The 59,112-nt window shown below is 50.2% G+C and overlaps 1 protein-coding gene across 2 annotated transcripts; it reads left to right on the forward strand.

The window, feature by feature from the left end:
* The first annotated feature begins 5,120 nt into the window (after positions 1-5,120).
* TRAM2 (translocation associated membrane protein 2) lies at positions 5,121-58,627 on the forward strand. Of its 2 annotated transcripts, XM_037893873.1 has the most exons (12): positions 5,238-5,372; positions 8,066-8,620; positions 30,274-30,337; positions 41,362-41,471; positions 41,751-41,867; positions 46,940-46,998; positions 48,553-48,637; positions 49,075-49,145; positions 49,957-50,061; positions 51,306-51,449; positions 52,256-52,419; positions 54,198-58,627. In XM_037893873.1, the coding sequence occupies exons 2-12, from the start codon at positions 8,492-8,494 to the stop codon at positions 54,269-54,271; spliced, it is 1,122 nt and encodes a 373-aa protein (XP_037749801.1). In that variant the 5' UTR covers positions 5,238-5,372; positions 8,066-8,491; the 3' UTR covers positions 54,272-58,627. The 2 variants fall into 2 exon arrangements, with proteins under 2 accessions (XP_037749802.1, XP_037749801.1); XM_037893874.2 differs by lacking the exon at positions 8,066-8,620 and having other exon boundaries at positions 5,121-5,372.
* The last annotated feature ends 485 nt before the right edge of the window (positions 58,628-59,112 follow it).

The raw sequence follows: 59,112 nt of genomic DNA on the forward strand, positions 1-59,112 counted from the left end.
AACAGAGTTAGATATTCTCCTAAATTCCTTTTTTGTGATTGCTGCTACTGGCTTTTATTATTCATAATAATGGCACCTGCCACCTTTGCATCCAATCACTTCTGTAAGGGAAGGGCAGGGAGTTCATAGCCAAGGCCTATAGCTCTTACCCTGGTTCTGATCCACACAAAAACACCTGCGCCCCTGAGTGGTGGTAGGGCTGAGAGTTTTCCTGCTGATTTCTCTTTGGCCATGAGAGGGAGCTGCCATTCAAAGTCACAAAGCAGATCTGTTACAAATGCAGCTCTCTAGAGAATAGCTTGGGATACAGGAGGACAAGAGCTCACAACATTGCTTGCACTGGTATATGATACCACCCCACTCCTGTGAACAGATGGGAGCCGAGGAAGACAGGCGGTAGCCAACACGTAACATGTATGCAGGATGATATGCCTATCTACATCTGTAGCCAGTGTGTGTTGTAACTTCACCTTTGGAATCCAGCACTGGTGTCATGGTTGTGATGAAGTTCTAGGTACGAATTGGGTTCTAGTGCTAGGATCCAACTCCTCCACGTGTGAATGTCCCCAGGTGCCCTTAAGGAAGTGGATGTCTCCCACCTTACTGCCGTTTATTATGGATTTTTTACCATTTTAAAAATCCTGGTGCTCCTACTGTTCGTAAATCCAAGTACTAGACTCTTGCCTAGGGATTTCGCCGTTGATGCGCATCTGTTTAGACTTATCCAATCATTGAGTGCTCTGCTGGGGCTTCCAACAAGGAGACAATACAGACCCAAAACTTACACACTGGCAAACAGTGCTATATAAATGACAAATCCTCAGCTGGTGCCAACCAGCATAACCCCAGCTGGCCTGTCGTTTTTTAAGAAAACAACTTCACTATAAGCAGCGGATTCCTAGAAACAGGATTTGCATTCCAGTTCAGTTAAACAATGCAGCACTTTCATTCTACACCAGTCTAACCAGTAAAGCAGGGGTGGATGGGGCCCCTCACCCCAAAAAGGAAGGGGAGGGAGTGAGGAGCTAGTTGATGTTTTTCTGTAGCCATGTAGCTTTGATGAAAAATGAATTTTTTTGCAGAATTTTTTCCCCCAGTTTGCCAGTGAATGCTTTTACAGGTTTTGAAAAGCAGGTTTCAAAAATTAGCATTTATTACGGGTTTGACTTTTATCAACCAAAAATTGTTCTATGTGAAAACAAAAAAGCTGCAATTTTTTTCAGTATTTCCCAGGAAAAAATAATTGGTGTTTTTCAGCTAGCTCTGTCGTTCCTGGGTTTCTGAACGCTCCCAAAGTCTGGGCAAGTTCAAAGCTGGGGTTTTGACCTGGGCCCACCTCTAGTTAGAATGGAGTGTCCCCATGTCCGAGTTCACTCTAAGCAGCTTCCACTCCACCTCCAGGAGGTTACGTATCCAAAGGACAGGCCTGGATTGTCTTGCATTTCTGAATATCTCTGAGTCTATGATTCGTGCTCATTTGCCCCCTGCTCTCCCTTCCCTGGCCCTGTAACAGAGAGCATAACTGAGCCCCCTGGTCTATCGGCGGCAGTTTCATTCCACTTTTTTTAAAAAAAATTTAGAATTTTTTTTAACGTTTTTGGCCGTTGGAAAGAAAACCAATTGAAACGGCTTTTCTTTTAAAAAGCAAACTCTGCCCAGTTCCATATAGGGTCTGGCTGACACGCCATAGCCCAGGAATGCTGACTCGAACACAGTGCAGCTGATTCGCCAGCTGACTCCCCTGTGAGCTCTTTCCGCCCACTCCAGTTCCCAGCTGGAGACTGAAAGCAAAACACCCCCAGCCACGGCCCCTGAACATAGACCTGATCCTGTGAAACAAGCCCAAGTGGAGGCATCTCCACTCCAGTGAGGATCATGATCCTGGGTGTTGATCCTTCTCTCCCTTATTCATGGATTTAGATGGAGTCAATCTTGTTCTGAACTGGTGTCAGTGATTAGAAAATCAGTTCCTCCATCTAGGTGCCTCTGGCTTCCCTGTGGATCCTCTTCCACCTAACAATTAGGTGATCTGGTGGGTCTGACTGGCTGTTCTCAGATGGATGAGAGAAGAACATAAGAGCTGCATTACTGGGTCAGACTAATGGTCTGTCTAGCCCAGTAGCCTGTCGCTGCCAGTGCCAGATGCTTCAGGGGGAGTGTACTAAACAGAGCAATATTGGAAAGATCCACCCCGTCTTCCCCTCCTATCTTCTGGTAGTCAGAGGTTGAGGTTCAGCCCAAGCATGGGGTTACATCCCTGATTATCTTGGCTCATAGCCATTGATGGACTTGTCTTCCATGAACTTATCTAGTTCTTCTTTGAACCCATTTATACTTTTGGCTAGCACAACATCCCATAGCTATGAGTTCCACAGGTTAATTGTGTGTTGCGTGAAAAAGTATTCCCTCTTGTTTCCCCAGCTCCAGGTTTTGTACATGTTTTCCTGATACTCAGTCTAAACGCCCCACTTTGTTAGTTTCACCCCCATTACAACCCCTAGGTACTGACCCAGCAGTTCCTCCCCACCCTTGGTGGTGGCAGCCTTCAGATTAGACTGTTCTCAAGCCCCTCCTTTAGCAGTCACTTAGACAAGCTATTTTATCTTTTAATCTTTCCTCCTACATTGGTCCCTCCAGCCCCCTGCTCATCTTTCTCGCTCTTTTCCAAGCAATGTCCAATTTCTCAGTATCTTTGGCAAGGGAACGGCATCTCCTTAGGTGTTTGGACAGCACCTAACACAGTGGGGACTGCAGTCCTGAGTAGGGCTCCTGGGCACTAACACAGCACAGGCAATCCATAGTGACATGGAATAAAACAGGGGCTCAGGTGTGGCCATGTCAGAGCTGATCAGGGAGGGACCATCGTCTGCCTGCTCCAGGATGTGATGCTTGTGAGCACATAACCGCAAATCCAGGGATCTTTTACCGTATGGCACGTCTAGTTCACTGCTATCCAACTACGGTACCTATGTGGGCCTCACTACAATAGTATCTGAGCACCTCACAGTCTCTAATGTAGAACACCTCTGAGAAATAGGGAACTGCTATTTTCCCCATTTAACAGATGTGGAACTGAGGCTCACGGAGGCTAAGTGACTTGCCCAGGATCACACAGGAAGTCTGTGGCAGAGAAGAGACTTGAATACAGGTCACCCAAATCCTAGGCTAGTTCCCAGGACCACACCTCCTCACAATCTCCCTGAGTCTGGTCTCCCTCAACATCTGTGCTTCCCTAGTTTCTCCTTCCCACTGAGTCAAGGCTTATCACCCTTTTTTCTCCATCTGACCAGTGTTCCCGGAGCTCAATCCTTTGTTACTAAGTTATATATCAGGGGTTAGCCCTTGATCCATTGACTTCAGTGGGCTTTGGAGCCGACTCTTAGGATCAGGCTCTGAGCATTGTTTTAGCTATACTGCTGTGATGTAGACATGCACAGGGACAGAAGGGGTGTTTTCATCACAATCCACCCTCTCGAGAGGCACTAGCTAGGCTGACAGAAGGATTCTTCCATCGACCTAGCTGAGTCTACAGTAGGGGCTAGGTCCACCTAACAACGTTGTGTAGGACGCGAAATTTACACTGAGCAATGTAGCTACATTGACCTAAATTTTAGGTGTAGACCCGGCCTTAGTGAAAGAAGCCTTGAGTTTCTCAGTTGCTTATTCTAAACAACATTGTGTGGGTTTTATGGAGAGAAAAGCACAGTCATTTGCACCAGTTAATCAGGACCTACCTAATAGGGATCTCTTCTTCCGTAGAGCATGTAAGGCCAGGAATCTATTCCCTATGCTGTATTTGGCCGGAGGGGACACTCGGTGCTCTAAGTGTCTGGTTTGAAACAGCGCAGCTCCTTCAAACCAGCTGGAGCAGTCAGTCCTTCATCCTTCTTCTAACTCTCCCAGGACAGAATGGGCCAGATCCTTAGCTGGTGTCAATCAGCATTATTCCACTGAAGCCAAGGGAGGTATGCTGGCTTACACCAGCTGAGGAGCTGACCCAGTGTGTTTACTGTGTAAGTCTTTGAGATGACATCTTAAAAACAAAGTGTCTGTTTCCAGTTTTTCTAAGCTACTTGCCGTCACCTCTGTCTTCTGTGGCCCTCTCCCATGCATGGCATGACCCCAAGCTCATCTGCAAAACCCTACCTGGTCCACACTTCAGTCCCTCTTAACGACCCACTTTTGCCTTGCCAGGCTATAGTGAACTGAGTTGACTTGAATGTAAATTGGCTATTGTTGATCCCTCTCCCCTTACCTTTGCTTGTCAGTCTGTCCTTAGGCTGTCAGCCCTTTAGACAGAGCCCACCCCTACTCCAGTGTTTGGAAAGTGCCTTGGAATTTGGGGTGCGGCCATCAATAAATAAGAATGGATATTAATGAGTCCAGGGTACTCTGCGAAGAGTTCTGCCCTGGAGACCTTGGCCAACTTCTTCTTGTCCTCCAAATTATCCTCTTTCGGCCTGGCTACTGCTCTCTACCCCAGAAGCAGCTGCATTCCAGTGCTGCTCTGTGCGTGTAACTTGTGAAGCACCTTGAATCCTGGAGTCTGAAAGGTGTTCAAAATGTGCTGCATTATTGTTCAGTAGGTGTTCGTGTGGATGTTAAAAGGGGAGAAGCCTGGGGTCAGATGAGCGGGATGTGAACAGGAAGTCGGAGGCACCTGTGTGGGTTTAATGCCTCTGAAAATAAAGTCAGAGGGGCCCAGTCCTCACTCAGAGGCTTTAGGCAGGCTGCTCCCATGAATAATGCTCAGCGGGGAAAGGCTGTATGTTTCCAAGACCTCTGGAGTCCGAATAAAGTGGGTTTAGGAGGCAGCATCGCCTAGGGGCTAGCGCGCTGGGCGGCAACTGTGGCGACCTTGCGTCTGTTCTCAGCGCTGCCCCTGGCCTGCTGGGGCGAGCTTGGGGAAGTCACCGTCCCGCTCCGTGCCTCAGTTTCCCTCTCTGACAATCGTGACAGTGACCTACTAGGTCTGTGACGGGTGGGGGGTTGGGCAGGGTGGAGGAAGGGGTGGGTTGAATGCCGGAGGGCAGGGAGCCGGGGGAGGAGCTGGGGGGGGCGGTGAGGAGCCGAGCCCGGCCGGCCGAGAGCCAGCCCCCCGGGCAGGGACGGGTTAAGCGGGCGGGGGCGGTCGGCGCAGGCGCGGGCCCGGCGCTGCCGAAGTTGTCCGGGCTCCGGGCCGGGCGAAGTTTGCGGCGCTGGGCGGAGGCAGCGGCGGGCGGCCGGGCTGCTCGCTCCGCTCCGCTCCGGCCATGGCCTTCCGCCGGCGGGCCAAGAGCTACCCGCTCTTCAGCCAGGAGTTCCTGATCCACAACCACGCGGACATCGGCTTCTGCCTGGTGCTCTGCGTGCTCATCGCGCTCATGTTCGAGGTGAGAGCGGGGGGCCCCCTGCACCCCCCCGCGGGACCCCCCCTGCACCCCCGATCGCTGACCCCGGGGGCCCCCCCTGCACCCCGATCGCTGACCCCGGGGGCCCCCCCTGCACCCCTGATCGCTGACCCCGGGGCCCCCCCCTGCACCCCTGATCGCTGACCCCGGGGGCCCCCCTGCACCTCCCCCGGGGGCCCCCCCTGCACCCCGATCGCTGACCCCGGGGGCCCCCCCTGCACCCCGATCGCTGACCCCGGGGGCCCCCCCTGCACCCCGATCGCTGACCCCGGGGGCCCCCCCTGCACCCCTGATCGCTGACCCCGGGGACCCCCCTGCACCTCCCCCGGGGACCCCCCCTGCACCCCTGATCGCTGACCCCGGGGACCCCCCCCTGCACCCCTGATCGCTGACCCCGGGGGCCCCCCCTACACCCCTGATCGGGGACCCCCCCTGCACCGACTCCTGGGACCCCCCCTGCACCCCTGATCGCTGACCCTGGGGGCACCCCTGCACCCCTCCCGCGGGACCCCCCTGCACCCCCGATCGCTGACCCCGGGGACCCCCCTGCACCCCTCCCGCGGGACCCCCCCTGCACCCCTGATCGCTGACCCCGGGGACCCCCCTGATCGCTGGCCCCGGGGACCCCCCCTGCACCCCTGATTGCTGACCCTGGGGACCCCCCTGCACCCCCCCAGGACCCCCCCTGCACCTCCCTCGCGGGACCCCCCTGCCCGCTGACCCCGGGGACCCCCCCTGCACCTCCCTCGCGGGACCCCCCCCGCCCGCTGACCCCGGGGACCCCCCCTGCACCTCCCTCGCGGGACCCCCCCGCCCGCTGACCCCGGGGACCCCCCCTGCACCTCCCTCGCGGGACCCCCCCGCCCGCTGACCCCGGGGACCCCCCCTGCACCACTGACCCCGGGCACTCCCCTGCGCCTCGGCCGGGGGCCCCCCCCGCACCCCTTTCCACTGACCCTGGGGACCCCCCTGCACCCACCTTAATAGACTCCTTGTGACCCTTTCCCAGGACTTTGCCCTGTGCACCCTGGGGGTGCTGCCCACTCAACTCTGGGACCCTGCTGTGCCCCTTCCTGCAGATCTGCCCCTTGCCCTCTCAGATTACTGCCTGCTGCACCCCCAAGGAACCCTACTGCACTCCTTCCTTGGGGGACCCCTCTGCAGCCCCCTACCATGGGACACTGCAGCCCTTCCTGGGGGTATTCTCTGTGCCTCTCCAAGGGACCCTGATGCAGTCCCTCCACCCAGGGCATCCTTCCTTGGGACCCCAATGCAGTGCACACCCTGGGGGTGGATCCGAATGTAACTCCTTCCCAGGGGATCCTACTCCAGCAGATCCTCTCCTTGTCAGTAGAAGCAAATTCCAACCTCCCCTGGTGCACCCCTGGAGAGTGCACCTTTGCAATGCACCCCTTTGACGTGTGGGGGAGAAGACCCCCCTGCACCCTGCCTGGGGAGGGAGCCCCAGTGAATCTGCCTTTCGGCACTACCCACATTGCGCCCATCAGGAGGAGCGCAGTGCACTAAGCCCCCCAGGCCCACCAACCTCCTTTTCCCAGCCCCTTTGTGGGTTAGTTTCTCTCCCCTACACTGCACTTCCTTCCCCCTTTCGTTTGCCAGGGATCCTTTCCACTCTTCCTGTCCTTTCTCATCCCCATACGCCACCATCCACCCCCAGGTAACTTCATTTCCCCTCTTCCATACCCCCAGCTGCTTCTCCACTCTGTCCACACCCACAACTTCGACCTCCCCAACTTCCAGTCCCCCCAGTACATCCTTCCCCCTCCCCAGTGCCTCCTTCTCCTGCTCCAGGTTGCAGTCTCCCCTTCCCTCCCAGCCCCTCTTAGACCTGGACCAGTGCCCACCAGGAACAAGATTTCCCCCTGGCCTCTACCTGTTGCCCTCCTTGAGTCTGGTTGAGTGTAGGCGGGGGTACTGGGGACACTGACTAGCTACTGCCAGGGGATGGCCGTGCTTGTGGGACCCCTGTCCATGGGGTCCATGAGATAGGCAGGGTAGCATCCTTCAGTCTCTGTGTTTGGGCATGGTGCAGGCGGCGTGTTGACCGTCTTGGGCTCCAACATTATGGGGTGGAGGAAAAGGCTTTTGGGGTGAGGCTCTCCCTGTGCTAGAGCTCCGGGGATGGGGGACAGGTGGCTCTGGCCGGTGCTTTCCCCAGGGTTTGGGGATGAGCTGCCAGATGGCGTTGGTTTGTGCCCCAGAAGTTGGGGGAGTTGATGAGTGAGGGGAAGATGGGTGTGGCCTGAGTTGAAGTGGAGCAGCTTTAAGGCAGGGGATGTGTTGTGATGGGGTCACAACCTTTTGAGGTTTGGCGGGAACCCCTGCAGTGTGCTGTCATGGTGTGGTTAGCAGGAGAGGTGGCAGTGCCCACAGCTGGGCCACCGAATGCTGCCATCCTGACAGCTCTTTCGCTAAGCAGGGCAGGTTAGGTGAGGTCATTCCTTGGCTGGGAGACCTCTGAGCAGCCCGGAGGTGCTGCTGGGAGTGGGGATGGCAATTCAGTGGAAGGCTAATGCTCAGCCTGATGCAATGCCCCTGTGCTGCTGGATATCCCCATCTTTCAGGTGCACTGTGGCCGTGGGTTTGGATTGTTGGGCTTTGTCAAAGGGGCGCTATCAGATTTTAAATCTTTTTTTTTTTAATCCCTTGTCTAGGTTACTTACCGCTGATACCTTTGATTACCAAAATCAAAAGAACTTTAAAAATCCAGCCCACTTTTCACCATTTGTGTAGCTTGCTCTGAGTTTCCCACAGCTGTCATTACTTTTGTGTTTGTTTATAACCCCTTTCTCGCGCTGGATTCTTGTGAGCCAGCACCTGGCTGCAATGGTTGGGGTGCAAACTCTGCAGGGGAATATGTAAACCCAGATCAAATGGAAGATATTTTTTTTAAAGAAATGAAAACATTTCTATAAATAGGGTTCATTTAAAGAAGAAAAATAGCTTTGCCTGCGGAGGGGGAGAGGCAGTGTTGGTGGAGGACGTCTGCCCCTTCCCTTTCCCCGGGAGCAGCTGCCCCTTTCCTTTGCCCATAAGCTAGGGTTGCCATCTCTGAGCTACAAAAAACTGGGACATTCGGGATGATCCTGAGCGCGTTACACACGACCAGCTGGCCAGTTTTTGGAGCACACCGACCGACACCCAGGACAGCGATCTCAAACAGGGACAATCCTGGGAGAATCTGGCCAGGTGGCAACCCTACTATTGAGGTACTGGGGGTTAGGTGTCGGTGGGGGCAACTGGCCTACCATTTTCCACCACCTCCTTTTGTTCCCGCCTTCCCCAGCGTTGCCCCTTCCCTGGAGGGAGTCGTGATCCTGACCTTAGAGAAATGTCCTTCTGGAGGAGTGCAGTGCCCCCTCCCAGGCCACACTGTCCCCAGTGCCCCTTTCCCCATGCTTGGGGCATCTTCCCCTCCACCAACCCCTGAGGTCGCCAGGAGCCTTGTTCTCCCTCTTTCCAGAGACATCCCACAAACCAGAGGTGCTCTCCTGCCTCCCTTCAGCCAGCCCCCACCAGAGAGAACCCAACGAAACCTTTCCCCCTCCCTAGACAGGAGTGTCCGCTCCTCCTGTGGGAGGGGGAGTTATTTATCGGCCCCTCCCCAGTACATTTGATAGAAATGGAGCCCCTGGTAGGGGGAGAGGAGCAGTGCTTGGCCTCTCCCAAGCCTGGCATCAGGGCTCTTCCTCCCTGTCAGTCGGGAGAGCAGGCTCCTTGCAGCCCCAGTGCTTTGCACAGAAATGTCAGGAATGTGGAGCTTCCCCCCCCCACCCCACCCCACCCCTTCCCAGCTTTCTCCTCTCTTTCCTCTCCTCTTTCAGGGGAGGAGACGGGATAGGGAGGGGGCTGAGGATTCCTGCTGAACAACTCAGCCCTTCAGGCTTGCTCCATACGTGGAGTCTGGCCAGCCTGGCACCTCAGGGGCGTGCGTGCTTCTGCGGTCAGCATCTGAACCATGTATGTCTGCTAGGACCGCGTCTCTCCCAGCCCCCCAGCCGAGTGCCACGTTTCAGGGCAAATGGAGACGAGATGGAAGGAGGGGTGGGGGAGAACGCATTGGAGAAGGGGGAAACCCATTTCCTTAATTAAAAAAACAAAACAAAAAAAAAGACAGTTTCTCCCTCCCTTTCATTGCAATGCACTGAATGAACAAGTAGTTTTCAGTACCTAGAAATCTTAATGTCTTTAAAGGAAACATCTAAATTAGAGCCAGAAAGGCCAGCTGGCTGGGGTATAAATTCCAAAACCGCATGCAAATGCTGCAGAGTTGGACACACCGGCTGCAAGTTTCATAGTTGTACTTTGAAAAGAAAACAAAACAAGCAGTGACTTTGAGCTGGAGGGGGTTTTGTCTCCCACTAACATAGCAGGCCGAGGGTTTCCCCTCGGTTGTTGCTGGTGGTCACTTTACCAAACTTTCCTTCTCTAAGGCTATGTCTACGCTGGCACTTTTGTCAGTATAACTTCGCCAGTGCGGACAGTGCTATGTCTGCGGGAGACCGTCTCCTGATGACATGGCTACTGCTACTCGTTGGGGGTGGTTTAATTATGTCCACAGGGGAACTCTCCCCCGTCAGCATAGAGAGGCTACACAGGAGATCTTACAGTGGCACAGCTGCATCGGTACATCTGTGCCACTGTAAGCTCTCTAGTGTAGACGTGGCCTTAGCCTCAGGGCTGCGTGCGGAATAAGCTCGTCTGGGCTCTCTTTAGAAAAAGCTGATTGTGTTTTTGCACAGTTGGAAGATGTCGGCTTGACAGTCCTAGTGACAGGACTTGTCTGCATTGGTATTTTCATTAATCTCCCACGATTGTAGCTGCACTAGTCAGAATCCTGGTGTAAACAGGGCATTGTTACCATCCAGACTTCAGAGGAAAATTGTTAGAAGAACCTAAATGATGCTTTTGAGAGAGAAGGTGGGTGAGGTAATATCTGTTGTTGGACCAACTTCTGTTGGTGAGAGAGACAAGCTTTTGCACTACACACAGCTCTTCTTCAGGTCTGGGAAAGGTTCTCTGAGCATCGCAGCTAAATACAAGACGGAGCAGATTGTTTAGCATCCGTGGTTAGTGCACGTTCTGAGGAATCGTTGACGGTGAAGTAGCCCATTAATACATCTTCAGTCATAGGACAAAAAGCGGGGCTAGTGGGCTACAGAGTGTTATAATAAGCCCTAAATCCAGTGTCTCTGTCCGATCCATGATTTTCAGTGGCAAGCAGCCTGATGAATTTAAGCTCCCAGGCTTGTCTTTGGAAAGCGTTGTGCAGGTTTTGTTCAAGGATGCGGCCTGATAGGGCAGCTGTAGAGTGATCGCGCTCTGAAAAGTGTTCACACACAGCTGCTGACGTGTTTGTCTCTTCTCGTTTTCCTGTATGAGTTCGTTCAACGTAGGTGCCTTTCGTAATTTTACTCCCTCATCTGGACCTGCACTGAGACAACACAGTAATAAAAACACCCGTGTCCTCTCTACGGTGGAACTTCAACAACGGAGGAGAATGGAAGAAGAATGTTAGTGCAGGGACAGCCAAGGCAGAGTCAGTGTTAGCCTAAATACTGTCCCTGCGAAGGGACAAAAATGTTTTTTGCTTTATTTTTTTTCTTTTTGATGTACAGAGAGAATTTGAAGTGTGCTTTGTGCTGGAAATGCTGGTCTTGTGTCCCCTGCTTTCTCCCCCACCCCCTAGAAGGCTCTGTGGATGGTCTGGCAAACTCGTAAGATTAGGACGTGTGCCGTACCGTGCAAATGAAACCTGCTGAAGTGGGAAGGGAAGAGAGGGTCACAACGCACCTACTCTCCACCTTCGCCTGTCCCAGTGACCACACATCCTCCTGATCTCCTTTCACTTCTTCTCTTCAACTTCTCCCCTCTTACTGCTGCCTTTCATAGTACAAATATACTGTGGTCCCCACGCCCTTGGGCTCTGTCTACACATGGCAGTGTGTAGTATACAGGCACTACTTGCGTATCTACGTGTCACAATGAAAGGCTCCAGCAACAGGGAGCTGCTGGGGCCTTTTCCCACAGCGGGAAAAGGCTCTGGCAGTGGGGCACGATCCTGAAAAGTAGCCGTGTAGACATGGGAGGCACTGCTTGGGCGTGTAGGTAGATACGCTGGAAGTTCAAACGTGTAGGGCATGCTGCTTGCGTAATCCGTGTCTCGCCCTCTATGCTGCTATTTATAGCCCTTCTAGCTGGGGGTGCAGCATCTGTACTCCACACGCCCCCGGAAGTGTAGACGTACTTTTAGAAAGTCATTTCTTGGCCCCAGCTGCCTCTTACTCTCACGTCCTCACCTTTGTAGCCTTCGCGCCTGAACCCACTGAATGCGCCATGTACGGGCAGCACCTCGAGTTCCTGTCTTTCATCCTGGATCCCCAGCTCGCCATGTCCCCCTGCAGCTGCTGACACAGAGGTTTCTAACAGCCTCTTCCTGGCCAGGGGGTCCTCAGACTTGGTCCATCCTCCTAAACTGCTGCTTTTGGCTGCGTCAGTCATACTCCCCCCTCTTGATGTCTTGTCCTCCCTTGGCTTTCGTTGTGGCTCTGTCCTCTCTTGGTTCTCCTCCGACCGCTCTGATCGGAGTCTCTTTTCATGGGTGCTTCTCCCCCCTTCCCACTCTGGTGAGGTGCCTCAGGGCTCTGCCCTGGCCTCCCGCTCACTTTACGGCCTCTCCTTGTGAGATCTGATCCATGATCTTTGCTGGAATGACCTCTCTCTCCACTCCTGCCCTGCCTCCCTCGATCCTGCCCTGTGTCTCTGCCTATCTCTGACAATTCCAGCATGTCTTACCATCACTGTGCATTTAGCATGGCTAAAGCTGAGCTGCTGATCTCTTTCCAAAACCTTCTTTATGCCTCCTCTCCTCCCCCTAGTCTTGATCATCATTGCTTGGACTCACATCCCGGGTATCCCCTTTGACTCCTTGTTTCCTTCCTCACCCCGCGCAGGCATGCTGTTTCCATGTCCTGCCACTTGCTGCTCCATGACATTTCTAAGATCCGCCCTGCGTCTGCTAGAGTTGGAGACTTTGCATGGTGGAGTCTCTTCACCAGGGATGGGTGAATGCAGGTCCACAGGGGCTTTGAGCAGCCCGTTAGGCCTTCCTCAGGCTGGTGTGGCCTGTGGTGGAGATCAGAGAGCATCATCTGCAGAGCCCTTCTAGAGCAGTGGCCAGAGCTCAGATCAAAGCGGAGAGTCTCAAGCTCTCTCCTAGGCTGCAGCTCCCTCCTAACGTGGATAGACCGAGATGCTGCCCTCAGCTGGTGAAAGGTTTGGCACTCCCGCTGTCTGGCCATACAGACGTGGAGAGACTGAAGGAAATGGCAGAACCTGTCTCACAATAGACCATTTCCTGTAGGGAAGGATTTCTCTGGGCTCCCAGGCACTCTCCCGCAGGCTGTGAATGTGTGACTGTGACTTAACCATTTCCTTCCAAATCTGCAGCTGGCACACTTCTGACCTAGACACTCGCCGTCGTGTGTTTGCGAGGGCCTGTGGCGTTGTCTGCTCACAGGTGGTGAGCTACTATCCAGCCACAGTCCTTGCTGCCCTAAAGCTTGCTGTGTAGCTCTGTGCTGCTTAGGCCTTAGCTGGAGTATTGTGTCCAGTCGTGGGCACCACATTCCAGGAAAGATGTGGACAAATTGGAGAAATGCCAGAGAACAGCAGCAAAAATGATTAAAGGTCTAGAAACTATGACCTGTGATGGAAGATTGAAAACATTTAGTATGTTTAGCATGGAGAAGAGAAGACTGGGGGGGGGTACATAACAGGTTTCAAGTATGTAAAATGTGGTTACAAGGAGGAGGGAGAAAAATTGTTCTTCTTAACCTCTGAGGATAGGACAAGAAGCAATGGACTTAAATTGAAGCAAGGGAGGTTTAGGTTGGACATTAGGGAAAAACTGCCTAACCGTCCGGGTGACTAAGCACTGGAACAAATTGCCAACGGAGGTTGTGGAATCTCCATCATTGGCAGTTTTTAAGAGCAAGTTAGAGCAGTGGTTCTCAACCCATTTACCATTGTGGGCCTCATATGCAGCTCTCTGTGTTACGTGGGCCACATCCACACAATATATATATACTACCTGTGTGGCCCTGAGGATATCACATGGGCCACTGCTGCGTACTGATTGGGCCACAAGTGGCCCACGGGCCTCAGATTGAGAACCACTGGGTTAGCAAACATCTGTCAGGAATGGCCGAGTTAAAACGTTGTCCTGCCTTGAGTGCAGGGGACTGGACTAGATGGCCTCTAGTCTAGCCTTCCAGTCCTACACTACTATGATTCTGTGAACATGGTGGCTAGTACAAGTCTGAACAGCTGTACAGCATTTCACACACAAAGTACTGTGAGTATCAACTTCTTAGGGCCTGACCCTGCAACCCCTCTTCATACACACAGCTTCTATTGACTTCAGTGGGAAATCCCTGTGCAGAGAGCGCTTTGTAACCAAGGCCCTGCCTTGGCAAGTCAGACTTGTGCCCTTTGTAGCCTGGTATCCTGTCACGGGCAGTGGGCAGTTGCGAAATGGCGAAGAAGGACATTGCAGCAGTTAGAGCACTAGCCCTAGGAGTCGGGAGACCTGAGTTCAAGTCTCTGCTCCACAACGAGGTTTGTGTAACTCACTTAGCCTCTCTGTGCCTCTTATCCCCATTTTAGATGGGAAACATAGCACTTTCCCACCTCAAAGCGGTGTCGTGAGGATAAATACATTAAAGATTGAGGCACTCTGTGACAGGAGCCTTGTAAGTCCATGACTAGGTAGATGCCTTTGAAAGTGGCCTGGACACAGTGCTATACAATGTACTATGGGTAGAACCTTCCCAAATTCGCAGTCCATTTTGGTAAATTTCATGTCATAGCATTTTAAAAATCTTGAATTTCATGGTTTCAGACATTTAAATCTTAAATTTCAGTGTTGTCACAAAGCATGAATATGTATTTAAAAATATAACCATGTAAAGCCCTTAAGTCAGCATTTCTAAAACTGGGGGTCCCGACCCAAAAGGGGGCTCCGAGGCCATTGTGGCAGGGCTGCGGTATGGCCACCTTTACTTCTGCGGTACCTTCCGAGCTGGGCAGGCAGAGAGCAGCGGCTGCTGGCCGGGTGCCCAGCTCGGAAGGCAGAGCTGACCCAGCAGCGGCACAGAAGTAAGAGTGCCATGGTGTGGTATTGTCACCCTTACTTCTGCGCTGCAGCCGTGCGGCCTTCTGAGCTGGGCGCCCGGCCAGCAGCTGCCACTTTCTGGCTGCCCAGTTGTGAAGGCTGCGCAGATGTATGGGTTGCCATACTGTGACCCTGCCCCCCCCCCCCCCCAATCCAGATTACATGGGAGAGACCAGTTTCATGGTCTGTGTCATGTTTTTCATGGCTGTGAATTCAGTAGGACCCTAACTATAGGGAACAGTCTTGTGTTGGCAGTGAGATGGCGCATGTGATCTACTATAGGCTTCTCCATCTGTAGCTTCTAGGATGAAGGCTGATGTGATGAAAGTATTTTTTTGGATTGAACCCAGTTTCAGTCCCCTCTTAATTCAAGTTGGATCTGGCTCCCCTCCAGATCGATTGTGTAAAAGGTGTAGTTGGTGTGAGAGTGAGAAAGCAGTGCTGGATTTTCTACAGCTCCTGGCCTCTTTGGCAAGCAGTCTAAATAAGTTTCTACTCCTGACCTGTCCAGGGTCAGTGCAGGAAGCTACAGGATGGACCACGCTTTGAAAAGACATGCTTGCTCATTCTAAAAGTAAATCTAAGTGATGGCAAAGAATCACTTCCACTATTTTACTAATTAAAACTACCCCATATTTAAATTAAAATAAGTTCTTTTCACCCAAGCCCCAAATTGCTTTTACTTCACTGGCATATTTTAAACCATGTTCTAGCAACAAATAAAACTTGAAAAGGATTTGTAATGCCAGTGCTATGACATGGATGATGGCACCACCAGTTGCCCTTACCTAGTTGGTCAAGCTTTGACTAGGTTAACCTTAATACAAAATGCTTACGCAGTGTTGTTCATCCTTCAATCAACAAAGCACTTTACTAAGGAGGTCAGTATCATTATCCACATTTTACAGATGGGGAAACTGAGGCACCGGAGATGATGTGACTTGCCCAAGGTCACCCAGCAGGCCAGTGGCAGAGCTGGGAGTCGAACTCCAATCTCCCAAGTCCCAGTCCAGGGCCCTCTCTTCTGGCTTGCGGAGCTGTAGACATTTATGGTAATAAAATCTTGCTGACTTGTGTTAAATTCCTATTTGTCTCAAACAGTTCAGATAAGCTTGTTGCTAAAGCACACTTGTGACGTGCAGCAATGCTACTTTGTATAACGTGTACTCGCTAAACTTGGAAGCTTCCCCCCCTCCCCGTGCCTTGAAAGTAGGTGGTTTTAGTTAGTCAAAACCAAAAGCACATCTGGATTCTAGAGTCAGCACACAGCTTGGTGGGAGGAGAAATTAATCTATTTTAGCCAGAGCCGATGAAGCTCAAGTTGCGATGCTTTCTCCTGTATTCTTGTTCCAAACAAGGATGGGAACATTCACTGCCATCAGAGTCCTGAATCATGGTCTTCCAAATATGACCCTGCCAAAGGGAGGAGGCTCACAAATGAGCTCCTGTTTCCAGACTAATACTAAATATATTCTGTCCTATTATAGCACCCTTCACGAAAAGCTCTTAAAACACAGTACAAACAGTGACGAAGGAAGCCTCACAATAGCCCTTTGTGATAGGGTAGTGTCATCTGTGTCTGATGGACAGGGAAACCGGAGAACCCAGAGGTGAAGTGACCTGGCCAAGATTGCAGAGTTTGTGACGGAGCTGGGATTAGAACCTAGATCTCCTAGTGTGGTGGGAATAAATAAAAGGGAAATGCATGGTAGACGAACTGTTGTATGTTAAAATAGACAGGTATATTTGGACAATGTGTTGTGAATCAGAAGCTAAAAAAAAACCCCTCCTTTTTATCCTTGAGCCTCAGAGTTCAAATTTGGGAGTCCAATTTACGTGCAGGTCCTATTCTGACGCATCTGGAATGTACTTCGGATTAACAGGTTTTTATTTGTGTTTCAATGGGCACTCGAGCCCTCAGAGCACAACATTAGGAAGCAACGTATATTTTTTTTAATTGTTTGACAAACCTGTAATATGAACAGAAATATTTTAATGCTTTAAGGAGGCTGTGGAATCTCTGTCACTGGAGGTTTTTAAGAACAGGTTAGACAAACACCGGTCACAGACGGTCTAGACCAGTGGTCTCCAAAGTGGCGTGCACGCACTGCAGGGGGTGCGCCAGAGGATCCCGGGGGGTGCGCTGCAGGAGGAGCGCCGCCGGACGGCACTCCGCCGGTTTTTTTTTCTTCGGCGGCAGCTCGGCACGCCTGCGGCAGGTCTTCCCGTCTTCTTTCTTCCACGGCACCGTGCGGGTGCGCGATCCAAAAACTTTGGAGACCACTGGTCTAGACAATACTTAGTCCTGTTTCAGTGCAAGGGACTGGACTAGATGACATATGAAGGTTCCCTTACAGTCTTACATTTCTATGATTTATTTCTAATGACACTTCCCGGGCAGGGCGGGGCCAGGTTTATGCATTTAAAGGTGCTGTAAACCAAACCCAATAGCCTCCTGTTAGCTGCGGACAAGCCCTGGGCACACCTGAAAGTGAAACTAACCAGGATCTGACTAGAAACGTTTGTCAGTTTCACTTTTGATTTTGCTGCATGACCTGCAAAATGCCAACAGCTTGAACAATGAAGTAAATGGGGTCAGGATGTTAAGATGTCCATTTAAGACCTATTAGAGGGACCTGGTTTTCTGAGGGGGAGGGGATGCCCTTTAATAGGTCTGTTTGGGATGCCCAGAATCTCTAGTCACATCTAAAAATCTTGACATTTTAAAATTCCAGCTTTAATAATCCAAGGTACGTCAGTAACGGGGCCATGAATTATTGGTACATGGTGATGCATGTGCTCTAGGTTCCCTTCTAAAGGGGGGAAAGGGCACCCCAGCATTTATATGGGATAAGCAGCTCCCACACTAAGAATTATTTTGACTTCATTCGCTCTTCAGTTATAAGTAAACAGGTGGGCTGTGCAGTGTGAATATGCGTCTTCAAATACTTCTCATAATAATTGAGTTGTGTTCCTTTAATTTTTGGTCCCCGCTATCCCATTCACTTCCCTATGGCATGCTGAGTGGCTCCCAATGTCACGCTACAGGGCTAAAAGTAGCAGTGTAGATGTTCCCGCTCAGGCTTAGATCCACCCCCTCGCCAGGTTTCCATGCCTCAGCTCCAGTCCGAGCAGGAACATTATACTCCTATTTTTAGCCCCGTAGCACAAGCACCATGAGTCTGAGTGTGTAGACCTAGGTTCTGAGGCTTACTGCTGCAGGCCTTTTTTGCAGTGTAGACATACTGAGTGGCTGTTGGATGTCAGCCTAGTGCCAGGATTGGGGTTTTAATGTCACCAGTTTAGGCTCTTATTGGATCAGGTGTCAGTATCGTATTCACTGGAGCAGATTCCCGTCTGAGTGATGGGGAGATTAAAACCCATCTGGCTGGTAGCTGGAGTAGGGCAGGAGGGCTGTAATTTGCACAGCATTCGGGAAGCTTAGTTTTGGCTAATGCCGTCCCTGACCCTTGCAAACAGTTCTGTGCAAACAGTAGCTCCTCTCCCACCCGCTTGCTCATTACTCATTCCCCTAATCTGACCGTTCTCCACGTCACCAGCTGGCATTGCACTCGATGGATTCCAAACTCCAGCTGGTGCCAGCGTGTTTACTTACGCAGGCAGCAGGAGAGCCTGGCAGACGGCCCGTGGCCAAGTTGCTGCACAGCTTTGCAAAGAGAGCGCAAGGTAAAGGCATCTTGAAGATGAGACACCGGTTTATGTTCTTGCCCATAGTGCCTGTGAGAGAGGTGGGGCTGAGCTGCTGTTCCTGTACTAAAGGGAAGGTGGCTTGGCGTCTCTTTCTCAAGAAGAACAGGAGTACTTGTGGCATCTCTAAGATGCCCCAAGTACTCCTGTTCTTTTTGCAGATACAGACTAACACGGCTGCTACTCTGAAACCTATTTCTCAAGATGGTCCCAGGCTGAGGGTGGTGGTAATGGTTTAAGATCTGTATGGTGGTAGCACCTGGAGGCCAACCAGCTATGGTGGTCGGTGCTGCACGGACATACAGCACATGACAGACGCTGTCCTAAAGAGCTGACCACCAACGGGGGAGGTTTCCAAAGGAGTGTAAGCGACCTGGGGTACGTCCACGCCAGGGGTGTCCTTCCCAGCTCAGGTAGATATACTTGTGCTAGCTTTCGTCAGGCTAGTGCACTCAGAATAGTAGTGTGGCCAATGGCTACATGGGCAGTGACACGGGGTAGCTGCCTGAGTACATACCCTGTCGGGGAGGCGGGGGGCAGCTCGCTTGTCCCGTCACCCATGTAGCTGCAGCACCACTGCTGCTTTTGGCTCATTTTATCTGGGTCAAAGCTAGCGTGTGTACGTCTACCCAGGCCAGAAGCGACACCCCCCCCCGACTGCAGTGTCAGTGTACCCTTAGGAGCACAAGTTCCTGGGAGGGCTGTAACTTCCCCAAGTCCCTGGGGCTGAGGCTCCTAAACGACTTAGGGTGGTTCGATGAGCCCATTCCAAACCCCATTGATATTCAGTGAGATGTATGTGTCTCACTCCCTTAATCTCTGAAAGTCTCAGTCTACAAGATGAGACGTAACCGGTAAATGAGACAAGCAGGCTGAGGTGAGGGACTCTGGGTATAACACAAATCTTGGGATGTGCCTAGTTCTTGGCCAGCTGTGAGCTGTGGTTGCAACTTGCCACCTGCAGTCTGAACTTTCCCGCTCTGGTGCAGTCTTCCTCTTTGGATCCGTTGGTACCTCCCAAGTGACTTACAAAGGGTTCTGGTTCTTTCTTTAATACTTCAAGAACTTAGAAAAAGTTGTCACCAGGCTCTCCAGGTTCTGCATGCCCATCTTTGGACCAACTAGTGTTACAGTTGCTGTTTTTATTATAAATTTCTCTTATAGATAGATCTTTTATTGGACACGAAATGCAGTTCATCCTAATGCTTTGCAAACACCAGTGCTTGCCATGCCCCTGTGAGTTTGGGAAGTCTTATCCCCATTTTACTGATGGGGGAAACTGAGGCACAGAGCAGTTATGTGACTTGCCCAGAGGCACAAGGCCAGGGCTAGAGCTCCTGAGTTCCTGTTTCACTGTCATGTGTGTGAGCCAATAGATCATGCCCCTCTGTCTGCACAATACCCTGGATTATGTTAAACAGCATATGGCGGTACGTTGGGTGCTGTAAATACTTGTTGCCAGTCCTGCTCCAAATGAAGTTATCCAGCCGCATCAGAGCATACACAGTGGGTCTCCTGCTTTGAGCAGGGGGTTGGACTAGATGACCTCCTGAGGTCCCTTCCAATCCTGATATTCTGTGATTCTATAAAATACTGGGATGACCTCACTGTGATGGGTAAACACCGGTATGACTGAGCAGAATTTGACACTCTAATTTACATGTGGCCAGCAAGGACATTACAGGTGTCCTGATAAATGCCCCTCTTACCTGCCAATGGTGCATGTAGCCTGTCCACACAGCCATGTATTCATCTCACTGGAGTCCTGATGGTCCCTTCTCTGTTCCCTCTGCTTGTTTGTTACGTGCATCTTGTTTCAGTTTAGATTGCAAGCACTTTGGGATCTGAGTGTGTTTGCACAACCCCCAAAATGATGGGGCTCTAATCTCAGGGCTTCTCTACACTTAAGATGCTACAGTGAGGCAGCCTCTATAGTGCTTCAGTGTAGACCCTAGCTATGCCGACAGGAGGCGTTCTTCCATCGATGCTGGTAATCCACCTCCCTGAGAGGTGGTAGCTAGGTCAATGGAGGAATCTTTCTGCCGACCTCGCGCTGTCTACCTGGGACATAGGTCGGCTTAACGCTGCTACTCAGGGGTGTGGATTGTTCACACCACTGACCAATGTAGTTAAACCGAGCTAACTTTCTGGTGTAGACCAGGCCTCAGTCTTTAGATCAAGACTGGATTCTAGAGAAAAATGCCCTAGTTCAGCCACACCATTTGGGGCTCTGAGCAGGAATCGGTGGGTGAAATTATGATGGCCTGTGTTCTGCAGGATGTCAGTCAAGATCAGGGATCGGCAGCCTTTGGCACGTGGCCCACCAGGGAAAGCCGCTGGCAGGCCGGGACAGTTTGTTTACCTGCAGCGTCTTCAGGTTCGGCCAATCACAGCTCCCACTGGCCATGGTTTGTCGTCCCAGGCCAATGGGGGCTGCAGGAAGGGCGGCCAGCACATCCCTCGGCCCGCGCCACTTCCCGCAGGCCCCATTGGCCTGGAACGGCGAACCGCGGCCAGTGGGAGCTGCGATCGGCCGAACCTGCAGACGCTGCAGATAAACAAACGGGCCCGGCCCACAAGCAGATTTCCCTGGCGGGCCATGTGCCAAAGGTTGCCAATCCCTTGTCTAGATGATCAGAGTGGGTTCTTCTGGCCTTAAAATTTTATCTGGCCTGAGAGGGCAAAGCTAATCTTGCCAATTAGGTTAAACAGTGGTTCCAATTGTATTATTCCAGTGACTTCATTGTTATTAATCTGGGCGCTTCCGGGTCAGTGAGAGCAGAGTTTAGTTTTCATTTGTAAGCACATCTGGAATGGTTTGAAGCCTTCGTGTGAAGTTAGTGCCAGTGGTGGTATCAGAATGAAAGCTCCAGAGGCTTCGGTCCTCTGTGCGTAGAGCAAGTACAGTACAAGCAGCAGCAACGCAAGCTTCCTCCCCACTTGGGAGCAAGAAGCAGTACTCAGGGTAGGAACTTTGACCCTGCTGGTGTCCTCAAGGCAACACACTAAAGAAAACCTGAGTAACCTAATGAATTGCTGTAGAAACACTGTGTGCCTCGACTTGGAATCTCCAGGCAGTCCGCTTTGCTGGACTTGCATAGCGGATACAGTCACTAGCGGGTGAAACTCATTAGGCCTACGAATCTCTGATCACATGGTGCTCCTGGGTTTCTCCTTAGAGGGACAAGGAAGACACGGGTGTTATCGGTTGTAGCTGACATGATGTGGAATAATTTCACACTTATAGAAAATTCTGATTTAGTGTGAAGGAAAATTTCACAGTCCCCGTCATATCAGCCTCTTTAAAAGCTGCCCTTGTGCTTTGGTTCCACCGCACATGCAGACAGGAATGGGGGCAGGAGGCGGGATTGGGAAGAGAATCAGCTTCCAGATGCAGAGAATGAAAATAATTTGGTCCAAGTTCCATGACTAGACCTGCCGTAGTGTTAGACAGAAGGACCAGCAATAACACTTCTGTCACAAATCTCGTGAGCCCTCAGGCCTGCAAAGCTGTTGCTGCATAGCCCGGGGAGGCTGGGATTATCAGTTCCCCACTGGCCAACCACATCTGTTTCCAAACCTGGCTGGTCATGAGACTTCAGATATTTAAAACTGAATCATGCTAATGACTAATTTGCTTTTGATTCCTTTCCGCTTCAGTTCAGTCATAGATTTGAGTGGTTGCTATCTTGATTTGCCAACGCTAGTAGAAAACAGTGTTTTGTGCCATCTGAAAGCTTGGAACCCCGCTTTGAAATAGCAGATATCATTAACTTTAGCCATTCATGAGATTATCTACTAAAATCACATTGGAATTGACCAGAGCTTTGGGAGTAGAATGCTAAGGATGTTGTGGTATTAAGGTATGAAATCTTGCAACCAGCATGCCTGGAAGTCCTTTGGTGGGCAGTACAAGTGCTTTAGGACCAGAAAACTTTACAAAGCCCTGGTCCAGCGAATGGAAAGAAATACTTTTGTTCTTTGCTGTGTGTCCCTATTATGTAGCACAAGGTCTCTGAGCTATTCACTAAGGATTTGGATCGCAGGTGGGCTGGAATGCAGGAAACCTGAATTCTGTTCCCCACTCTGCCACTGACTCACTGTCTGACCATGGGCAAGTACCTCAGTTCCCCATCTGTAAAACGGAAATGATACAGGGCTCCTCTTTATAAATCTGAGACATACAGATTATGGTGCTGTGTACGGCATAAGATCACTAGCTATCATTGCTTAGTTATCATGTACGGCTTTTTAGAATACAACTAAAATGCAGCTACCTCTGGGGTGGAGGGTGGTTGTTGGGTAAACAATTGTCATGCTCAGTAGTTGTGTGGCAGAGAGGGGAATGTTTGGCCAAGACCGTGGGCAAATCCCTTTCTTGTGTTCAGTGCTATGAGACCTTTAATATCCCCACAGAGTCTTTGTTTTTTAAGGCCTTATCTGAAAGACACTGAGACAGATAGTTGCAGTGTTTCATAGATTACGGTCTTCTAAATGGCAGTTGCCAACCTTTATTAAATGCAGCTTCTGTCTATTTGTGTTGAAGCTCACAATGCACTAAGTCTGTCTTTTCTAAAGATCTGCACTTGCCTGCGTGGTATGGAATCTAGACGGCTCATGGGGGCGGGTGAAGAGAAATCCTGTGTTGCCACTTGCTTGGAAACATTAACGTGCCCAATGTTGCAGGTTTTAATTCTCTGATTTCAATACAGATGATTCAGCTTGTTATCACCAAGTCAAGTGTTGGCTGCTAACACTGCACTCTGCGGTGAAAGGGGTCTTTGCAAACAGTGAATTCCACCTCCCCAGCAAGGTAGGGTAAATACTCCAATTTGGTAGCTGAGGAAACTGATACACAGATTAAGTGACTTGCCCAAATTTACTTTGTCAGTAGCAAAGTTTTGACAATAGAAACCAGGAGTCCTCATTCCTCATGTCCTACTTTTACTAGTCATAATAATAGCTAATAATACCTAGCTCTTATACAGTGCTCTTCATTAATAGATCCCAACTCGACGTACAAAGCAGGTCAGTATGATTATCCCCATTTTACAGATGGGGAAACTGAGGCACGGGCATGTGACTAGGCCAAAGTCACCCAGCAAGCCAGTGGCAGAGCTGGGCAGAGCTCCTTGGTATCCTGAGTCCCAGTTCTTTGCTCCATCAACTAGACAGTACTGCCTTTACATTAAATGGCATCAGTGCTAGCTGATATTTATCATCTGAATTCTCTAATCACCTTTGTGTGTGTGTCTGTAATAACAATATATTTTACATCGTAAAAATTACTCTAGATATTTAATTACCTTCGTTGAGAAGGTTCCTGGCCTAGTGGATAGAGGGGAAGCTGTAGATATGATATATCTTGATTATAGTAACCCCTTTGGCACATGACATTCTCATAAGCAAACTAGGGAAATGTAGTCTAGATGAAATTACCATAAATTGAGTATAAGTTTGGTTGAAAAACTACTCAAAGAGTAGTTATCAATGGTTCCCTGTCAAACTGGGAGGACATATCTAGTGGGGTCCTTCCAGGGTCTGTCGTGGGTCTGCTACTATTCAGTATTAATGGCTTGGCGAATAGAGTGGAGAATAAGCTCACAAAATTTATGGATGACACCAAACTCGGAGAGGTTGCAAACACTTTGGAGGACAGGGTTAGAATTCAAAACATTGGATTCTTGATTCAGTCTTGATACATTGGAGAATTGGTCTGAAATCAGCAAGATGACATTCGGTAAAGATGAGTGCAATGTACTTCCCTTACGAAGGAAAAATCAAATGCATAGCCACAAAACAGGAAATAACTGGCTAGGTGGTAGTACTGCTGAAAACGACCTGGGGGTTGTAATTAGGCTTGGCAGAGTACGATTTTTATTTATTTTTAAAATAAATTTGGTGGATAATATTGATGCTTATTTTTAAGCATTTCTTCTATTATTGATTTAAATTTTCACAGGTGCAGGGAATTATTGGGGGGTGTCAGATAATCATTTAATGACAATAGACATTAAGATTCAAAAAGTAAAAACCTTATAACCACTAAAACACAAACTGTCAGCATCATGTGTCAAAATACGGAAAGTAAATATCCTTAAATCAAGCTCTAATACAGTTTCAAACAGCATTTTTCTTACTCTGCCTATATGTAAATTTCTGTTCTCATTGATAGAAGTATTTTCCCATCTGTTTGTGTAGTAAAATCAACATTTACTGAAACTTACCGGTAAAAATCCAACCCTTCCAAGCACCGGTATAGTGGATCACAAATTGAATGAATCAACAATGTGATGCAGTTGAGAAAAAGACTGATATAAACAGGAGTTTCATATGTAAGACATGGGACGTAATTGTCCCTTTCCACTTGGTACTGTGTCAAGTTCTGGGCACCACACTTTAGGGAGGATGTAGACAAATTACAGAGAGTCTAGAGGAGATCAACAAAAATGATAAAGAGGTTTAGAAAACCTCACCTATGAGGAAAGGTTAAACAAACTGGGCATGTTTAGTCTTGAGAAAAAAAAGTCCTGGGTGGGACCTGATAACAATCTTCAAATCTGTTAAGGGCTGTTCTCAAGAGGACAGTGATCAGTAGTTCTCCATGTCCCCCAAGGGTTGGACAAGAAGTAATGGGCTTAATCTGCAACAAGAGAGATTTAGGTTAGATATTAGGGAAAACTTTCTAACTCTAAGGATACTGAAGTATGGAATAGGCTTCCAAGAGAGGTTGTGGAATCGCCGTCTTTGGAGGTTTTTAAGGACAGGTTAAACTTGTCCGGGATGGTCTAGGTCAGTGGTTCTAAAACTTTTCTTTTCGTGGATCACTTGAAAATTGCTGAGGGTTTCGACACGATCTTTCCAAATGTTGTTCATACCGTTAGCTAACAATTGTAAAGCGCTTTGGATAAAAGCGCTATAAAAAAAATTAACGTTTTTTTTGTCCTACAATTAAAAGCACACAACTCCTATTTTAATATCAGTAGTCTTACCTTTCTAATGTGATGGATGTGCCCTCTCTCCCCTGCCGTGGCAACCCCCAAGCTGGGACTGGGAAGGAGGGGGTCTCTCTCCCGCCACAGCAGCCATGGAGCAGAGGCTGGAAAGAAGGGCCGTCTCTCCCTGGCAGCCGCAGCCCTGGAGCTGGGGAAAGTCGCCTCTTTCTCTGGCCGCCGCAGCTCTGCGTGTCCCAAATTCCCCCCACCCTCTCTTCTCACATCACTGCCTCTCCCACCTACCCCCATTCCTCCCAAGGCCACCAGCTCACCTTACATGTGCGTCTTCTCCAGAGTCCAGGCATTTAATTAGTGGAGCCGTGCCTGCGCGGGCTCCATTGATTAGGTGGGTGGCCCTTCATTCTCTCACGTGTGGCTGCCCAGGCGCGCACCTTAGAGCAGGGGCAGGCAAACTTTTTGGCTTGAGGGCCACATCGGGTTTCTGAAATTGTACAGAGGGCCAGTTAGGGGAGGCTGCTGGGCAGGGGGAACAGCAGGGGAGGGGTCAGGGGCTAGCCTCCCAGTCCAGGAGCTCAGGGGCTGGGCAGGAGGGTCCCGCAGGCCGGGTGTGGCCCGTGGACCGTAGTTTGCCCACCTCTGCCTTAGAGGGAACTATCCGCAGGCCACAATTTGAGAACCTCTGGTCTAAGTATACTTTATCCTGCCTCAGTGCAAGGGACAGGTACAGTCCAGTATGGCCTCTTGAGGTCCTTTCCAGCCCTACATTTCTATGATTCTGTATATAAAGTAGCCTCCCCAGAGACGACACAATGCTCCCACACACTTGTATTTCCCTTCTTCTAAGCAACTTTGCGCTGTCATTTTCTCTTGTTTGTTCTTAATTTAGGTATGCCTATATTGGATCAGACCCAGTCTGTCTAGGTCTGTATTCTGTCTCAGACAGTGTCCAGTACTAGGTGATTCAAAGAAAGGTAAAATAAACTGTGATTATGAGCTAGCCTGCCTCCCAAGGAAAATTTCTTCCTGACCTCTATTAGTCATAGCTCAAAGTGTGAGGTTTTATATCCCTTTATATCCTGTTGGAAGAAAACGTAAAATCATCACTAATAAAGTTTGCAGATGCTGCAGAAATTGAGGCTGTGGTATAGGATGAGGCTAGATCACTTGGTAACCTCGGTGCAAGCAAATAATATCTATTGTAATACAGCAAAATATACCCCTACGAGCAAAGAATGTAGGCCATGCTTACAGGATGGGGACGCTGTCCTGGGAGGCAGTGACTCTGAGAAAGACTTGAGAGTCATGGTGGATAATCGGCTGAACATGAGCTCCCAGTGCAACACAGTGGCCCAAAGGGCTAATGTGATCGGGAGATGCGTAAACAGGGGAATCTTCAATAGGAGAGGAGAAGTTATTTTACTCTGTATTTGGCACTGGTGCAACAGTTGCTGGAATATTGTGCCCAGTTCTGGTAGCCACAAGTCAAGAAGACCACAGAATAAGGATGTTGATAAATTGGAGAGGGTTCAGAGAAGAGCCATGAGAATGATTAAAGGTTTAGAAAACATGTCTTATAATGACAGACTCAAGGAGCTCAATCTATTTAGTTTAACAAAGAGAAAGTTTAGGCGTGACTTGATCGCAGTCTATAAATACCTACATGGAGAACAAATATTTGACAATGAGCTCTTCAGGTTAGCAGAGAAAGGTACAACTCAGTCCAGTGGCTGGGTGTTGAAGCTAGATAAATTGAGACTGGAAAGATGTAAATTTTTGACAGTGAAAGGAATTAACCATTGGAACATCTTACCCAGGGTCATGGTGGATTCTCCATCACTGGCGATTTTTAAAAGGTTGTAAGCTCTTTGGGGTATGGTATTTATCTATCTGTATGGTATTTATGGTCATGCAGGGACTGGACTAGATGACCTCTCAAGGTCCCTTCCAGTCCCATGATTCTATGCCTATCTATGGTATTATAGTGGCAATCGTGTGTGGTTTGCAGTAACACTTTGTTACTCTTAACCTTTTATGTGCAGTGCATCCGATGAAGTGAGCTGTAGCTCACGAAAGCTTATGCTCAAATAAATTTGTTGGGCTCTAAGGTGCCACAAGTCCTCCTTTTCTTTTTGCTGATATAGACTAACACGGCTGCTACTCTGAAACCTGTCATTCTTCTCATTAGTAGCTCAGTCACCCAAGACTGAAATTCCTGCCTTAACCGCTCAGTACCTCAGTTTCCCTACCTCCACAGAGGTGATGTGCAGCTTGAGTCTCTGAAGTAGTTAGAGACTCTCAGATGGAAGCTGGTAAATCAAGTGTATATTTCTAATCAAATCCACCTTCAAATGAGGCCTGTTGAATTGCCATGATCGCTGCCCAGGTAGCCTGCTTGCACCCCATTGCAGGCTTTACTGTCATCTATGCAATGCATGGAAGGCACAAAGCTCTTGAAGTGGCCAGTGTTGCTGTTAATTGGCTGGCCCTGGAGTCAGGATAGAGCCTGGGGTGTCGGCTCTGTCTCTGTCTTAGGTGCTGTTATTCTAGAGCTCGGGAATCGTTTGATTTAATGCTGCCTGCTCCCAGGCATGCCCACCTTTGGGGCTCAGTTGAGCGTTGGTGGCCCACGCTTGGCTATGGGAGCATGCACTTCAGGACCTGCTCCCTTCCAACTCGCTCAGCGTCGGGTTTCTGGTATTGTTTTTGGCTCTGTTTCCTGGGGCGCGACACAGGGAGTCCTGTCTCGCTCCGCGTCGCAGCCGCATCTCCCACTTGGTCTGTCGTCCGCTTGGACCCTGCTAGCCAGGGGGCAGATGGATCCATTTCGTGACCAAACGCCAATGAAAATGCAGACTTGGCTTTTGGTTCCAGATGGCTTGGTTGCCTTGTTCCCGACCTTTCCCCAGCCCAGCAGCTGTCCTCCTGTGTCTGCCTCAGCAGCGTGGGCTGGAGTCCCAGAGAGCATGTTAGCGATCAGATCTCCTGCTCCTGCAATGAGGAACTGGAAACTAATACTTGCCTTCTTCTCCTTCCCGCCCCCGCCCCCCCATGGACTTCACACTCACCTCTACTGCCATGGTAACCCCTCCCCACCTGAGCTCCCAGTGCAAACCTCCTCGTTTCTGGTTCTGGGCCCAAGGGTCAGACTGAGACCCAGCAGCAGCGTGAAGTTCAGACCCAGGGATGTGGCTTCCCAATCCCAGCCTTCCAAAGTTCGGGCCTTTCTCCCCGCACTGGGCAGCCCTTGCTCATCCGCAGCCTCCTGAACCCCAGAAGGCTCTTAGAGTAGCCAGCTCGCCAAGGACTGAACACACACTGGATTTCAAGGAGTAAAGAGACCATGCACGGATGCTGGATGGACACTTAGGCTTACCATGCACAATACAGACATGTGATTTTGAAAAATCGTAGCCCTGGTATCCTTGAGGTTTTGTGAGCAGGATAGAATTAACCCTGAGATGCTTTCCAGGCCCTCAGCCCAAACCATGGATTTTACAGTATGTATCTATAGATGTGTGCCATCTGCAACAGCTTCAATTTGATTCCCAAAGCTGCTTTTCCTCCCCACCCAAGGAGTCTTAACAAGCATCTGCCACTCTCCTCCGTGGTTCTGACATGGCTAATCCCTGTGTCTGTCACCAGTGGGAGGGATTACTGTAAAGAACTGCTGGCTAAATCTGTTTACAATCTACAGAGCTTTGCACCCATCACAGGGCTGAGGTTATTCTGGGGAGCCGGGGCATTCGTTTGTGAGCCAAAGCTAGTTAATGTACTATGCTGATGTCCCTGCCTGGACGCTACGAGCCGCTTAAAACCAAATTGTTTTCAAAGTCAAACACTATAATGCTTTAGCCCTCTGTGGTTCCTCTCCTTTTTAAGAGCAAGAGGCTGGGTGAGTGAGGGCTTGTCCCTCAGCCTAATGTATTGCTCAGTCCTTTGGGGGATTTGTCACGCTATGACTAGAAATCCTGGCTCTGCCTTACAAGGCTGTATGTAAAGCATCCTTAGATTGAACTGATCTTGCGTGATCACAACGTGCAAGGATGGATGGAGCATGCTTCATCCTGAAGGACTTGGGAGCACTTCACAAACGGACAGACCAGGCACATTAGGGCTCAGGGCGTCATTCCGTCCTGATCACTAGTCGTCACAACCTGTCTGTAAGTCTGTCCCCTCCCTGCGCTTTCCAGTGGAGTGCTTTGTTTCTTGGTCAGGCTGTTGGCATGGGCTGCTCCATGGTTAAGTTTAAATCCAGTCTAACTTCCCTCCATGATATGACATCATGACTAGAACGTAGTCCTCTCTACCCCTTTGCTGTTTCCCTTTTAAGCTTCGTCTTTTGCAGCAAGGTGAAGGCCCCAAAGAAACAGCTGATGCTGCCTGTTTACCCCCAGAAGTGGTGCAGCGGGGCAGCGTAATCTCCTCTCCCCAGGCTGCCCTGCCGGTCTGCCTCAACCCTGATTTTAAGGGATCTGCTCTAGGCGGTGAGCTGCGATGATTAACAGGGGAGCTAATAGTGGTAACGGACTACACCTGCAAACTGGATTGGACTGAAAGTACCAGCCTTACCCAAGACACCAGCAAATTGTAGTCTCCAGCCACCTAGTCTCATAAATCAGTTTAGACTGTTGGCTGAACAGTGAGCGGAGGATCTGGACTTAACCAGCATGCACTGCAGTGTGATTGGGGATGGGACATGTGACCCAGGGGGAAAGAGGTTGCGGACAAGACTGGACTTTGTGTCCTGCACAGAGTTCCTTGTGATTGGTTGCTGAGCAGTCGGCTTTGTGGAGCAAAGGCAGCTGGCTTGGAAGAGGCAGAGGGATACAAACAGACGTAGCTGGCTCTAAACAGGGAACCCTTTGCCATGAGCCATGCAGAGCTGGGATTTCAGTGGGGGACGGTTCCAGCAGGGTGGATTGTTCTGGCTGGGATATGGGTGGTGGTGGGAATCTGTATCTGGTTCATTGAAAATATTGTGATTCATTTTAACCAGGTGTGTGGTTTTTTTTGTCTTTAACAGGCGACAGCCAAGACTGCCTTCCTGTTCATCTTACCTCAGTATAACATTAGCGTGCCTACAGCAGGTAAGAGCATCCACACCAAAGCAGCAGCCCTGCATACAAATCCTCCACAGGATCTCAGCAGACTGTGCCACTCACCCTCATTGCTAAGCATCCCCGGCTGAATGGGTCTCACATTCCACAGCGTACATGAAACGGGGGATTTTCTCATAGTAGAAAGCTACTTTAAAAAAACTATGCTAGCAGTTAGGGAATAGCTCAGTTACTGTTTATCTGGGCTGTTAATCCTCATGCGTCAGGGCATAAACTTCCCACTAGCTGGGGTCAGGAAGAAAATTTCCTTAATGACACATAGTTATTGTAATGCTTCTTCCATCTCTCTCCCACAAAACCACTTGGCCAAACCAATCGGGGCACTTCACAGCATAATCCTCCCAAACTGTCTTAACGTTCAGACAAAAAATAATATGCACAGGGTGTTTTTTGTCTGCTAAGGAGCATTTGGTTGAGACACCGTGTTGGACTGCATGGGCTATTGGCAATTCCTACAGCTTTAAATTCATGATGTAGTTAGTTGTTGTGAGGAAAGAAAAAGAAAGGAAACAAGATCACTGAAAACCAGGATTGTGTAAATGAAGTCAGATGTGAGTGCCCCAGTAAAATCAATGCAGCACAATCTACCATGCTCTGTTCAGATATACAGTAAATGCCAGTCCTTTTCGCCAAAGAGCTTGCAGTTTGTATTCATCCTAGCTGCTGGAGATGGAAAAGATCTGTTAGGCTGTCTTGCTTGTCTCTTACACAGAGCTGTCCTACAATATCTCTTCCAGTGCTCTGTCCAGTCTCGCTTTCATTGTCCTAAGTAATGACCCATCTGCTATGTTCTCTGGGAGACTAGGTTTAAGCGTTTGCTATATGTAGCTTGGTTAAGTGATGCCTGAGGGGATGAGTGTGTGGTGCGTGACAATCTGCAGATATTTAAAGTGTGTAAATGCCAAGGAAGGAAAGGAGTCGTTGGAATTAAGGGCTGGTCTGCACTGAAATGTTACATCTGCATAGCTATCACTCTGGGGGCAGGCGGGGGAGAATTTGAAAAACTCACACCTCTAAGAGATTAAGTTAATTTAATCTAACACCCGTGTAGACAGCACTAGGAAGAATTCTTCTACCAGTCTAGCTACCACCTCTCCAGGAGGTGGATTAACTAGAGCGATGGGCGAATCCCTCCCTGTCACTGTAGTTGGTGTCTACACGGAAATGTTACAGCTGTGTTACTGTAGCATTTGGAGTGAAGACATAGCCTAATAGTGTGGGGTGCAACTAGGGCTAATGAGATGAAAGGGCAACGTTTCTGATCCTAACATTAATGTTTAGGCTAGAAGGGACCACTCTGATCATCTCGTTTGACCCGTGTAGCACAGGCCAGAGAATTCCACCCAGTGAATACTGCAGTGGAGTGAATTCTATGAACCTATGAAATAATCTCCCAAGGGAAGTGGTGGAAGCCCCGACATTTGGAACATGTAAAAACAGGACAAACCATTGGGTATAATAGGGAACAGCCCAGCACTGGCAACAGGGAGATGGAGTAGCTAGCCTAACAGGGACCCTTCCATCTCTGACCCAATTGGTCTGTAGTGCAGTAGAATGCACTTGTAGGAAACTTATGTTACTAGCTTCAATTTTTCTTGGCTCAGCTTCATCTCCATCTCGAGGTGAAGACACTGTCACACTAGCTGCTCATAACATACCCTAATTAATTTACTCAGAGGTACCTTCTCCTGCAGTTAGCAAAAGAACAATTACAGGTAGAAAGGTCTGTGAAATACTTTAAAGAAAGGAGATGGGATGGTCCAACTATAGTGTCAAGTAATGAAACTGCTAAAAACCTCACAAACCCTGCAACATTTATTATAGGAACATAGGAATTGCCAGACTGGTTCAGACCCAAGCTCCATGGAGCCCAGTATCCTGTCTCTGGCAGTGGCCAGCACCAGAGTCCTCAGAGGAAGGTGTAAGAACCATGCAATGGGCAGATGTGGATTATTCCAGTTCACACACAGGTTTTGTCCCTATCCTTGAGGGCTAATATCCTTTACAAAATGTTCGTTGTCTTTAATTAGAACTCTGGATATTCTTGTTATAAAGATAAATGTCCAGCACTTTGAATCTTGCGAAGTTCTTGGCCTCAACGGTTTCCTGTGGCAATGAGTTCCACAGCTTAAGTTTTACATGAACTAGTATTTCCTGTTGTTGTTTTTGAAATTGCCACCTTTCAGTTTCATTGCATGTCCCCTGATTCTTGTGTTATGAGGCAGGGAGAGTAGATGCTCCCAATCCACCTTCTTTAGACCAGTAATTATTTTATCTTTTTTATCAGGACTCTGCTTATTCATCTGTAATGTATCAATCCCTTCCTAGGAGAGTTTTTCAAGGCTCTTGATCATTATCATAACTCTTCTCTCAGCCCCCTTCACTTCTTCGGTACTTATTTTAATAACTTTAAATGAGATCAGATACCATAAGTAGCTGGGATTATACATACTCCATATTTAAAATGTGACTCACGCTGTCTGGAGTAGCTCACAACTGTGAGTGCCAATCTCAGGTCAGACTGTCAGAAAACAGGGTAGACACCCCAAACTGGTGGTATATTCTATAATTAGATTTTTACCAAGCCAGTAACAATTGTGAACTTCTGGATCACTATATCAGCCTTACCATGGCATCTCAAGCAGTTCCCTTAGGGTCTCCAGCCAATTTTGCCACTCAGACAAACTGGACTTTGTGATAACGGTCCCTTATACCAAATAGCTCTTGACATTATGTTACTCCCAACCTCAAAGGGTCAGTCACTTACACCAGTCTGTATCTCACACCAAAGATCGCTCTGGTAGCCAATTTTTCTAGTAAAGTAACTAAAGGTTTTTTTTTAGCTAAGAAAGGCAATGAGAGTTACTTAGAGGTTAAAACAGGTAAAATACATTAACAGGTGAGTCATAGTTTGTAAGTCCAAATGATAGCAGAGATGTAGTGATCTGCGCGTTTTCCATACCTCTCTCAGGGTTACCCAAAATAACTTTGGGGATCTCTGTCTTGCTTCTGGAGTACTCCCCTGTGAGTGTCCAAACAATCCAGAGCTACAGGCTCGATCCCTAGATCCATCTTTACAGCTGGTTTCTGTGGAAAGCAATCTGGCAAGTGTTTTCATCAAAGCATGGGCTCTCTCTTTGTGGACTAAATACAAACTGAGCTTGAGACTTTCCATTGTCAAACACAAGGAACCGTGCTTTGATGTTAGCAGTCTTTTACATTTCCAAGGCTTCAATCTTGTGTGATGGTTAAACCTAACGTAAACACAATGTGATAGCCAGAAACAATCCTTCATTAGTTTTCATGAAGTTTACACATCCAGTACATTCACATTTTAACTAGCGCACGCTTTAATCTAGGATTACCTAATTACCAGGTATACATAGTGTAAAGTGATAGTAGACGACAGGTTATAGGTAAGTGAAGACAATAATATTAACAGTTCTTTGATATTCACCCACAAGTGAACTGGTCCATGGCTTTGATCTGAGCTGGCCTGTCAGTGTCAAAGTGACCTTGTCCACTTTTGTTAGGCCTCAAACACCAAATATGGCTTATTTAAAATGAGTCCTGCCTGTTTAAAAGATTAGGCCCCACTGTTTAAAAGTACTTAAGCGTTGCTGTTCTCAGCATCACGATGCCTATCTGGTTTAGGAGCCTAAATCTTATTTTCAGAAGGGATTTAGGCACTTAAGAGTCTAATCACATCAACTGCTTTCAGAATCCCCATAGGTGCATATCTGCATCTTTAGGAACCTAAATCCCTTTGGAAAATTTCCCCTAAATGTTCATTAAAGATACACAGATTAAAGCTGACAGTACAAACTATTTTAGAACATAAAAACCTAAGAATGCCCATAATGGGTCAGACCAATGGTCCATCTAGCCCAGTATCCTGTCTTCCGACAGTGGCCAGTGCCAGGTGCTTCAAAAGGAAAGAAAAAAACAGGACAATTATCAACTGATCCAGTCCCTGTCATCCAGTCCCAGTATCTGGCAGTCAGAGGCTTAGGGACGCCCAGAGCCATGGGGTTCCATCCAGTGATGAGCTGCCAAAGTCTTAACAACCGGTTCACTATAAAAAGTTCTGATTTAAGGGATGTGCCCCAGTATGTATTTTTTGTACTAACAGGGTTGCCATACGTCTGTATTTTCCGGACGGCGATTTAAGAACCAAAAAGCCTGACCTGTCTGGGAAAATACGGGTGTGTGTTAACCCTGCCTAAAGTTCTTTTTTAAAAAGATGATCCTGAACTAGAAATGAGCTCCGTTTCACATGTGTGAGTCCCCGCCACTCCCTGGGGGTGTGCTAGGGTGACCAGATGTCCCGATTTTATAGGGACAGTCCCGGTTTTGGGGTCTTTTTCTTTTATAGGCTCCTATTACTCCCCCACCCCCGTCCTGATTTTTCACACTTGCTGTCTGGTCACCCTAGGGTGTGCACATGTGTGGATCCCAGCTGCTCCCTGCCCCCCTCATTGAAGCAGGTGTGCCCTGGGAACTGCAGGGTACCAGTGGACGTGAGGCCAGCTGCAGACAGGGGCGTGAGGCAGGGCTAGCTGGAGGCAGGGGGTGCAGGGCTGGCTGCAGGTAGGGTAGGGGGTGCGGAGTTGTCTGGAGACAGGAGGGTGCGGGGTTGGCTGGAGGCAAGGGGGCGTGGGGCTTGCTGGAGACGGGGCTGGCTGCAGGCAGGGCAGGGGGTGCGTGCGGCAGGGGCTGGCTGCAGGCAGGGGGTGCAGGGGTGGCTGGAGACAGGGTAGGGGCTGACTGGAGGTAGGGGCTGGCTGCAGGCAGGGCAGAGGGGTGCAGGGCTGGCTGGAGACGGGCAGGGCAGGGGGTATGGCAGGGGCTGGCTGCGGGCAGGGCAGGGGGTGCTCCTGAGGAGAGCAGCAGGACGCAGCCCAGGCCCAGCAGAGCAGCCGGTGACCCATCAGGCAGCAGCGGGAGCCCCAGGGTCAGGGGAGCAGCAGCAGCCCAGAGCCAGACGGCAGCCCACATGGCTTCTGCAGTGCAGTGCCCCCAGCGGCCGGAGCCCATCAAAGCCTCAGCGCCCCCTGCAGGGAAGCGGGTTAACAACTAGTTCTAAAACTGCTTCAAAATTGAATAACTGGTTCGCACGAACCGGTGGGAACCAGCTTCAGCTCACCACTGGTTCCATCCCTGACCAATCTGGGTAGTAACCTTTGATTGACCTATCTTCCGTAAACTTCTCTAATTCTTTTGGCCTTCACAACATCCCCCAGCAATGAGTTCCACAGGTTGATCATGCGTTGCCTGAAGAAGTACTTCCTTTTGTTTGTTTTAAACCTTCCGGCTATTAATTTCATTGGGTGACCCCTCGGTCTTGTATTATGTGAAGGGATAAATAACGCTGCTTTACTCACATTCTCCACGCAATTCATGATTTCATAGAGCTCAATCATATCGCTTCTTAGTCGTCTCTTTTCCAAGCTGAACGGTCCTAGTCTTTTTAGTCTCTCCTCAAACGGAAGCTGTTTCACATTCTTTATCATTTTTGTCGCCCTTCTCTGTATCTTTTCAATTTCTAATATATCTTTTTTGAGATGAGGTGACCAGAACTGCACACAGTATTCAAGGTGTGGGTGTACCATGGATTTATGTAGTGGCATGATATTTACTGTCGTCTTATCTATCCCTTGCCTAATAGTGCCTAACATTGTTAGCTTTTTTGACTGCCACTGCACATTGAGTGGATTTTTTCAGAGAACTAATCACAATGACTACTATGGATGTCCTGGACTTTAATCTCTTACCTAGCAGCTTAAATTTGGGTGCTAGGACTTCTCTCCTATCCCTCCCTATGTCATTGGTACCTACATGTACCATGACCACTGGCTTTTCCTGAGCACTGCACATAAGCCTGTCTAGATGGCTTGAGAAATTTGCAGCCTTTGCACCCAGCAGGCATGTCACCATGCAGTTCTCCCAGTCATCACAAACCCAACTATCTATATTTCTCATGATTGAATTGCCCGTTATTATTACATGTCTCTTCCTCAGAACTGGGGTCCCTTCCTCAGGAGGGGTATCCTCAGCGGGAGAGGACACCATTACAGCATTTGGAGGTTGGGTTACCACTATGGGATCATTTTCTTCCACTCCAGCTTGATGTTCTCCTTCCCCGCGACTTTCATCCTCCTCAACAGCACAGAGGCTGTCATACTGGACGCGTGACCACTCTGACTGTGTCCCAGAAAGTGTCCCCTATGTACCTCTCTGTCTCGCTTAGCTCCTCCAGTGCATCCACTCTGGTCTCCAGAGCCCATACTTGGTCTCTGAAGGCCAGGAGCTCCTTGTCCTGAATGCACAAATACGCCACCTGCCCTCAAGTCAGGTAATCATGCATTCAGTGCAATCAACTGGATAGTCTTCGCTTTGCTGCTGGACTTCTGCCTGCTTTCTTTTTACTCCTGCAGCTTTTTTGGGGTGGGGGGTTGTTTATTAGCCTCAGAATATTAGGTGTGACTCTGGCTCTCATGCTGCCTTTCTCAACTCCCTTGCAAAAATTCCATTAGCTGCTGCTGTTTGCTAGCTCCTCTGCTCACTTAGGAGCTGGCTTTTTAAACCTCCTGCTCTTCCTGAGTAGCCCTGCCTCCTGGTTAAAGGATCCTTGCACAGATATTAAGAGGGGATGGAAACACTCAACACAAGCTACTACAGTAGAGTTAAGGCAGTTTAGCGTAGGGCTCATCTACCTGGAGAAGCTATTGTGGGAGAAGCTGGGATGTGAATTTAAAGTGCAATGGCTATTGTGCACTAGCCCACATGTGGACATTTTTATTCCACATCAAGGGTGTGTGTCTACCGTGAAGCTGGAGGCATAATTTCCAGCTCGGATAGACATACACACACTAATTTTGACCAAGCTAGTGCACGCTCAGAAGAGTGGGCAGAAAGAAGTGGGGGAAGGGGTGGAGTGGGGGCAGGAAGAGGTGGGGTGGGGGCTTGGGGAAAGGGGTGGAGCGGGGCTGGGACCTGGGGCTGAACAGTTGAGCACCCCCGGGGAAAATTAGAAGCCAGCGCCTGTGCCAAAGGTTGCACCCAATAGGGACCTGTCTCTCCCTAAACTCTAACACTTTGGCTCTCCAGCATGTCAGATCCCCCAGAAAGCTCCCTGCTGAGGAGTTCTGGTTTGGCCGTGGGTCGCATCTCTCTGGGTCACATCTCTCCAGCTGTGCCGCTAGGCCCATCTGGCTCTAAATGATGTTTTTGCAGTGTTGGTCCAAGGACGTTAGAGAGACCAGGTGTGGAAGATAGTATCTTTTACTGGACCAACTCCTGTTGGTGGAAGGGACAAGCTTTCAAAAGGTGGGGGGTTACCTTCCCCCCACCTTGTCTCTCTAAAATATGGGGCCTGCACTCCCTGGAGTGTTGAAATTCCCACTCTGATTATCCTGGTTGCAACACCCAGCCCTCTTGACTGTGCTGTCCCTGTCTCTGGGGTCTGTTGGGATACTGATGCTTTTGCCATATGTATTTTTATTGTAAAGGCTTGACTCGTTCAGCAGCTGGACTCTTATTCCCCAAGTGACTTTAGTGCTGCTGAAGGGTTGGATTGACAGCCAGAGGGACTGGAGTCTTGTTATGACGTTGCACTCCATATGCGTTATAAAAATATGTTTATAAGTGTGAATATGATGGAACTGGAATATGCTTTATGCAAATGGTCTCTTGTAAGGTATCATTACAAAGCTTATAATCTACTGAGTGTGTTCATCCTATTTGTATGAATGTAGCATTATTGTATCTGAAACTAGAATATGAAGTGTAACTCTGGGGTCCTATTGTAATTATGCAAAGTGTGGGCCATTAATGGTGGTTTAGAATCTTGATGGCTCCCATTGACTAGGACAGTTGACTGTAAATGGTTCTGTTTACCTGCAAGCCCTGCCTGTGTACATGTAGGCCAGCCCCTGGGTAAGGAAAATTGAGGTCTTACAGTGACATGTGACTATGTCACCTGATACTGGAATCCATCTTAAACCTGGTGCTTTTCCATTTAGAACGAGGGGTTGGGATCCAGAGAGACAAAGGATTCCCGCCTTGTGCCAAAGCTATAAAAGCGGGTGGAGCAGGACAAAGGGGGTCCCAGTCATGAGAGAGCCCCTGCTTTTCACCTAAGATGCCTGCTGGAACTAACAAGGACTGTACCGGGGAAAGGATTGGGCCCGGACTAAGAAGGAGGATAGTCTGTGAAAGAAGCTTATTGGAATATTTCTGAGGGTAAGATATTATCTGTAATCAGTTTCTTAATGTATTAGGCTTAGACTTGCGTGTTTTGTTTTATTTTGCTTGGTAACTTACTTTGTTCTGTCTGTTATTACTTTGAACCACTTAAATCCTACTTTTTATACTTAATAAAATCACTTTTGATTATTGATAAACCCAGAGTAAGAGATGAATACCTGTCAGAGCAAACCGCTGTGCATATCTCTCTATCAGTGTTATAGAGGGCGGACAATTTATGAGTTTACCCTGTATAAGCTTTATACAGAATAAAATGGATTTATTTGGTTTCAGAGTAGCAGCCGTGTTAGTCTGTATTCGCAAAAAGAAAAGGAGTACTAGTGGCACCTTAGAGACTAACCAATTTATTTGAGCATAAGCTTTCGTGAGCTACAGCTCACTTCATCGGATCAAAATCGATGAAGTTAGCTGTAGCTCACGAAAGCTTATGCTCAAATAAATTGGTTAGTCTCTAAGGTGCCACTAGTACTCCTTTTCTTTTTGGATTTATTTGGGCTTTGGATCCCATTGGGAGCTGGGTGCTGGAGACAGGTAACCTGCTGAGCAGCTTTTAGTTAAAGTCTGCAGCTTTGTGGGCATGAACCAGACCTGGGTCTGTGTTGCAGCAGGCTAGCATGTCTGGCTCAACAAGGCAGGGTTCTGGAGTTCAAGCTGACAGGGAAAACGGGCTCAGAGGTAAATTAAGCACATCAGGTGACAGTCCCAAGGGGGTCTCTGTGACCGAACCCATCACAGTGACATAGTCGAGCAGGGTCTGTGCCCAGCTGATTGCTTTGATACACTGGTAGTGATTTTAAGTGAGTTTTAAGTGTGGTGGCTGGAGAACATACAAAGTGGTTACGGGTTTGTTATTTTCTGTTTGCTTATTTCGGGGAAAGGGAAGTAGGAACAGGAAAATGAGTGAAAGCAGCGAAGCGATAGTGAAGTTGGAGCTTTTTAGGCTGCAAGTTGTAGAAAAGGAGAGGGAGCACCAGAGATTATTGCAACTGAAAGAACGGGAGATAAAAGAAAAAGAAGAGTCAGCCAGAGAGGAGGCTGCACACAGAAGGGCTATGGAGGCAGAGGCAGCCAGGGAGAAAGCTGCACACCAGCAGGCCCTGGAACTCAGGCAGCTGGAGGCTGACGAAAAAAGGCAGGATAAGAAGTGAGAGAGGCAGCAAGCCCTGGAGTTAAGACAAAGAAATTGAGGCCCAGGTTGCAACCCAGAAGCATGAACTGGCTGTAATGGAGTGGAAGAGACAAAATCCTTCAGCAACTGGCTTCACTTCCCCAAAAATCCACAAATGGGAACGGTTATACCCACAGTATAATGAATCCAATGATATTGCTGAATATTTCATCACCTTTGAGAAACTGTGCACTCTCCTTGCGATTCCTGAAGATCAAAAAATGACCACTTTGGTTGCAAAATTGACTGGGAGAGCTCTGGACATATTCAGTAAGATGCCTATTGATGATGCTTCAAACTGTGGTAAATTTAAGGAATTGGTTTTGAAACAGTTCCAGACTACACCTGAAACCTCTGCCAAGATCCTGGCTCCTCAGCTGCGCAACAGGCCAACCATGGTCCCCATGCGGTGCTAACTAGGTTAGGCTTTTTGGATGCTCATGAGAAATGGCTTTGGGCCTGTCCGTCTGCTCCCCCCTCCATCTCGGCTATCATGAGCTGGTGACTCTCTTGCGGGGTGGGTGTAGCTTTAGTGGGGGAAGCCTGTGGCTCCCGGTCAGCAGTGAACTCTACCCTCTAGCCCTGGATCTGGGCTGAGTCACCAGCAGGGGCTGGGCAAGGGACACCTTCACTTGGAATCTGAATAGTGAGAAGTCACTGGTCTCTCTCTCTTTGACTGCTGTGAGCTGTGGAATTAAACCCCGCTCTTATCAGAGTCCCTTGTCAGGTGGTTCTGTCTGTTGTGTGGGTGGTATTCCAGAAAACCCACCGCAGGACCCAGGCTTCTGGGAGGGCCGTCCTCCGAGTGGTGGTTGGGTCACTCAGCTGCGCTCTTTTGTGATTGTGTTGCAAGCTGTTTTATAAGACTGGGTGTGGTTCCCCCTGTTTGGGTGTTGCTTAAAATGTCTGAGGGACGACTCTGAAGCTGGCTGTTTTATGGCCCTCGGTACCATAGTATCTGAGCACTGTGCATTTATCCACCAACTCCTGTGAGGCAGGGCACTTCCGCACAGGCCACCCAACAGCCCGGGAAGGCCGCAGCCATCTAGCGCTGCCGTGTGTTTCTAGTCCCATGGGAACGAGGGTGCCACTGACAGGGCCTCAGTTTGACTTCTGTCAAAAGGAAGGATGACCCAATGGTTAGGCTGCTAGTCTGGGACACAGGAGACCTGGGCTCACGTGCTGGCTCTGCAACAGACTTTCTGTGTGTCCTTAGTCACTTGGTCTCTCTGTGCCTCAGTTTCCCATGTGTACAATGGGGATAATAGCACTCCCAGGGGTTTATAAATCCATTGAAGACCTCAAGGCACTAGGGAGCTGTAAACTAGCTCAGCTACGTGTCAGTGTGAAAGGAGCGTTCCCTGCCGCTGCCCATGCTGGGCCAAGATGAACAGAGCCCTCCAGGCTTGGCATCCAGCTTATTTAAAAAAACAACAACACTTCATCTCTGGGTGCCTTTAAAACCCAACCCCGGCCCCTCGCTTCGGCGTCGGAAAACAATGCCCTCTTGGCCTAGCCCCAACAGCTGCAGTGATGATATTCGTCTCTCTCTCCCCAGACGGCGAGCTAGTTCACTACCGTTACGGGCTAAAGGACTTGATCACCATCCTCTTCTATGTCTTCATAGCAATCATCCTGCATATGGTGTTGCAGGACTACGTCCTGGATGTAAGTTCTGCTTCTGTTCTGAGGTAAAATTCCTGGAGGGCCTCTTGTTAAAGAGCCCGCAGGCCTCTATGTTGACTCTTAGTGGCCACAGCTGGCCTCTGCATGCTGGCTGGCCTTTCTGTGCTGGTTGGTTTGATCGGGCGGGGGGGTCTCTCTCGGGCTGACACGGTGGCTGGTGAGCTCTCACTTCAGGGGCAGGCGGGAGTGACTGGTGTTTGGGAGTGAGGAGGGTGAATTGCCGGCATTGTGGCTTATGCCCTCTTATTATTTTTCCTCTAGAAAATCAACAGGCGGCTCCATCTCTCCAAGGTCAAACACAGCAAGTTCAACGAATCGGGGCAGCTGGTGGCTTTCCATCTCACCTCCATGATCTGGTGCTTGTATGTAGTGGTCACGGTAAGCTATGGCAGAGGGCCCAGCCGAGACTCGGCATGGTCCATTTCAGGTTTCCCGTTACAGAGATTGGGCCTAGACTGAGGGAGTCTGCAGCAGATACCTGCTCACATGGGTCCTTTAGCATTCCCTCTACTGGGTGTTTTCTGTGCGTGTTGGTTTGAGGCAGTTCTTGCCCATGCTCTCCTTGGTAGGAATCCCTCCAAAGTTACTTACTGTGAGGGGTGAGGGAGTCTCGAGAGAGCAGACGACTGGACTCCAGAGCAGCATGTACAGTGGAGGCTCCGTGTACTGCCTGGCGAGCTGGACTGAGTCTCTGTCAGAGTTAGGGGATTGCACGGCAGACAGAAAATTCTGTGTCCCTTTCACTGAGCTAAAAACAGGGGCTTGAATGAGCTCAGTTTGAGAGTGAACCATGCAGTCAGCGTGGCAGCCACTGTGCTGTTCGTTTTAATATTACATTTAATTGATTTGAAGCTGTCTCCAGACTTCAAGTTGTCAATGTGACACCGACTCTGTATTGACAAGGCGTAATAATGATAATAAATACCTGCCTTTTATAGAGCACTTTTTATGACTAGCTCACAAAGCGCACAATGAAGCTGCATTGTAGAAGTTGTCATAGGGAGCACTGGAAGATCTTGGCACCTCGGGGAGGGGTAGAAGACAGTTTGGAACCAGCCCACGGAATGAGCACATTAGCTGGGTGTTTCTGCAAAAACTGTCAGCAGTGAGACAGCAGTGCAGCAATTTAAACTGTCACTTCAGGATTCAGACTCTCCAGACAGACACACAGACGCGCACACACACAACAATTAACCCCTCTAAGCTGTTGTTTCAGGCTGCCGGCAGACTCAGGCAGACGTCACCGTGTCAGTTTACACTTGGTTCATGTTTTCAAGGTTTTCTTTGCAAGCGTGAAGGCTACAAACAGAGGGTAAAATTCTGGCCCCACTAAATCTGGGGGAAGTTTTGCCGCTGACTATAGTGGCACCAGGGTTTCATCTATCCTATGTTGTAGGGAAAAATTCTGGAGCACATTTCTCTGACAAGGGGAGGATTCTCAGGCAAAACTCCTGACCATGGAATTGCATTGTATCCTGGGCCCTGCTTTACAATCCCTTGGCAGCCTGCTCTCTCCCCCTCTCTGGGAAGCCTGTTGTTCTGGCTTTCTGCAATGTGAGGCCCCTTTATTCAAGACGAGAAAGCTGGAAATGTTCAACCAATGGCGCCATCTGATCGACTGGAGTCAACACACAGTACTGTATAGTCCACAAAGCTGCTGCAAGGAGGAGCTGCGGGTGGGGCTGGCTATGTGCATTTTAGCAAGAGCAGATCTCTTAACCCAGGTTACCAAAGCCCCTGGAATGAGCAGAGAGAAGGGGATAAACTCTGCTAAACACAGTTAAGGTCTCTGAACTCCAAGTGTCTTACTGCCAATTGCTCTTCCGCTCACATTCTGATTCCAAGCTGGGGGAGCAGCGTAGCATAAAAGCCTAGAGATGCCAGGAGACTTTAATATGCATGAAAATGTAAACTGACTTTCCATTGGATTTGGGGGCTGGGGGGCTAGATAGGGCAGAGGCATTGTGCAAACATTCTGTAAAATGTGGGTTTAAAGCATTAGCCAGTGTCCCCCATTCCCCCCAAAATCCCAACCGAAACCTACGTAATTTCAGCTTTAATGTCACAGAACATAAATGCAGTAGACAAAAGTCAGGCAATGCAAAAGTTAAGGATCCTCCTGGCAAGGCTAACTCAGCCATTTGTGTGTGGAGGGGAGGTGTTTTTGGATTGCTCTTAAATACGTGGATTAATACATGTCCCATACAAAAGGCTTCATCCAAAGAACTGAAAGGGTGCTAACAGTTACTAAAGACTTACCACTTAACCAGCTGTATTAAGCCTCTCATATCCCCCAGTGTCAGGAATGCCCCAGTATGTGGTATCCAGCCAGTGCTGGATAGTAACTGACTGTCACAAATTACATGTGACTCCAGTAAATAACCCTAAACTCCATCTACAGCATCTGCCCTAGAACCCATGTCCTTCCCAGCAGGCTGGCAGCTGCATGCTGCCTCAGGCCTCAACTCCTCCTCCAGCACAGCTGGCTCCACCCTAGTTTTACCCCTCCAGATGTAACTCACCTCCACAGTGGTGGGCGCCAGCCTGAGGGAGGTGGGTATCCGGAGCCTACAGGCAGGGAGTCGGGGGGAGGGAGAGAGATTTATTAAAAAAAAAAAAAAAAAAAAATGGATCAAGACTGCTTGTAAGACTGGCCTCCTGCCAGTACTCAGTTCTCCTTAGCTGTGACCAAGGAACTGGCTGGTCTCCACTGTGTTAAGAATTAGCCAGGGTGTTAAGGGTTAATGTTCTTGTTGCTCACTATCTCTGGGGAGGGACGGGGACACTTTAAATAAAAAAAAACAAAACGGGTTCACTCTCATTTTGTTTCTGGCCCAGCCTGGTGTAATGGGCTCCTGGCCAGGCCCAGGGCTCCCTGTGACTCTTTAGTTTCCAGTTAATTAAAACCACCGAGTAAATGTTCCTTTGGAAGCTTCACCTGGCCCTGCCAACCCCTCCCGACCTGCACTGCCTCGCAAGCCAGTCACGGAGCATCCCTCTTTTTCAGCCTGTATTACTTTAAAGTACATTCATTCCTGAGATGCCTGTGGCTGGTGGATGCTCCTGTGAACGATATGGGGCCTGGTCCATTGAAACAGGTGGCAAAGCTACCGTTGGCTTCAATTGGCTTTGCACCCGCCCTGTGGTGCCTGTTCTCTCATTGCTGGCGGTGGGCACCCTGTCTCTCGTTAGTGCAGCGTTAACCCTTTGGAGGCTGCCCATCTAGGTACCTATTTCTGCTCCCCCTCCCTCCCACCAGGAAAGCCTGGTGTCCGGAGGGTTAAAAAGACTTGTCCATCCTTCAACATCTCTTATGCCCTTAGTGTGGGCTGCTCGTGCCCCTTGAGAGCGAATTAGCAGCATCACTCTTGTTTGAGTACTTCATGGCTACAGTCTCCTCCCCCACCACCGCCATCCTGCTTCAGATATTTCCACTAGCCAGGGGTTGCAGAACTGGTAGGCAGGGGGGCTAGAGCCTCTGCAATGGAAATATTATGGGAGCGCTGTCCCTGCGTCAGCTTGCACATGCCCAGGTGGAGGGGGCGGGGGGGTTGCAAAGTCGAGAGCTGAACCCTGAGGGGCTAGAGTGGCTGCGTCAGGGCCTGGGACCGGGCCAGGGAGCAGGACCTGGCAGAGCTGAAATGGAAGCCCCAGGACTGTCCTTTCAAGCCTGGAGCTGGCTGCCCGCTCCCACCCCTGGCCAAGTCTCAGTACCTCCCCTTACTCCTCCTTCTATTCCTCTGTCCCCCTCCCCCAATTTGCAGGGAGCTTCCGCCCTCCTGCCTCTAACTGGGGGCCGCAGCCTCCTCTGTAAACATCCCAAGCTGCTGCTGTGCCAGGGAGCCCCGAGGGCGTGCCAGCTGACTGAAAGAGGCGTCTGAGCTTTCTAACTCTGTGTGCTCTGTCCCCCAGCCTGGCTGCAGCTCAGTATCCAGGGTGGTTTTTCAGAGAAGACGCTGTAAATGAGGGTGAATCGTCCGAGCTGGCCCTGGCTGCGGGTTTTGCCTCCAGATCCCAACTCCCCCCCATCTTCAATTTGGCACCATGTGAAATTACGTCCGACAAAGCCAAGATCTGTTGGCCTCCAGGGTGCCTCTGTTCTCCCGCGCTTTCCTTAAGGGAGGGGGAGTTGATGGGAGGAGACTTCCCTTTGGTTTGGGAGCGTGGGCTTGTCTACACGGTGAGAAAGCCCAGAATAGTTAGTGTGCACCCCAGCCACTCCGCACTAACTCCCTGTGTGGACACTCTTACTCTGCACTAACAGAGCCTTGGTGCACATCAGCTTAATACACTTCCAGAGTGCCCAGTCAGTGTGTCCACATGAGGATCTAGCGCAAGGTAGCTATTGTGCTGTAAAATCACACCCTGGCTTAGCGCGCACTAGCTGCTCCGTGCAGACAAGCCCTGCATGTGGGCTTGCATGTGTTGAATATTGATCCGCTTATATCTCACAATTCCAAAGCAGCTTGCAGTGTTGAAGACACAAGTCCAGTAAACTGAAGTAAATATGGATTCCATGCAAAGACGCTGCATTAAAAGAGCACTTACGTTTGCAGAGCAAAGCACTAAAAATAAATCTGGGAAGGTCCAAGTTCAGGTTTCCTGCACAACCATTATTATTTATTTGTATCATCCTAGCACCTCGGAACGCCAGTCCAGGACCAGGAGCCAGGACCCCATTGTGCTAGGCACCGTGCAAACACAGAATGAAAAGAGGGTCCCTGCCCCAAAGAGCTTACAGGCTAAGACAAGTGACTGCAGGTGGATACCGGCCGGCAGGGGAGCATAAGGAAACACTGAGACATAACTTGAACTTCACCCCTTTGGGCTTATGTTGGGTTTTAATTACAGGATCACATCCTGTTACCTCTGCTGGACCCAGGGCTCATTCAGCGTGCTGGCTGGCTGGTACACACTGTTGTAAGCCTTTTATAGCTTGGTGGAATCAAAATGCATTTTCACTGGATCCCTAAAAGGCAAATGGGACGTCTCCATCCTTGAACTATCAGGTTTCTGCCCTTTCCCACTGAGAAATTAGCTGGGGGAAGGCTGCAGCAGCTTTATACCAGAAAACATTCCCTGCATTCAAAAATGACTGAAGAAGTTTTGCCCAATTTTTATTTCAGTTCCCCTTCTGATACAGAGGAGACCTGGAGAGGTGCAGCCCTGTTACGTGAAAGTTGGACAAAATTATCATCAGCCGCAAGAGGCCTATTAGAATGTCAGTGTTTTGGCAACCTTAATGCTGGCCTTACCTAACGTGCTTCAGCTTGTAATAATTGCAGCCGCTCTGAAAGGATCCAGCCTCCAGGCCCCTTTTCTCGGTTTCTCATTATTGACATGGCATTTAGTTTGCGCAGTTGGAATTGGCGCTGACGTGGGTAACCCCAGAACCGACACGTGCTGATGATTTCCTTTGCTTAGAACTTGCCTCTCCTCTTCTCTTTCAGGAAGGATACTTGTCAAATCCGAGGAGCTGGTGGGAAAACTACCCTCATGTTTTTCTCCCGTAAGCGCTCTGTTCTTCAGCTGACCGCTTCCTTCCTCTTTTTAGGTTAATGTCAGGACGTGGCATGGGAGTCACTGCCATGTGACTAGGCAGCATTTACCTTGCTGTGTATTTTCAAAGCACTGTACAAAGGATCCCACAGCCCCTTCCCATGCTGGGTTTGCCAGTAAACCCTGATTTCTACAAAGGTCTTAAGGGACATTTGAAATCTTAATACAAATTCAGGAGGTGGCGGGAGGCATTGTGTGATCAAGCACTTCAGAGCATGTCTGCCCTTGTGGCCTGGGACTCGACAGGCCTGAATTCAGTTCCGAGCTCCCAGTGACTTTGGGCAAGTCACTTAACCTCTCTGTGCCTCAGTTTCCCATCTGTAAAATGAGGGATGATAATTCTCCCCTCCTTGCAGGGATGCTGTAATGGTGAACTTGGGAAGGTTTGTGAGGCTGGGGGATATATAAGTACCCAGACAGAAAGAGGGAACTCCAGGCAGTGTATAGCCAATGTTTGGGAACCATGGGTTCAGAAATTCAGGAGTGATCTGTCCCCTTATTAGGATGCTAATGGGGGCAGAGAAGTTGGGACTTGCCCAACCAATCAGTGGCAGAGCTGGGGTTAGAAGTTAGGAGGTTCCTGGCTCCCACTCCCATGCTAAATCCTCAGGAGGAGCTCAGTGGGGTTAGGAGCTGGATGCAGGAATCCCTGGGTGGAATTTGCTGGCCTGTGTTACGCAGGAGGTCAGTCTAGGAGGTGACCACAATTCTCCTCCTGGCCTTGAAATCTGTAACTCTAGATCATTCTGGCCCAGGAATCCTGGATCCCATGAATGATTAAACTTATATTTGGCCCCTCCTTCCCATGTGCGCACTCCCCTGAATGCTAGTGGGTAACTGGATCCTAGTATAGGTGCAAAACAGTAGGGAGAGGAGTGCTCTGTGGTGCCCCGTGCAGCGCAAATGGAATTCTAGCACCCGCATGCCAAATCCAGAATGAGTCTGCGTCTGCCAGGCCTCCCAGCAGACACACAATGTTGCATTTTGGTTGCTGTCAAATTCTCCTTCTCTCTCTTCCCTCCCGTTCCTTGGGTGCCATATCTATTAGCTCTTGAAAAGCAGTAACCCCTTGACGACTTTGTCTAAGGCCCTAGGCCAGTACCTCTTTCCCAGTCCTCAAATAAGAGATTAAAAAACTAGCCCAAACCTGACCTTCATCCCCCAGACTGTTTGGGAGTGGCTGCTCCCTGCAGGCTCTCTGGCTTGCCCGAGGCTTCCTCTTTCCAGGAAGAGTCCGCAGGGGACAGACCTCCTGCTGAGTTAATGGGCGTAGTAGATCAGGCAGTCTTCCCCCCCACCCGGCTGGGACTGGGGTAGCTGGTTTGATTTCCAGGGGTCAGCTCAGGGCATGTGCTTTCTGCTCAGAGGAATTCTCCCCGCAACTCCCAAAGGGGTGATGCCCCATCCCAGTCCATAGTATGGGGAATATTTACACACATGGAACGTCCAGTCTGGAGTTGGGTTTGCCCGCCAAGCTTTCACCTGTCCTGTCCTTGCATTTCAGGTTCCAGGTGAAGTTTTTCTACCTTTGCCAGCTGGCCTACTGGCTGCATGCCCTGCCTGAGCTATACTTCCAGAAAGTGCGCAAGGTGAGTGCTGGACAGGCCGCGCTGCAGGCTTTGCAAAGGCTGCCTCATCTGGTGGAACCACTGGCCAGCGGATTTGCAGTAGCTTTAAGAAGCAAAATGCCAGACTGCGTACATGGAACTTGGGGAGAAGTGCAAGGCTGGGGAAAGCACGGCTGCTGCATGTTCCCCTTACGCTGAGAGCGAGCTTGGAAGCTGCTTTCTCTCAGCTTGCATAAGTGCCCTGGCCACGATGTTGCCTTTACACTTGGCCAATTAGGTGGAATCTTCACGGCCACAGGATGACATTGCATGTACCACCGGGAGCGCTCCACAAATCTTGGCGGAGCAGGGAGAGCCCTAGACTTACCTCCATGCTTCGCTGCTCCATTGTGTGTGCTCATTCAGATTTCCAAGTGAGGAAGGTTGAACTTACTGTTAAATCTTTGTTCCTTTGCCAGGAGGAGATTCCTCGTCACCTGCGGTACATCAGCCTGTACCTGATGCATATAGCTGGAGCATACCTCTTAAAGTGAGTGCGGTGGAGTTCGCTTTCTGGGGCCTGCGAAGAATGATGGGAAAATCCTGGTTTCCGGAGGGCGGGTGCTCAGTACTTGCTGAGGGGTGGGCAGCCAAAATCGCTAGTCCCTGTGAAAATCTTGGCCAACGCATTGAGACTTGAGTAAAGGGGGGATGATTTAAAAACCAACAATAAATGCAACAAATGATTAGCCTGTGGAACTCCCAGCTACAGTATGTTACTGAAGCCAACAGTTTCCAAATAGGAGAATAGATACTTTTAGGAAAGAAGATATTGTCTAGTCACATCAGCTAGGATGGATGACATGCCGGCACCTAATACTTTCAGAGCATCGTACAACGCAAACCTCTGCGAGTGCTTCTCAGTCTCAGGCTGGAAGATGTGATCCCCTTTTTGGTGTCAGGAAAATTTTCTCCCGGGGTTGTTATTGCAGTTAGACAAATACGTTCTAAAGACTTTCATACGCCATCCGGTGAAGCACGCAGCCTATGTGAGAGGCAGCAGGGTCCAGTGACTAGTGTGCTGGACTACAGTACAAGAGACCTTGGCTTCTGTTCCCGGCTCTGCTCGGTGATAGTGGGCTCTGTGCCTTGGTTTCCCCTTGAACCGTGTCAAGTCTATTTCGATTGTAACCTGTCTGGGGCAGGCACGTGTATGTCCAAGGCCCAGCACAACGGGGTTCTGATTTTGATTTGAAGCACATAGTTCGCAGAACAAACATGAAGTAGGAGTAATAAGGTAGGTGGCTGACTGGAGCTCAGGTCTGTTCCAATATGGCAATGCCTGTGTCTTCTCTCTCTAGCCTAACCCGCCTGGGGCTTGTCCTCTTGCTGCTGCAGTACTTCGCTGAATTCCTCTTCCACATGGCCCGTCTATTCTACTTCACAGATGAGAACAACGAGAAGCTGTAAGTACACCGAGCTGAGAGGAGCGATTCGCCCCTTGCCGGCCAGAACTGTCATGCAATGGAGTCTAGGGGGAAGTCTGTCTTCCTTCTCCAGAACGGATCTGCAAGGGGTCTCTCATCTTGGAGGTCGGGGGAAGGAGACTAGGGGGAGCAGGGGAGTCTCTCTTCCTTCTCCAGAACGGATCTGCAAGGGAGCTCTCACCTTGGGGGTGGGGACAGGGGTCACGGGTGCTGCAGTTCCTGATTAGCCTGTTGACAGTGGGCAGGAAGATCTCCACAGCACAAGTACAAAGAGGGCACTCGAGGCCGGATTAACTCCCAGGCTTGATTCAGTAAGTATAAGAACCCTGATCAGTGCAGCCTGTGAAGGGCCTGAGACCTTGTGTAGTCATGTATGGTGGTGCAAAGTTGGGGAGGTGGTGTGGTCTAGTGGATAGAGCACTGGCCTGGGAATCAGGGGACCTGGGTTGTATTCCTAGCTCTGCTGCTGGCCTTCAGTGAGATATTGGGCCAGTCCCATCTTCTCCCTGTGCCTCTGTTTAGCCTCCCACCCTTTGTCTTGTTTGTTTAAACTCGTCAAAACTATCCCTCACTAGGTGTATGTGCAGGGCCTAGCGCAATGGGGCCCTGATCTCAGTTAGCGCAGCAGGCTGCTTTCCTAACACAAAGACTAATGAATATAAAAATGTACTAGAATGGTGGTGACGTTTTATGCTCCTGTTGCAGTGGGGTGCATGACCACACACAACAAAGGGCATAAGAGAATTGGACCTGAAATCCTCCCGGGCCTGAAATTCACTAGTGCCAACTGTGCACAAATGTGCCAGGAGACTCTCCGCGCATGCACAAAGTGGTGTGCTCTGGAGTGGAAGGTTGACAGCCCTGGAGACTTAAACCCTGTTCAGCACAGGCACCAGCCAACCTGCCTCCCACGTGACTCGGCAGGGCCATCTCACGCGTGGCCTGTTCCGGCAACGGCACCCTTGCTGAGGCTGCAGGAAGGGGGCCAGCTGTGACAGGTGCATAGCACTCCTAGGCTGAAATAACCCCTCCTCCCCCAAAGTTCAACCCTGTTAAAAGTGGGTCCCCATGAACAACATGCTGCTCCTGGGCATCTTGAGGCAGTTTCCTGGCCTGAATGTCTGCGTCTCGCGACTCCTGCTGCCCTTCCGGGTACGCTGGCTGTGCACCCCCACTGCAGATGGAGGCTCATCCCAGTGACGCTCCTGTTGGAATTCACACAGGTTTAATGCCTGGGCAGTGGTGTTTGTGGTCACCCGGCTCTTCACCCTCACCCTTTCCGTGCTGGTTGTTGGCTTTGGGCTGGCTCGGGTGGAGAACCAGGCATTCGACCCAGAGAAAGGAAACTTCAACACTCTGCTTTCCAGGTAAGACGTGGCCATGTGCTGCTCCATCGGCTTCCTGCCTGTAGGCTGAAATGGTCTGCCGGATTGCTTAACACATGCTTATGTAGTCAGGAAGGGGACTGATGAAAGCAGTAGTGATGCCCGTGTTCAGGTTCTCTACCCATCCACTCCCACTCGGCTCCCAAGGGCCGGACCTGCAAAGTCAGAGGGGTCTGAAAATCCAACTGTCTTCTGCTTGGAACTTCTCCCGTACCGAGGGCTCTGTAGATGCAGCATAGTGCTAGGCGCGCAAGCTGGGTGCTAGGCTGTCTTGAGGGTCAGCAAAATTGTCTGTGAACTGTAGTGTGAAGAAAAGAAAAATCCTTGTTTGCTCAGTAAAGAGACCAGATACGAAGAGAGCCTCCAAGCAGATCTGTCATGTAAGGAGGTGGCACTTAGTAAAATCCCTTTTCTAGCCATAACTGCAATTTAAGGGACCTGGTCAACATAAATCATACTTCTGTTTGGCCGTGTCCTCCCTCCTGTTGTCAGAGGAGCCTAGGGACGTGGCAGGCGTGATTGTACCTAAGCAAAAACTGGCAGCGGGACTCAGGGCAGGGCTGGTACCTGGAACAACTATTCCCTCCCCTCAGGTGTCCTCACAGAACTGGTCTGTGGGCTCTGGAGAGAACCAGTCTCTGTAACATCGAGATCGCTGTGGTCTTTGGGTGTGAAGAGCCATTTACTAGCTGGCTTGGTTGGGTTTGGAAGTGGCTCCAGGGCCCCTGGCTTCAGCCTCTCTGCTCCATTCTCAGCCTGCCTCTTCTCTGCCCCCTCCCACCCCCCAGGATGGGCGTGCTGTCCCTGGTTTGCCTCTCCCAGGCCTGGATGATGTGGCACTTCATCCACTTCCAGCTGCGGCGCTGGCGGGAGTACTGGAATGAGCAGAGCGCCAGGCAGAGAGCTGCCGCCCTCACCAAACAGCAGTCCAAGCCCGTCAAGAGGGAGTCGGGTAAGTGCCAAGGCGGGGTGCTGAGAGCAGGGCCGTGTGTGGCTGAGCTGGGGGCAAGATGTAAGGGCCCAGGATGCTGTCGGGTCCCTTCCTCTGCTGCAGAGGGATCAGCAATGGCCAGGAGCCATCAGGGCCCCAGCTCTGTCCTAGGGTTGCCAACTTTCTGTTAGCAGAAAACCGAACACCCTTGCCCCGCCCCCTGAAGCTCCGCCCTTACCCCGCCCCCTCTCCAAAGCCCCACCCCCATTTACTCCATCCCCCCTTCCTCCGTCACTCGCTCTCCCCCACCCTCCCTCACTCATTTTCACAGGGTTGGGCTGCGGTGGAGCTGAGGGCTCCGGCTGGGGCTGTGGACTCCGGGGTGAGGCCAGAAATGAGGGGTTTGAAGTGCAGGAGGGGGCTCAGGGCTGGGGCAGAGGTTGGGGCTCAGGAGAGGGTTTGGTGTGCAGGCTCTGAGCGTCGCTTACCTCAGGTGGCTTCCGGGAAGTGGCTGGCATGCCCCTCCAGCTCCTCGGCACAGGGCAGGGTTGGCCACGGGGGCTCAGTGTGCTGCCCTCACCTGCAGGTGCCGCCCCCGCAGCTCCCATTGGCCATGGTTCCCAGCCAATGGGAGCTGCGGAGCTGGTGCTTGGGGAGGGGGTAGCGCGTTGAGCCCCCGTGGCTGCCCTTGAGCCTAGGGGCTGAAGGGACCTGGCCGCCACTTCCGGGAGCTGTGCGGAACCAGGACAGGCACGGAATCACAGACTTTAGACTTTAAGGTCAGAAGGAACCATTATGATTGTCTAGTCTGACCTCCTGCACAACGCAGGCCACAGAATCTCACTCACCCACTCCTGTAACAAATCCCTAACCTATCTCTGAGCTAATAAAGTCCTCAAATCATGGTTTAAAGACTTCAAGGTGCAGAGAATCCTCCAGTAAGTGACCTGTGTCCCACGCTGCAGAGGAAGGTGAAAAACCCCCAGGGCCTCTGCCAATCTGCCCTGAAGGAAAATTCTTTCCCGACCCCAAATATAGCAATCAGCTAAACCCTGAGCATGTGGCCAAGACCCACTAGCCAGACACCCAAGAATGAGTTCTCTGTAGTAACTCAGATCCCACCCCATCTAACATCCCATCACAGGCCATTGGGCATGTTTACCGCTAATAGTCAAAGATCAATTAATTGCCAAAATTAGGCTATCCCATCATACCATCCCCTCCATAAACTTATCAAGCTTAGTCTTGAAGTCAGATATGTCTGTTGCCCCCACTGCTCCCCTTGGAAGGCTGTTCCAGAACTTCACTCTTCTGTTGGTTAGAAACCTTCATCTAATTTCAAGTCTAAACTTCCTGATGGCCAGTTTATATCCATTTGTTCTTGCGTCCAAGAGCCTGTCTTAGTCCCGCTGCGCTACCGACTGGACTTTCAACAGCCCCGCTCAGCAGTCACCAGGGTCCCTTTTTGACCAGGCGTTCCAGTTGAAAACCAGATGCCTGGCAACCCTACTCTGTCCCCTCCAGCAGCGTAGTGCCCCGAAGGCGGTGCTGGGGCTTTGCTCAGGAGCGACAATGTTCCATGAAGTAACCCGAGCCCGTGGATCTGGTGGGACCAGGACACAAGGGGGAAGGGCTGCAGGGTGCTGACGTCCCTTTGCAATTCTGCATGAGCCCAAGCGGAGGAAGCTGAGATGACCGTTCTTACCCTTTGCGCTGAGCTGGCACTAAGCACTCACCCCCTCGAAGCCAATGAGGCCCCAGTCGAGTGTCCCTAACTCACTGCGCTCCCCTGCCCCCAGGTTACCATGAAAACGGAGTGGTGAAAGCCGAGAACGGAACCTCCCCGCGCACCAAGAAGCTCAAGTCTCCATAGAGCTGAAGGCTCGTCTGCTGGGGAGGAGGGCGAGAGACCAGGACTAAGCACCAGCCCCTCCCTCGGCCTCCCAGGTGCTGAATGGCTTGGAAACCTCTCAATCTTCCCAAGGTCTCTCTCCCTCCCCCCCCTCCCCAAACCATTTGCAATAAAACCAAAAAACCTTGCTCCGTCACACAGCCTGCAGGAGCCAGACCCAAACCTCCCGTCCTCTCCTTCCGCTCAGTTCTATCGTCAATCAGCGTGCAATTTTCTCCCCTCCCCGCCCCCTTCTTGAGTGTTTTTTCTTCCTGTTGTGTTTTTGTTACAAATGCACCATGGGATGGTTCCAAGCAAACCATCCCTTTTCTAAAGCAGGTTCTTCCCCTGCCCTTTTGGCATTCCCCTACATCCTGGGCTTGGAGGGGCAGGCGGGTGCTTTAAGGTGCTCTGTGACCATGCGGGTAGAGGTTTGGGGAGCTAGGGAAGCCATGCCCTGTGTGCAGAGCACCTCTCGGCATCAGGGTGGCGTCCTTGGGTGGTGGTCACTGCTAGAGTTCTCGGGTGAACTGCAGAGCAGCACGCCCAGCGGAATTGCAGAGGCGGGCCAGGTCTGGATTGGGCCTGTTGCATTAGGGCACAGGGAGGTGACCTCAGACGTGCTTTGCATCGTGCTGGAGCTCCAGCATGTGGGATCCCTAGCAGTCTGTGGCAGGACATGAGCTCTTAGGCCGGTTCTGCCCACCTCTCTCCCTCTCCTGGGTGCGGTGACTCGGCTCTGCCTCTGCCCTGCAATTCCTAGTGCCTTACTTGGGATGATGTCACCCAAGGAGTCGCTCAAGGCCAAACTCAGTTGAGGATGTGTAAGCCCTGGAGGTGAGGTCTCCACCAGCCCTGGTCCCACACCTCGCTGCTCCTTACCTCACCCAAGTGCTGGCTTAATCCTGGGGCGTTGTGGTCACGTAGCACTCGCTGCGTGCCAGAGAGCAGACTCCCTGCCACTCAGAGTTTATCTGTAACAGGGCCTTTCACCTCATGCCTCACCACTGCACTTGCCATCCCAGACCAGCTATGGCCTCTCCCCTCCGGCTGCAGCTGCCAGCTTCTGTCTTTCCACTTCACAGGTCTCACATCCCCTGAGGGGTTTGGTTAATCCGGGATCCAGCCCATGCATCCCTTCCTGGGCTGGGTGGGAATAGCAGAGAGCAGCCTGTGCGAGTGCCTCTCACCCGATCCGTGCCACCCTCCTCCCCGGCTGGTGGATGGAATTGTCTCAAATCTACCTCAGAGGCCGCCTCTTTCATACTACCACTCTCCCTCGACCCCTCGTCGGCTGCGTATGTTGGGAGGAGATGTGGGGGAATTGTTCGAGCACCCATTGATTCTGTCCACTGCCCAGGAACAGCATCCCCTGCCCTCTTCCGGGTGGCTGGAGCTGTCCCACTTGCAGGGCTCTTCCAGTGCCATGTGCTGGTCAAGACTGGCCAGGCTGCCATGCAGCAGAGGGTATTTCTCTCTGTGGAAGGTCCCCGTAAGCCAGACTTTGCAGTGGGCATGTTGCAATGCATTGAGGTGACTTGGCGCTTTACTGGGGTGGGAGCTTCCCTCTCAGCAAAGCTGGCTCCGCTGCCCTTGCTGCTGCTGCCTGGAGGGGTAGCATTTCCCTTTGGCTGAGCAAGGAGAGGGTGTCGCTGCTCCCAAAGGGGCAGCGGGAGAGGCAGGCAGGGAGTAGCAGGGATGAAGTGTCATGGAATCACTTCTCATGCAGATCGGGATCAGGGTTCTTCCTTCCTAGCTGGGATGAGTGACACGGGCCAGAATAAACCAAACCGGATGTTCCTGGCTTGTTTCATGCTCCTCCCTGTGGCCTTCCTTACTGGAGGCGATTGTAATTCATGCTCTCCAGCCTTTTGTTTTTTGGGGTGGTGAGAGGAACTGGCTGCTCGTGCTGCTTTCACAGATGTTGAGTCCTCTCCACACCTGTTCTGGCTCCCGCACTGGAAGCCCCTGCCTGTGCTGGGGAGAGAATACTGGGAGCCTGAATGTAGCTGGTCAGATTCCATTCCTTCCCCCCATCCCCCTAGGAGCTTTGAATGTCAAAGGAGGGCCACTAGCTGGCATCTCCCAGGGATCTTCCTCCTGCTCCCCCAATATCTTGGAGCAGAGCACCAGGGAATACCTTGTGACTGTCCTTCCTTAGCCCTGGCTGGACAGATACATAGCAAAGCCAGCACTTGGGTGAAGGAGCAGCGGGACCAGGCGGGAAAGGACTGTTACGCCAGCGAGAGAGAGCGAGAGCTGGGACACAAGCTCTTGGCCCCTGGGCCTAGCACAGTTCACCCTTCCATCCCTCTCCCCTTTCCCGTCCGCTCCCAGCCAGGAGGGGATCGCTGAGCCCTGCAGGGAGTGACTGCTCCCCAGATCTCTCTAGAGCCGGAGCTGGCCTTGCTCCTCTGACATCAGTGACTTAACTGCAGACGAGGAGCTGAGACTCCCGGTTAAAAGGTGGCTAATCGTCAGATCCAAATAAACCAGGCTGCTGAATGATTTCCCCCCACCCCGCCCTGCTCCAGGCAGCCTTTCCTCTGGCACAAGCCTGCAAGGCCGTAAAGTAGCTCATTGTTCTCTATATACCAAGTGCCTTACATTGCGGTATAGTCTGTACTCTCTTGCCTATGCGCTGCCTCACTAGCTCCGTGCCCTCAGGCTCTGTGTATCTGTATGATGCGTGTTCCATATTTAGAGTCACTGGGGAAAGGGACCGTTCCCGCTGGAAGTCGCCCCTCGTTTTCTGTGCCTTTTCGGTTTGTAGGATGGTTCCTTCCTCCATGGCTAAAATCCCCTCCCCTTTTTCTGCCTAGATCGGTCGGCTCCTGCAGTGACGCCCACGGGCTGCCATTTCGCAGGCATCGCTGGGGTCATTTGTGGCTGGAGGGGCTCCCATCCCATCCCTCCCAATGCAGACGCTCTTGCTCCTCTCTGCTCCAGTGCACGTACTGTCCCTGGCTCTGCAGTCACTGGTGCAGCTCTCCTTGCGTTTCCTAGCAAACCAAAACTTCCTCTCTATCCTGGAGAACCATCTCCTCGTAGAGATGGATTATTTTCTTTTCCAGTCTCTAGGGTTAACTCTTTCATCGACCCATCCACATACAAAGATGCAGAGAGCATGGGGAAGGGGAGACCCACTTCTCGAATGGGTCCCCTTCTTGGGCCCCATCCCACAAAGTGCTGCGTATCTTCTGCAACAGTTTGAGTGTCTCCATCTGCTAGAAGGCTGAGGGCACTCGGGATCATGCAGAATTGGGCCCTGGGTCCCAGATTCAGTGTTATAGCACCGCTGGTTGTGCAATAACCCGCCTGGATCGTGGTCACTCCAGTAGTGCCTGCATCCGTCACCAAACCCTGGGAGGGGAGGGCCCCTGAGATGAGGTCAAGTTGTGATAATTGCGTGGAGCACAGAACGCCTCCTAACCTGGGCTGTGGCAAAGTCTCTTAAGAACCAGCAGTTGTTCTCCCTCTGTCCTTGTCCCAGATGGATCTTAGATGGGTGGATGTTGGGGAGAATGTAGCATTTTGCAGATCAATATCCTTTTAAAAGTTTGTTGAATGAATCTTCCTTGCTCAACAGGGCATTAAAGTTTGTATTTTTGTAGGATGATTTTTTCCTACCTATCATGCACAGGTGTAGCAAATAAAGGAAGGGTTTCTCCCTGGTTTTTATATTAAGTGGAGGATGGTCTCTCTTCAGAACTAGACATGAAATCTGTAGAGGGGTGGTCTTCATTCCAGTGGACTGGAGTTACAGCTACATCTGACTATGGAGTCCAGTCAATGGAAGCTGACTTCTGTCTACAGTAGATGGCGTCTACAGCTGTCTGATTGTGCAGTATAGCAGTTCCTTTTTGTGACCTTTGAGTGCATAACAGGTGGCTCGAGTTGGCAGTCTTTATATTGACGCTGTCATCTGGGTCACTCATCTCCCTATGTCATGTGTACTTCTTGCCAGAGGGAGGGATGGACACAAGACACAAAGTTTGGGTGGGTGCTCGTATCTGTCTTTTTAACCTGTTTAATTCTCTGGACCAAACTTCAACAAAGAAACTCAAGGAAAATTCTGTTCTTCCATATTTATGCTTTAGTGCAAACGTTCTCTTCCTTTGTTGTGTATTTTAATTTGTTTTGGTTTGGGGGGGTTGGTTTTTTGGATAACCTCTTCAACTCCCCATCACCACCATATGTTTTTATTCTTCCCCTGTCATTTAAAAAATAACCAATTTTGTACGGAATTTTTTTCATTAAATGGCTTTTGTGAACAAACTCTCAACAAAGATATTTTCTGAAATAATAAAAGGCATAGAATCATCAAGTGGTGCTTAACACTGGTGTGTGTGTTTCCTCAATTTGCGAATACCTCGTCGCTATGACTAGCTATTCTAGTGTTCCCAAAGCATGACGGGACGGACCCACCAGGTATGGCAGAGAGAGGTGCAATCTGCTCCATTTGGTGTTTGATCTATCTTTGTCATAGACAACACATCTGCAGGTCGCTGGCTCTTTCCATGGCTTGGACCTGTTCCATGGTTTGGGTGCAGACAGCGTATAGGGGAAGTGATTCCTACCCAATGTGCTGAGAACGCAAGTGGATTCTGAAAGGCGATTCTATGGCTCGATGCAGTGGCCTGTGCTAAAGGCTACTGATGTCCATGGAAAGACTCAGTGATTACGACAGGCTGGGGATCGGGCTGCAGCTCTGGACCTACTGGTGAGGAGGGTTGGAAGCAGGTTCTTGAAGCTGAGGAGCAGCAGAGTGGTGGCCTTATTGATGCTCTGAATAAGGAACGGCACGGATAGCCCCAGAAGGC

This window comes from Chelonia mydas, chromosome 3 (assembly GCF_015237465.2).
Source record: "Chelonia mydas isolate rCheMyd1 chromosome 3, rCheMyd1.pri.v2, whole genome shotgun sequence".
Lineage (NCBI taxonomy): Eukaryota > Metazoa > Chordata > Testudines > Cheloniidae > Chelonia > Chelonia mydas.

Bases quoted from the DNA above. Each gene is read 5' to 3' on its own strand.
- TRAM2 (XM_037893873.1), top strand. From the start codon at position 8,492: ATGATCCTGAGCGCGTTACACACGACCAGCTGGCCAGTTTTTGGAGCA. The intron at 30,338-41,361 runs GTAAGAGCATCC...CTCTCTCCCCAG, and splicing joins CATTAGCGTGCCTACAGCAG to ACGGCGAGCTAGTTCACTAC. The intron at 52,420-54,197 runs GTAAGTGCCAAG...CCCTGCCCCCAG, and splicing joins GCCCGTCAAGAGGGAGTCGG to GTTACCATGAAAACGGAGTG.